Below are 72089 nucleotides of genomic sequence, written 5' to 3'. Positions count from 1 at the left end.
TAGAAATATTGAGGATTTAATAAAAAAATCAAATAAGATTTATTTCGGAATTTTTCAGTATTTTATTTGAATTTAGGAAAAATGCGCGTTTTTCAAAATTGCATTTAGGGCCCAAATAAATGTTCACTTTTTCGGGCTTGATTCTAGAAGCCCGGGAAAATTTATTTCGGGATTTTTGGAGTCCGTTTAGTATTTCTTTTTATTTTTTCTTCCGAGCGGAATTATTTAAAAAACGCGGAACCGACTATGGGCCGTACTCGGCCAGGACACCGTTAGCCGAGGCCTTTATAAGGCGCGCCCGAGGCCCGAGCCGAGCCAGCCCACCACCGCCGCCCAAACCCTAGCGCGCCCGAGCCGCAGCCGCCGCCGCCAGCCGCCGCCGCCAGAGCCGCGCATCGCCCGAGGTTCGCCGCTGCCTCGACTTCTGTGCCGTTTAAAAAAAATTATGTTCGTCGTTTTTTTTTCGTCGGATTTTCCGTGGTTATTTCTGATCGCGATTTCTGATCCGATTTTCCTTTTAGTATAACTTTTCGCTCGTTTATCGGAATCAGGCGATTCAAGCGCTTGGAGTTTCATCTCGAAACCCTCTTTCAGAATAATCAACTTAAACAAGTTTTTGCTACTATAAAATTTGACTTAGATCCAGATTACTAGAACGAAGTTGTTTTCTTTCGCCGTTTGATTTCTTTTGCTTCGTTCGATTTGATTCTTTTTGCAAACCAGGGTTCTTAAGTTGAACTTTCTGGTTAGATCTTCTATTTTGAGTTTTACCTGTGCATTAGATGAGTACTTATTGTATGCTTGTTTGTTTGTCTGCGATAGAATACCCGGAGTGCGCCGCCTGTTACTTTGAATCTCTAGGTTTCGCGGATCATCAGCAAGGCAAGTAACACTTTGATCATACCTTTCCTACAACCCAGTTTTATTGCATTAGATCAACCCTCACACATTGCATGATTAGGATCTAATTAAATTGTGGGATGGGAAGTAGATGAGGTAGTACCTATTACCTGTTTATTATCAAACCTTTGGGAGTTACTTCTACGTTTGCTTATTATGCCATGCTATGCTAGTAGACGTGGATTGGGTGAGTGATATCCATGACAGATGTGAGATTGTTAATTAATGATTTATCTAAGGTGGCAACCTAACACACATCTGGGTGGATTGAGGCACCTGGGTATTCCAGGACTTGCCTGTTTTTATTTTGGACCGCCACCCAGGCTCAAAGGGATCATGAGATTATTCATACTAGAAACTTTCGTGTGAAGCCACAAGCCATTATGGGCTCTGGCATAGTTGATTAAGTTGTGCGAACTCTTACAATGGTAGACTAGCAGATGTAGGGGATGTAGGTGGTACGGTCTACCCGATCGTAAGGTGCTAGCACTTCTGAAAGACTATGTCTCGGTCATCCGTTTCTCAAACACCATGTAGTGCGAGAAAACAAACGGAGGTGATCGAGTCTTGTGGGGAAAAGTGCGCAAACCTCTGCAGAGTGTAACAAACTAATCATGATTAGCCGTGTCCCCGGTTATGGACATCTTGAGTATCTAGTACCTGGATTTTCATGTGAATCTCAACATGTTACTCTAAAGTTAATTTTGTTGGGTTTTAATGATGATTTTAATTGGGATTGAGAATGCTGTCAACCATTCTCAATGTTTAACAACCACCCTGATAGTAATTAATTTTATTCCTTTGAAGTAGGGAAAAATTGGCTTTACGCAAAAACAGTAACCATAGAGCTTTCCACCAGCCAAATATGCATATAGTATAGCTGTTGCATTCCATTACTCTCTATGTGTTACCTTGCCAGCATATTCCATGTGCTGACCCGTTTTCGGGCTGCAACGTTAATGTTGAAGACTTTTCAGACGATGATTAAGGAGTTTTTAGGTCGTGGTTCTATACTCAGTGATGCCGTTGGAGTTGATGGACTCACCTATCTTCCAAGCCTTCCGCTGTTATCGATATTAGATGGCCTTAAGCCATATGTATTGTAATAAGTTCTCTTTTGAGATATTCGATGTAATAAGTGTGTGATTGCTACTCTGCTATAAATCCTCCGAGTACTGTGTGGTGTCAGCATTACTGATCCAGGGATGACACCGGAGCACAGATATCAGACTGTTTGAGGTCTGGTGGCTACAGAGATGGTATCAGAGCACACGCTGGCTGTAGGACACGACCACTAAGCTAAGAGACCTAGATCACTACCCACTCTCTTCTCTTATGACTTTTCATCTTTTCTAATCTTTAGGATGGCGGATGCAAGGAACCAGTTCACCCAACCGGATGAAGATACACCCTTTGGACGCCACTTGAAGGAAGTCACTAGATACCTGAACATAGGAATACCAAGCTTCATGGGAACCTACAACGCCACTTTACCTGAAGAAGAGCGCTGGATCATACAAGTTCAAGTTCCAGGAAGGACGTTCATGCCCGTCACTGAGCCCATAGAGTTTTCTTTTGATGCACCAACTTGGAGTCTAGGAAAGAGTATGGCAGCTCACATCGCCATGGGACGCATTGGAGAAGTCTACCGCAAGGATCTCAAGGATACTATCTACCAGATTTGTGGGCGCCGAGATGAACACTGGGAGATGATCAGCACCAGGAAAGATAGATCAATTGCAGCGTTTATTCAGGAGTTAAACCAGCACATTCGACGACAGGAGAATCAGATGTGCGCCGACATGATAGATCTGAAGAAGGCTAAGACTAGAATCAAGGAACTGGAGGAAGAACTCAAGGCTACACGTGAAGATTATGAAGAAGAAATTGAAGTATTGGTGGAGAAGAATGACGATCTGATCAAGAAGATTGGAATATTTATGGGAGGCCCGACACCAGTAGATGAAGACGAAGAACCCAAGGAGATTAGCCCGGAAGACTACATCATCATTGATGGCACCGACTCGGAACAAGATAGTAGCAATGATGACTATGTTGATGAAGCAGGAGCAGATATCATGGAGTCTACAACCGTAGAATATTTCTAGTAGACCACCTCATCAGTAGGAGAAGTCCACCATGTAAATATAGTAGTCCGAGCACTTTGCGATAGTTAGATCGATTGTATGTCCTTGTTTGATTGAATGATGTGAATTGTTTGTTTTTGCCTCATGTGCATATGGGTAGTGTTTTCCTCTTTAGACCCCCTCTATTCTTATATCTCGTCTTTTCTAAACCCTCAGATGCCACCGAGACGTGACCCCGGATTTACCTTTCCTCCAGAGCTCACTCAGTTGATCCAGCAGCAGAACACCCTGATGCAGTTGCTAGTTCAGAATCAGAAATCAGGGGACAACAACAACCCACCACCACCACCACCTGTTGACCACTTAGCCCGTTTTCTTAGGCTGAATCCGCCGGTGTTTTCTAGTAGCACCGAGCTGATAGTAGCAGATGATTGGCTCCGCAAGATAGCTAGGGAGTTGACCACAGCAGGATGCACAGATGCGGAGAAGGTGAAGTTTGCCGCACATCAGTTAGAAGGACCCGCAGCATCTTGGTGGGAGAATTTCACAGCCACTTTCCCAGTCGACACTGTCACATGGGACTAGTTTCAGCAGGCTTTTCGTACTGCCCATGTTTCAGCAGGAGCAATGGCCATGAAGAAGCGTGAGTTCCGTAACTTGCGCCAAGGAGGATGGACAGTTGGCCAGTATGTGGAGGAGTTTAGTAAACTAGCACGTTATGCCCCAGATGACGTTGCTACGGATGCAGCTAAGCAGGAGAAATTCCTGGAAGGACTAAATGATGAGTTGAGTATGCAGTTGATGGTAGCCACCTTCAACAACTACCGGGAGTTGGTAGATCGTGCTCTTATGATTGAAGGGAAGCAGCAGCAAATTGAGAACCGCAAGAGGAAGTATGGACAAGGAAAGTATAATTCAGGAGCTCAGCAGAAGCCACGTTTTACCCCTAGACCGGGAGGACATTTTCAGCATACCCATGGAGTAGGTAGCTCACACAATCACAATGGCACTAAGAATGGTAATGGGAATGGAGGAAGCAATGGACAGAACCGCACCAACCCATCAACCCCAGCCAAGAAGGACTTGAGTCAAGTCACTTGTTATAAGTGTTCGAAGCCAGGACATTATGCAAATGAATGTCCTGAAGGCCAAAATGGCAATGGAAGTTCTGGGAGAAGCCGAACCCTTTCAATAGGGGACAGGTGAACCACGTTAGCGTGGAGGAGGTTGAAGCTCAGCCCGATGCAGTAATAGGTAAGTTTTTGGTTAAGTCATTTACTACACTCGTTCTTTTTGATACTGGTGCATCGCATTCATACATATCAAGGGGATTTGTGGATAAGTATAACCTACCAACCCAAGACCTTAGGTCACCCATGTTAGTAACCTCGCCAGGAGCACAGTATATGGCTAGTCTATGGTGTGATCGGTTACCATTAAGGATTGGTAACTATGTTTTTCCCTCAGACCTAGTAGTATTGGAATCTCAAGGATTTGATATGATATTAGGCATGGATTGGTTATCAAAGTATGAAGGGAATATTGAGTGTGCTAGTAAGTCAATTTTGCTTATGACACCAGAAGGGAGAAGAATCAAGTATGTATCCCGGCATGTGCCAAAAAGGACACAAGTAAATTCCTTATCAGGAGTTGTGTAGGAGGAAGTACCAGTGGTAAAGGATTTTCCTGATGTATTTCTCGAAGAGTTTCCAGGCATGCCACCGGATAGAGACATTGAGTTTTTGATTGAGCTTTTGCCAGGCACTGGGCCAATATCAAAGAGACCATATAGGATGCCAGTAAAGGATTTGGTGGAAATTAAGAAGCAGATTAAGGAGTTACTAGATAAAGGTTACATTCGCCCAAGTTCTTCGCCTTGGGGATCGCCGGTACTTCTAGTGGAGAAGAAGGATGGATCGTTAAGGATGGTTGTTGATTATCGAGGATTGAACGAAGTAACAATCAAAAACAAGTACCCACTACCAATGATCAACGATCTGTTTGATCGATTGCAAGGAGCTAAAGTATTTTCCAAGATCGATTTGCGATCAGGGTACCATCAGTTGAAGATTCGAGAACAGGATATTTTGAAGACAGCTTTTACCACCAGGTATGGGCTGTATGAGTATACCGTTATGTCATTTGGTCTGACTAACGCGCCTGCCTATTTTATGAACATTATGAACAAAGTGTTTATGGAGTTTTTGGATAAGTTCGTCGTAGTGTTCATTGATGATATCCTGGTATATTCAAAGAATGAAGAGGAACATAAGGATCATTTGCATTTGGTACTTGAAAAGCTCAGAGAACACCAATTATATGCCAAGTTCAGCAAATGTGAGTTTTGGTTCAAGGAAGTAGGATTCCTCGAACATGTTATATCTGGAGAAGGTATAGCAGTAGATCCCGCTAAAGTTGAAACTGTGACCAAGTGGGAAGCCCCAACAATAGTTGGAGAGATCCGGAGTTTTCTTGGACTCGCAGGATACTACCGGAGGTTTATTGAGAATTTCTAAAAGATTGCGAAGTCTATGACGGAGTTGTTGAAGAAGGATACTAAGTTCAAATGGACTGAGGAGTGTGAGGCAAGTTTCCAGGAGTTGAAGAAATGCTTGGTTACCTCACCGGTGATGATTTTGCCAGATCAGACCAAGGATTATGAGGTGTATTGCGACGCTTCATGTCGAGGACTTAGAGCAGTGCTTATGCAGGATGGAAGAGTTGTTTCGTATGCTTCACGACAACTGAAGCCTCACGAATTGAATTACGCCACGCATGATTTGGAGTTAGCAGCCGTAGTGCATGCCTTGAAGACATGGAGACATTTCCTCATTGGAAATCATTGTGAGGTGTACACGGATCACAAGAGTTTGAAGTACATTTTCACGCAGAAGGAGTTGAACCTCAGACTAAGGAGATGGTTGGAGCTCATCAAGGATTATGATATGAGATTGCATTATCATCCCGGGAAGGCTAATGTAGTAGCTGATGCATTAAGCCGCAAGAGCCATGTCAATACATTAATGACGGGAGAAATACCCAAGGAGTTAGAAGAAAATCTTAGTGAACTATGTTTGGAAATAGTTCCGAGAGGCTATGTAGCAGCACTAGAGATTCAGTCAACTTTGATGGATAGAATCAGAGAAGCTCAGAAAACTGACAAGGAGATTGCTTCTATAAAGGAGAAACTGAGCAAAGGAAAAGCTAAAGGATTTCATGAGGATGAGCACGACACCCTTTGGTTTGAAGACCGTGTTTATATACCCAATGACCCGGAGATCAGAAAGTTGATTCTGCAAGAGGCACATGATTCACCATATTCGATTCACCAAGGAAATACCAAGATGTATTTGGATATGAAAGATGTTTTCTGGTGGACCGGAATGAAGAAGGATATTGCGGAGTATGTAGCAGTTTGTGACATATGTCAGAGAGTAAAGGCAGAGCATCAGAAGCTAGCAGGATTGTTGCAACCATTGCCGATACCCGAATGGAAGTGAGATAAGCTAGGCATGGATTTTATCACGGGATTATCAAGGACTCGTTCAGGCTATGACTCGATTTGGGTTGTAGTTGATCGATTGACGAAGGTAGCTCAATTCATCCCAGTAAAGACCACTTACACCAGTGCTAAGTTGGCAAAGATATACATGACCAGGATCGTATGTTTGCATGGAGTTCCGAGGAGCATCGTATCAGATAGAGGAACCCAGTTTACCTCAAAGTTCTGGAAGCAGTTGCATGAGACTTTGGGTACTAGGCTAGAATTTAGTACAGCTTTTCATCCACAGACAGATGGACAGACCGAGAGAGTCAATCAGATTTTGGAGGACATGCTGAGAGCTTGTGCGCTAGATTATGGATCTAGTTGGGACGATAATTTGCCATATGCAGAGTTCTCTTATAATAATAGTTATCAGACCAGTTTGAAGATGGCCCCTTTCGCAGCTCTGAACGGAAGGAGGTGCAGGACACCGTTGTCATGGGACGAAGTTGGAGATCGTCAGTTGTTTGGACCTGACTTGATTAAGGAGTCGGAATAGAAGGTGAAGTTGATTCGCGATAGGCTCAAGGTAGCCCAGTCCAGGCAGAAAAGGTACGCAGATTCTAAACGCAAGGAGACAGTTTACGAAGTCGGAGACAGAGCTTATCTTCGAGTATCCCCACTTCGAGGGATTAAGCGCTTTGGAGTTAAGGGGAAGTTAGCGCCACGATTAATAGGGCCATATCGAGTTTTGGAGCGTATGGGAGAAGTGGCCTACAAGTTGGAATTGCTCGAAGGATTGTCAGGAGTGCATGATGTGTTCCACGTTTCTCAGTTGAAGAAGTGTCACTCGGAGATGGCCGACATACCTTTGAGAGACACAGTGCCATTAGAAGCAATTCAGTTGGATAACAATTTGACCTATGAGGAGAAACCAGTCAAGATCCTCGAGGTTGCCAGTCGAGTCACTCGCAGCAAGGGTATCAAGTTTTGCAAAGTTCAGTGGAGCCACCACACGGAGGATGAAGCCACCTGGGAGCGAGAGGAAGATTTGCTCAAGGACCACCCTCACCTATTTTCTAGCCAACCCGAATCTCGAGGGCGAGATTCATCTTAAGGGGGGTAGGTTTGTAACATCCCAACTTTTCAATTTGGAATGTTATACATTAGGTCATCATGCATATCATATTTTATTTTGCTTTTGGTTTTGATCCTAGAAAATCCTAAGCAACTCAAGGACCCACGGAGAGAGTTGGGGATTTCGTTATTTACATATTTGAGTTTTCTCAAATTATGTAAACAGGATCATTTGATTTTATTTATTTTATCATCAATTATTTCTATTACAAAAATATGAGAGAGGAATAAAATGACTTTCCCAAAATATAGAAATATTGAGGATTTAATTAAAAAATCAAATAAGATTTATTTCAGAGTTTTTCGGTATTTTATTTGAATTTAGGAAAAATGCGCGTTTTTCAAAATTGCATTTAGGGCCCAAATAAATGTTCACTTTTTCGGGCTTGATTTTAGAAGCCCGGGAAATTTATTTCGGGATTTTTGGAGTCTGTTTAGTACTTCTTTTTATTTTTTCTTCCGAGCGGAATTATTTAAAAAAAACGCGGAACCGACTATGGGCCGTACTCGGCCAGGACACCGCTGGCCGAGGCCTTTATAAGGCGCGCCCGAGGCCCGAGTCGAGCCAGCACACCGCCGCCGCCCTAACCCTAGCGCGCCCCAGCCCTAGCCGCTGCCGCCGCCGCCAGCCGCCGCCGCTGCCGCCGGAGCCGGGCGTCGCCCGAGGTTCGCTGCCACCTCGACTTCCGTGCCGTTTAAAAAAAAATTATGTTCGTCGTTTTTCTTTTTTTTCGTCGGATTTTCCGTGGTTATTTTCTGATCGCGATTTCTAATCCGATTTTCGTTTTAGTATAACTTTTCGCTCGTTTATCGGAATCAGGCGATTCAAGCGCCTGGAGTTTTGTCTCGAAACCCTCTTTCCGAATAATCAACGTAAACAAGTTTTTGCTACCGTAAAATTTGACTTAGATCCAGAATACTAGAACAAAGTTGTTTTCTTTTGCCGTTTGATTTCTTTTGCTTCGTTCGATTTGATTCTTTTTGCAAACCAGGGTTTTTAAGTTGAACTTTCTGGTTAGATCTTCTATTTTGAGTTTTACCTGTGCATTAGATGATTACATATTGTATGCTTGTTTGTTTGTCTGCGATAGAATACCCAGAGTGTGCCGCCTGTTACTTTGAATCTCTAGGTTTCGCGGATCATCAGCAAGGCAAGTAACACTTTGATCATACCTTTTCTACAACCCAGTTTTATTGCATTAGATCAACCCTCACACATTGCATGATTAGGATCTAATTAAATTGTGGGATGGGAAGTAGATGAGGTAGTACCTATTACCTGTTTATTATCAAACCTTTGGGAGTTACTTCTACGTTTGCTTATTATGCCATGCTATGCTAGTAGACGTGGATTGGGTGAGTGATATCCATGACAGATGTGAGATTGTTAATTAATGGTTTATCTAAGGTGGCAACCTAACACACATCTGGGTGGATTGAGGCACCTGGGTATTTCAGGATTTGCCTGTTTTTATTTTGGACCGCCACCTAGGCTCAAAGGGATCATACTAGAAACTTTCGTGTGCAGCCACAAGCCATTATGGGCTCTGGCATGGATGATTAAGTTGTGCGAACTCTTACAGTGGTAGACTAGCAGATGTAGGGGATGTAGGTGGTATGGTCTACCCGATCGTAAGGTGCTAGCGCTTCTGAAAGACTATGTCTCGGTCATTCGTTTCTCAAACACCATGTAGTGCGAGAAAACAAACGGAGCCGATCGAGTCTTGTGGGGAAAAGTGCGCAAACCTCTACAGAGTGTAACAAACTAATCATGATTAGCCGTGTCCCCGGTTATGGACATCTTGAGTATCTAGTACCTGGATTTTCATGTGAATCTCAACATGTTACCCTAAAGTTAATTTTGTTGGGTTTTAATGATGATTTTAATTGGGATTGAGAATGCTGTCAACCATTCTCAATGTTTAACAACCACCCTGATAGTAATTAATTATATTCCTTTGAAGTAGGGAAAAATGGCTTTATGCAAAAACAGTAACCATAGAGCTTTCCACCAGCCAAATATGCATATAGTATAGCTGTTGCATTCCATTACTCTCTATGTGTTACCTTGCCAGCATATTCCATGTGCTGACCCGTTTTCGGGCTGCAACGTTAATGTTGCAGACTTTTCAGACGACGATTAAGGAGTTTTTAGGTCGTGGTTCTATACTCAGTGATGCCGTTGGAGTTGATAGACTCACCTATCTTCCAAGCCTTCCGCTGTTATCGTTATTAGATGGCCTTAAGCCATATTTATTGTAATAAGTTCTCTTTGAGATATTCGATGTAATAAGTGTGTGATTGCTACTCTGCTATAAATCCTCTGAGTACTGTGTGGTGTCAGCATTACTGATCCAGGGATGACACCGGAGCACAGAGATCAGACTGTTTGAGGTCTGGTCGCTACATGATGCTCACTCCTATGGATGGCAGCCAAATAGGTTGTACCCTCATCTTACTTGTGTGCAACATTTATGGCTTTGTTATTCATCTAAGCATGGAAAATAGATCATCACATTTCACTTTATATTCATGTTGATCTCTTATGGGTCTTGTTTAGGAGTTAACGTCGTTCCATAGTTCAGCTAAGATACTTGTTCTTTAGGTAACGTTGTTCCATAGTTATCATCCATCAACCAATGCTATCCCATAGGTTGGTGATTATAGTATTATATGACTTCTAGTTTTACCTATGTTGTTCTTTAATACTTGTGTGTTCCATCTAGTTAATCTTGAGTACAAACGATACATATTCTGTAGCTTTCATCTGTGTTCTCCCTTTAGTTTATGAGACCTATTGCTGCTAGTTAACCCCAGTCCTACTATTTATGTCATCTCCTACAGGCACTCATTACATAAATCTAACTACTAGTTGTCTTCCATGCATGTCAGATATAATTGCACACACTGGTATAACCACAAGAACCTCACGGAGCAATGTAAAGGCCAATAAACTTGATGTCAATGATACCCAATATGATGGAACATGTAAAGGCAGTTCTTCAGAAGACTTGCAGAAAGATGATGAATCCTCTTCACCCCACAAGGTCCTTGCTCTAACTTGGCCTGTGATATGGGTAGAACATGCATATAATGTCCTGGAGTGTATCTACTCTGTTGCAATGTCATGTGCTTAGCATGCTGATCATGCATGTAAATATGTCATGCCTTCCTATTTTTCAGTACCTATTCCATTCATGATAACATGTTTTCAAATTCAAGTACTGTCATTCTAATCTATCGCAATGCCATCTTCTTAATTTGGAAATCATGCTTCTGAATATCTTATGCATTGTTCTTCATCAGTATGTACTTCATCTGTCTACCATACCATGATTTTTTACATTGAAGTGTTGTTCTAGTGCTCTGTTGCAATGCCATCTTATTTTCCCAATCATACACGTGTATGTTGCCATAGTTATTTTTGTATGTATTCCGCTAGCATACAATTTTACATTCAACTAGTGTTTTTTTGCTGTGTTGTCCTGTCGTATCCCTAGATCTTACACCATACTCCCTCCGTCCGGATTACATGTTGCCGAAATGGATAAAAAGGATGTATCTAGAACTGAAATACACATAGACCCATCCATTTTTTTCCGGATGGAGGGAATACATGTCAATATGTCATGCCTTTCTATTCTTCAGTACCTATTCCGTCTCTCTGTTGTCGCATGTTTTATAATTAAAGCACCATTCTTTAATACAAGGCATGCAAGGGGAAGATGACTATGTTAGAATCTAAAGGGTTACAAACAAGGCCTTTGCAAAAGATCCAAACGCCAGGAAATAATACACCAACTCCAGCTTTTTTAGGTACTGCTCCAGCACAGAGAAACCCAACTCCTACTGATAATAAGCAGATTCCAGTGGCCAAAGAACTAGTCCGCTCCAGTCCAGCAAAAATATGTCAACTCAATTCTAAGAAGCGTGTGCGTATCCTTGCATCATGAAATTTTATAGCATGCTGATCATATTTTATACATGTTTCTTACCCATCTCTCTTTTAGAAAATAAGCTTAACAGATAGAAGAATTTCTGTAATGGTATCGTTTATGAGGAAAGATTCCTGCAGGGATTCTCTGTGCTCCAATGTAGATGTAAGTACTTGTTGTATATCACTATATTTTTACATCAGCATGTATTTTGTTAATCGGCGTGAATCCAACCTTTATCTGATCTAAATTTAGTTGTAGCAAAATGTATGAGTAAAGGCCACAATGTTGATTTTTGCAAGGAAAACTGCCTGGTAGTTTTGCATCCTGAGCTACATGAGTGTACTATCTCATATCAGTGGGTTTGAATACTTTGGTTCTGCAGTGGGATTTTCAGTGTTTTTTTACTGGGTTGTCCTGTTGTATCCCTAGCTCTTACATCATACTCCCTCCGTCCAGATTAAATGTCGCAGAAATGGATAAAACAGGATGTATCTAGAACTGAAATACGCCTAGACCCATCCATTTATTTCCGGATGGAGGGAATACATGTCAATATGTCATGCCTTTCTATTCTTCAGTGCCTATTCCATCTCTATTGTAGCATGTTTTATAACTGAATCACCATTCTTCTATATAAGGCATGCAAGGCGAAGACGGCTATGTTAGAATCTGAAGGGTTACAAACCAGGTCTTTGCAAAAGATCCAAATGCCAGGAGATAATAAACCAACTCCATTTTTCATAGATACTGCTCCAGCACAGAGAAACCCAACTCCCACTGATAATAAGTAGATTCCAGTGGCCAAAGAACTAGTCCGCTCCAGTCTAGCAAAAGAATGTCAACTCCATTCTAAGAAGCGTGTGCGTATCCTCGCATCATGAAATTTTATAGCATTCTGATCATATTTTGTACATGTTTCTTACCCATCTCTCTTTTAGAAAATAAGGTTAAACGATACAAGACTTCCTCCATTGGGATCGTATTCGAGGAAAATATCTTGCGGGAATTCTTTGTGCTCCAATGCTGATGTAAGTACTTGTTGTATATCACTATATTTTTACATCAGCATGTATTTTGTTAATTGGCAAGAATCTAACCATTATCTGATCTAAAATTAGTTGTAGCAAAATGTTAAAGGCGCCAATGTTGATTTTTGTAAGGAAAACTGCCTGGTAGTTTTGCATACTGAGCTGCATGAATGTACTATCTCATATCACGCACATTACTGAATTGTAGTGCTTCTCTGGTTGCCCATTCATTCATTGTGTCAATGTTGCTTTCGTATTACCTTACCTGGCTGATGATAGTTGTGCCATATTGTGTTAATTTGGTGTAGGCTAGTTGCCCAAACGTTTGTTGTGTCAATGTTGCTTTCCTATTATCTGACTTGGCCAATGATAGCAATGCTAGTGTGTTAATTTTGTGCAGGCTGCTGAAGATAAGAAGACAAACTCCGAGAACAGCAAGGCAACCCAATTGTTTCTTTCCAGTAAATCTAGGCCAGGTAATATGGCAATAACTCATGATTAATCTATTTGGTTCCCATCCTAATTTATGTTATGATGCAGTGGTCGAGACACTCTCCACTACAATAATACAAGCCTGCCAAAATCACCATCTGAATCTGTTCAGTATCCTTTGTCTCGAATGCAACGAAATAAATGTATGTTTGTGAACCAATTAATGGCTGAAGCAATGATGGAAATGGTGGATGAATCAGAGGTGCAGAGTCGTGCGACACAACAACTAATAAATGTTTTCAGAGACAGTGTAGCAAAGCAGCAAGAACTTGCCCACATGCTTATGGGCATCATATGTGCTGAGGTTGCAGATTGTGACATTGTAGATGGTTAGGTTCTGCTCATTTATTTGCACTGGCATCAATCTTTGATTGCCGAGTGGATGTAATTTCCTGTAATATATGCTGGATGTGCAACGTTATTCCCTATATGCCGTACCTTTGCTTGATCGGTTTTGGTCCTGTGCATAATTGCTCGTCGTAATGGGCTCAAATTATATAATTTGGCCTAAAGACATGAACGAACTTTAGTGGGCCCATTAAGTTAATGGGCTGTTACTAGGCCGAAAGTTAATGGTCGACCCTCTTACCTCCCGGGTCGTTAACAGGTCGTTACTAAGTTTGGGTTACATATGGCCCAACTATACTGTAGGCCTTTAGCAGGCCGAAAGAGGCAGCGGGCTTGTACTGGACCATGAAGAGCATGGGCCGCTAAGAGGCCGAAAGTCAGGTCGTATTGTAAACGGCCCAACTGTGTTGTGGGCCTTTAGCAGGCTGAAAGAGAAAACGGGCTGGTATTGGACCATGAAGGGCATGGGCCGTTAAAAGGCCAAAACTAAGGTCCGACTACAAATGGCCCAACTCATTTATGGTCCGTTAACAGGCCGAAAGGCACACAGGGCCGGGAATTGGCCCAACACTTAAATGGGTCGCTAAAAGGCTAAAACTCAGGTCCGACTACAAATGGCCCAACTGATTTATGGGCCGTCAACAGGCTGAAAGTGACACCGGGCCAGAAATTGGCCCAACACTTAAATGGGCCGCTAAAAGGCCGAAACTCAGGTCCGACTACAAATGGCCCATCAGATTTATGGGCCGTCAACAGGCTGAAAGACACACTAGGCCGGAAATTATCCCAACATTTAAGTGGGTCGCTAAAAGGCCGAAAGATGTACATCCTAAAAATTGGCCCATCCATTAAATGGGCCGTTAACAGGCTGAAATCTCATCGGGCCGATATTGAGCCCAAATATATAGTGGGCTGTTAACGGGATCGAACCAATGATGGGCTGCAATGTGTCAAATCTTTAACGAGCCATTGACGGGCCGAATTGGCACATGTCGTATGGGCCGTGGGCTTAAATGGACCTGACACAAGTAGGCCTTATATGGGCCGGCCTGCTAATTTTTACTGGGCCAGCCTTTTTCATCGGAATGGGCCACTGTTGGGCCGTGCCACGTGTCGACCTATCATAGGCGCCTCCTGTCCAATGAGTGGATGACATTTGTCCCAACGGTGAGGCAACACGTGTTTCCTTCGGCCAATCAGAATTTTACACGTGGAAATTTCCCATTGGTCAGGGCTGTTAACGTGCTATCGGATCCAAAATCCGACCCGATAGCTTAACGGTGTTCCATTACGGTGGATGCCACGTGTCGGTCACCCTTGATGAAAGCACTTCTGTGACGCGTGATTTATCGTCATGGAAGTGGACACTTCCATGATGATAATTTTGGTAATGTCATGGAACACTTCTACGACAGCACAAGTATGACTATCTTGATTCGGTCATAAAATCGTCATGGATGTACATGCATGACAAAAAACGCAACCTACTGTGACTAACACGTATCATCACGGAAGTGTATTTTTTTGTAGTGTTTGTTGCACAAGCTGTCTCAGCATATAAGGCGCCTCCTTCCTCACAGCCCAACACAAATGTCATAATCTCCATTGACAGTTGTCGGTGTCAAAACCGGCGGATCTCGGGTAGGGGGCCCCGAACTGTGCGTCTAGGCCGGATGGAAACAGGAGGCAGGGGACACAATGTTTTACCCAGGTTCGGGCCCTCTTGAAGGAGGTAAAACCCTACATCCTGCTTGATTAATATTGATGATATGGGTAGTACAAGAGTAGATCTACCACGAGATCAGAGAGGCTAAACCCTAGAAGCTAGCCTATGGTATGATTGTATGTTGTCGTTGTTGTGTCCTACGGACTAAAACTCTCCGGTTTATATAGACACCGGAGAAGGTTAGGGTTATACAAGGTCGGTTACAAAGGAGGAGATATCCATATCCGGATTGCCTAGCTTGCCTTCCACGCCAAGTAGAGTCCCATCCGGACACGAGACGAAGTCTTCAGTCTTGCATCTTCATAGTCCAACAGTCCGGCTAAAGGATATAATACGGCTGTCCAGAGACCCCATAATCTAGGACTCCCTCAGTAGCCCCTGAACCAGGCTTCAATGACGATGAGTCCGGCGTGCAGTATTGTCTTCGGCATTGCAAGGCGGGTTCCTTCTCCGCATACATCACAGAAGAATTTGAATACAAGGATAGTGTCCGACCCTGCAAAATAAGTTCCACATACCACCATAGAGAGAATAATATTTCCGCAAATCTAACTTGCTGACTTGTTTTGGCAACACGACATTATGACATGGCCCGGTGATTATTCGAACCGTTTCCTTTAACTAGCCCCGCACATAATGCGAGGCAGTTTTTTGACATGTCTTGTCAAAGCAGAGATCGTGCCCCTTATTAAGGGATTCTCATCAATACGGGCGTGGGTAACCCAACCGTGCCATCGATTACGACGCTTGGGGGATAAGCGAGTTTTAACAGGCTAGTGGGGAGGCTAAGTTTCATCCGCCCATATAAAGGGATAAGGATTCACCTTTTCATCCACGCCTTCTTCCTCCTTTGCTCATCCGTTTTCGCACACTTGAGCTCTAGCGCCCAAGTACGCACTTCCCACCTCAACCTTCTCCAACCATTTCCGGAGCAGGAGGCAGGTGGATGGACTCCTCCGTCACGGATGGAGACATCAAGAAGCTGAGGAGAGCCGGATACCTGCCCGATGACATCGCGCACCGGCTCCCAGATGAGGGGCAGCTCATCCCCACCCCCAGGCCCCATGAGAGGGTAGTGCTCCTCACCCATTTCCTCCGTGGACTGGGATTCCCTCTCCACCCATTCGTCTGGGGGCTCATGTTCTATTATGGCCTGGATTTCCACGATCTGGCCCCGAACTTCATCCTCAACATCTCGGTGTTTATCGTTATGTGCGAGGACTTCCTCCGCATCAAGCCCCACTTCGGTTTATGGCTGAAGACCTTCAATGTCAAGCCGAAGGTTGTGGGTGGCCGCCAGGCGGAGTACGGAGGCGCCATGGTGGGCAAGATGCCCAACGTTACATGGCTCGAGGGCTCCTTTGTGGAAACCATAAAGGGGTGGCAATCGGGGTGGTTCTACATCACCGAGCCGCATGACCCTGCATGGGCAGCGGCCCCCGAGTTCCGATCTGGCATCCCCATGCGGCTCACCTCCTGGAAAGAGAAGGGCCTATCCTGGGGTTGTTCGGGAGAGCTGACCGTACTCCAAACATGTATTCAAAACATGGTGAACAAGAAGCTCAAACTTGTCAACGTAGTCCAGGTCATGCTCCATCGCCGGATCCTCGCGTGCCAACAAAGGGACTTCAACTTGTGGGAGTTCGACCCGGTGCAGCACCGAACTCTGAACAGGCTCTTCGACACAACTCACGAAGATGCCTGGAGGGTGTTGTTCAAAAGCGCCGAGGTCCCTCCTCCCATTACTGAGGATCGCGGATTCAACGCGAAGCGCCAAGCCAGTGCGATAAGCTGCTTTACCTTTCACAGGATACTTATCTTTTATAGATTGACTCCATGCGGGATCTAAAATCTCGTACCTTTGACAGGACTGGCAGGAGACGGCCGGACAGATCGACTATCCGGCTCCTTTGCCCGAAGACCCCACGGACGCTCTTCTGGTGAAGATGCTAACTCCGGCTCCTTATACGGTGCCGAAGAGGACCAAGAAGGCCAAGGGAACCCGAAAGAGTTCCCGATGCCAGGCGTCGTCGGACTCACCGTCCGGTGACTCTGCAGTGCACTCCTCCCCCGAAGACGAGGAAGAAGAAGAAGATGCTCCCCCTCCAGCTGGGGGAGATAAGAAAAGGAAGGCCGCCCGAACTAGGGGGCCGAAGGGTCCAAGAAGGGAAGGACTCTCCTTCCAGACAGTTCCACCGCCGCCGACGAAGGCAAAGACGAGTGGTTGCCCAGGGCCAAGCCCTCGGGGAGATCGTAAGTATTCGGATACCAGAGTAACTCATAGCATTCCTTTGTCACACTGCTTTCCCTAACGCCGAACATAATTATGCAGGCCGCCACGAGCCAGTATTGATGTATCATCGGATGGCTCCCTGGGCTCGTCGGACATGGATAGCGATCCAGTCCCGAACGCCACCTCCCCTCATCCTGCTGATGACACTGAGGTGCTATCTCAAGAGGCACCGGGTCGAGGGGAGACAGTCCCGGAGGCGCCTCAAGGCGACCTTCCGGACTCCAGGAGCCGAGGGGACGGGGCCCCTGAGAGCTTCGAGTTCGGCCCTCAGCCGAACACCGCGCCGGAACCTCCAGTGGTTCCGGGCTCGGGCAGGCGGCCTCCTTCCAAGAGGGGCAAGACGCCTATGCCAGTGACCTCTGTCCATCTAGAGGCGCCGGACAATCTGGTGGAAGCGCTTCGCAGCGCTTCCATCGACGAGGAGCACCGTACTATTATGAGTGCGGTGGTACAGAAGGTTCAGTCCGCCAAGAGCGGATTGACTGAAGCCTGTGCCAACGTTCTAATAGGCTTTGAGGTAAGTGTTTTTAGAATATAGGAAAAATATTGTCGCATAGACAGTAGCCCCTGATGCTTTTTTCGGTGTGCACAAAGAAAAGCCGAATACAGGATCAAATAATATCGCACGAGTCTAATATAAGTATGTCAATATGCGTATGCAGGCCTCGCTGCTGGCGTCTGCCGCACTGACTGCGGAGGTTGTCGTACTGAAGCAGGACCTCGAGGGGTCCAAGAAAGAGCTCGGCCTTGCCAAGAGGCAGCTTGAGGAGAACAAGGGTAAGTAATACCCTGTCTATAGATATGTATATATAAAAAACGCGATTGCAAAATGACAGGATCATCATATATCTGCCAGGGGCCACGACCAAGGTGGCGACCCTAAAGCAAGCGCTAACCAAGGTCAAAGAAAAAGCGGCTAAGGAGCGCACCGAGCGAGAAAGGCAAGAGGCTCGGGTGGGCGAGGTGCAGCAAGAGCTCCAGGCTCTCGTGACGAAGCACGAGGCGTTGGAGCTTGACTCGAAGACGCGAGAGTCTGAGCTTGCCGCGGCCCTCGAGAGCGCGAAAAGTGCCAAGGCCGAAGCCCAAAAGGCCCTCTAGGAGATCGACGCAATGAAGAAGATAGCGGCGGGTAAGGCATTCTATATGCAGAGCAAGCATGTAAAAGTAAATTACTGATTACTTACCCGAATTCGGAGCTCTCCAGGAGCATTCACAGATTTGCCTCGCAGCGTGTCAGATGCCGCACAGTTTTACCAGGCCGAGGAGGGAAGCTCAACGGAGAAGCTGTTCTGGTCTCAGTATACTGGGACCGAACACCCGATGCCTCTGAGCGACCAGCTAAAGCAGCTGATCGAGCTGCACAAGGCGGCCGAACAGGCCATGAAGGGCCTTATAGTCCGGCTATGGCCTGGCGACGCCCTTTCGAGTAGCTACTTCGGCCTGGTGAGGTGGCTTCTGGATGCCTACCCACGGCTGGAGGTCGTCAAGCGGTCCATCTGCATCGAAGGTGCATGCCGGGCTTTCGCCCGTGTGAAGGTGCAGTGGCCCAAGCTAGACGTTGTGAAGCTGATCAAGGAAGGGCCGCCGCAGGGCAAGGAGCATCGCACCCTCGAAATTTATTATGAGGGTGTCATGAAGGGTCCCCGTCTTGTAGCGGACGAATGTTCCAAGGATGCAATATTTGAGTAAACTTGCTTGTGTGAACCTGTATGATGAAAACTTGTTTCATATGCGCTATGCAACGCTTGTGTGAATTTAAAATATTACCTTCTGTTTGGCTGTTTATCCAATATGAGAGATGGCTAGTCCTCGGCTTCTGCCCCCATGCCACGAGTGCTGGGGTGTTCGGGATAAACCTGAGCACTCTTGTTCCCATGTTTGGGTCCTTCGAGGGAGGTGCTCAGCACAACGAACAAGGCAACCGAACTAATAATGCTTTATCACTCTCACTTAGCCATAGAATTCTATAATTTTAAATTTCGGAGAAGCCCCTGGTATTCGGAAGGCCGAATTCGGGGCACGATACACGCCTTTAAGCCGGACAGGGCCGGCCCCTTGCCCTAAGAGGCATAAGTCTTTAGGGACTCGAAAACCTCACCGAACAGCGACCAGTCTCTCGCCTTATCATGACAGTTAGTTTTAGCTTTCTCTACTGAGGTGCTCAGCCCGGCAGAACCGGGGCACAATCGCAGTAGTTCTCATAGCGCTACCTTAGCCGATAGAGCGGAATGTAAGGTACCAAAACATAGGAGCCGGGCAAACCCAGCATTTGACCAAAGACATGATTTGGAGCTGATGCATATAATGCTATAAGTTCGGGGTGCCGCACTTGTGAAAGTGTTCAGACTTTTCACACCATGTTGTGGGGTACGTAAGCCCCTGGTGTATTGGCCGTACCAAAGTGTACGGTTGCAAGGCGTCATTAATGAATACACACACACACACACACACACACACACACACACACACACACACACACACATATATATATATATATATATATATATATATAACAAGAATGCACTAATTGTCGTGATGTTATGCATTGTTTATTCAAAAAGGTGCGTTAAAGCAGAATGATACAGATAGTGCGATAAGCAAAGAGTGGGACTATGTCCCTTCCAAGGGCAAGCTGAGGAATAGTATTAAATCAAATATTTCGCTCGTTATTGTAATCCACCTGGGAATTTCATGGTGTGACGTAGCTTTCTGCCTCCTTGGTTGCTGCATCATGTGTTCGGCAATAGTGCTGCCGAACAGGGTTTCCAGAGATTAAGGTCCTGAAAAAAGAGAAAAATAACCAAACGGGAAGCCCCTAGTGTGGTTTAAACCGCGTCTTGGGGCGTGCCGCAGTGTGCCCCCTCCCCACCTGTGCCCATGGTATTTTTAATGCGTAATTATGTACGTGTGGCACGAGCTTCACCGTTTGGCTGGGACTGGGGTGGGGGCCGCAGTGCTACGCAAGCTCAGATCGCACTAGGCGGTCTATTTGCCGATTGCTCCGAGCGCGCTTGAAGGTGTCCGGGTCTTGAAACGCCGAACTGGTGGATTTCCTTGAGAGGCTGTTTTGCACTTCTCCTGCGAGGGCCGTAGTGTGATCCTCTGTTCGGAGAGAGTGCTTTGTGTTTCCATTGACTGTAATAACCCCGCGAGGTCCTGGCATCTTGAGCTTGAGGTATGCATAATGCGGTACCGCATTGAATCTCGCAAATGTGGTTCGTCCGAGCAGTGCATGATAACCACTACGGAACGGGACTATATCGAAGATTAACTGTTCGCTTCGGAAGTTATCCGAGGATCCGAAGACCACTTCCAGTGTAATTGAGCCTATACAATGGGCCTCTACGCCTGGAATGACGCCCTTAAAGGTCGTTTTTGTGGGTTTGATCCTTGAGGGGTCTATACCCATTTTGCGCACTGTGTCCTGATAAAGCAGGTTCAGGCTGCTGGCGCCATCCATAATGACTCGAGTGAGGTGAAATCCGTCAATGATTAGGTCCAGACCGAGTGCGGCGAATCCGCCATGCCGGATACTAGTGGGATGGTCCATGCGATCGAAAGTGATCGGATAGGAGGACCACGGGTTGAATTTTGGGGTGACTGGCTCCAACGCATATACGTCCCTGAGCGCACGCTTCCGCTCCCTCTTGGGGATGTGGGTTGCGTATATCATGTTCATCGTTCGCACTTGTGGGGGAAACATCTTCTGCCCTCCGGTGTGTGGCTGCCGGGGCTCCTCATCGTCATTGCTATGTGGCCCCTTGTCCTTGTTTTCGGCAATTAACTTGCCGGCCTGCTTGAACACCCAACAATCCCTTTTGGTGTGATTGGCTGGCTTTTCTGGGGTGCCCTTTATTTGACACGAACGATCGAGTATACGGTCCAAGCTGGACGGTCCCGGCGTACTTTGTTTGAATGGCTTTTTCCGCTGACCGGGTTTAGAGCCTTTGAATTCGGCATTGACTGCCGTATCGTCGTTATTATCGCTGTTAATGCGGCACTTATGTTTGTTGCGAAGTGACCTGCTATTGTCGTCCTTGGTATCCGAAGTACCATGGTTCTTTGATATATTATTACTACGAGCCAGCCAGCTGTCTTCTCCCACACAAAAGTGGGCATGAGTGTCATGAGGGCTGCCATAGATTTCAGCTTTTCCTGACCAAGGTGCCGAACTAGCCATTCGTCACGGATGTTGTGTTTGAAAGCCGCTAGGGCCTCTACATCCGGACAGTCGACAATTTGATTTTTCGTTGTTAGGAACCGAGTCCAGAATTGCCTGACCGATTCTTCTGGCTCCTGAATTATGTGGCTCAAGTCATCGGCATCTGGTGGCCATACATAAGTGCCCTGAAAGTTGTCGAGGAATGCGGCTTCCAGATCATCCCAACAGCTGATGGACTCGGCTGGCAAGCTGTTAAGCCAATGCCGCGCTGGTCCCTTGAGCTTTAGTGGGAGGTATTTGATGGCGTGTAAGTCGTCACCGCGGGCCATGTGGATGCGGAGGAGGAAATCCTCGATCCATACTGCGGGATCTGTTGTGTCATCGTATGATTCAATATTTACAGGTTTGAAACCTTCTGGGATTTGATGATCCATTACTTCGTCTGTGAAGCATAAGGGGTGTGCGGCGCCTCTGTATTGGGCTATATCGCGACGCAGCTCGAATGGGTCTTGCCCGCTGTGTTCAGCCCGGCCGGATTTGCTTTTGCTGTATCCGGCGTGACGTTTATTGTCTCACAGAGTGGCGCGCCCTCGTGATCCGTAGATCGATCTTGCATGCTTTGCTTTATCCTCCAATATGTCTCGCAGGTCTGGCGTATCTCCCCATGCCTTTTTATTTGAATGGCGTCGGGGTGGAGGCTGAGTTTTTGGCTGGAATGCCACTCTATCGCGGCCACGAGGTGGCCGATCAGCCGTATCATACGCTTCTTCCTCCAGTCGAGGTAGCAACCTGCACTTTGGGTAACTCTTGGAGGGGCACTCGAGTTTATATTCCTCGGCCGCGAGGACTTCATTCCATCTGTCAGCTAGCAGATCCTGATTAGCTTGAAGCTGTTGCTGCTTTTTCTTAAGGCTATTTGCCGTGGCTATAAGTCGGCGTTTGAAGCGCTCTTGTTCGATGGGATCCTCTGGCACAATGAATTCGTCGTCGCCGAGGCTTGCCTCATCTTCGAAGGGGGGCATGTAATTATCATCCTCCTCTTCTCCTTCTGCTGCTCTCTCAGGAGGGCTGGGTCCTCCATTCTCCTGCTCTAAATCTTGCTGGAGGGGATTGTTGTTGTCGTCGGCACTATCCGGAGTATTATTATCTCCTGTGCCGGTATCACCACTTTTGCTTTGGCGGGACTTAGAGCGGCGCCGCTGACGTTGGCGCTTGGGTTGCTTCTTGGAGGGGTCATCCTCCGCTATCTTGTCGCCATTGCCTTCTTTGGGTGTATCCACCATGTATATATCGTATGATGAGGTGGCTGTCCAGTGCCCTGTGGGCGGTGGTTCCTCTTCGCCTCCCGCATCATCGTCCATACCGTCGATGTCTTCGGAGTCGAAGTCGAGCATGTCGGTTAAGTCATCGACAGTGGCTACTAAGTGGGTGGTGGGTGGGCCTCGAATTTCTTCGTCGTCCGCATCCCAGTCCTGCCGGACATAGTTCGGCCAGGATCCTCCTGACAAGGAGAGAGACCTTAATGAGTTCAGTATGTCACCAAAAGGGCGAGTGCTGAAAAATATCCGCGGAGGTAAACTCCATGATCGGCGCCCAATCGGATTCGATAGGAACGGGCGCAGGCGGTTCGGAGTCCGTGGCCGGAGAAGGATCCGACAGTTTAACAGCACGGCTCTCGTGCAAGGTAAGGTTGATGTTTGGCTCGATCGCCGCTGAGGGTAAGGCCTCCGTGGCGGGGTCCATCCACCCGTCTGCGGAAGGTGCACCTGGCTCCGAATTGAGGGTCAGGGCGGCTGCCTATGCGATCTCTTGAACACTATCCGATGGTAGCGCTAAGCCGTACTCATCATGACCGCATGGCGCACAAGGCAGAGGCTCGAATCCGTCAAAGATCAAGTCTCCACGGATATCGGCCGTGTAGTTTAAGCTTCCAAACCTGACCTGGTGGCCAGGGGCGTAACTTTCCATCTGCTCCAGATGGCCAAGCAAATTGGCCCGCAGTGCAAAGCCGCCGAATACGAAGATCTATCCGGGGAGAAAAGTCTCACCCTAGACTGTATCGCCATCGATGATAGTAGGAGCCATCAAGCCTAACGGCGACGACACAGAGGAACTCTAAATGAAAGCACCAATGTCGATGTCAAAACCGGCGGATCTCAGGTAGAGGGTCCCGAACTGTGCGTCTAGGCCAGATGGTAACAGCAGGAAAGGGACAAAATGTTTTACCCAGGTTCGGGCCCTCTTGATGGAGGTAAAACCCTACGTCCTGCTTGATTAATATTGATGATATGAGTAGTACAAGAGTAGATCTACCACGAGATCAGAGAGGCTAAACCCTAGAAGCTAGCCTATGGTATGATTGTATGTTGTCGTTGTTGTGTTCTACGGACTAAAACTCTCCGTTTTATATAGACACCGGAGAGGGTTAGGGTTACACAAGGTCGGTTACAAAGGAGAAGATATCCATATCTGTATTGCCTAGCTTGCCTTCCACGCCAAGTAGAGTCCCATCCAGACACGAGACGAAGTCTTCAATCTTGCATCTTCATAGTCCAACAGTCCGGCTAAAGGATATAATTCGGCTATCCGGGGACCCCCTAAACCAAGACTCCCTCAACAGTGATAGTCCCGTTGGGACCCGACATCTTTAGCTTAAGGTACACATAGCAAGGATGCGCCATAAACTTAGCATAAGCCGGCCTCCCAAAGAGGGCGTGGTATGGACTCTTGAATTTGATGACCTCAAAAGCAAGAAACTTTGACCTGAAGATGAACTTAGTGCCAAAAGCAACCTCCGAATAGATCCTACTGATAGGATGGGCTAATTTACCAAGAACGATACCATGAAAAATCATTAATGATGGCTTCAGTTTCTTCTCTGAAAGGTTCATCCGCTTGAAGGTATTGTAATACATTATATTAATACCGTTGCCCCCATCCATTAGAGCTTTGATTAATTTATATCCATCATCCTTGGGAGTGACAACTAAAGCCAAGTGTCCAGGATTGTCAACCCGCGGAGGGTGGTCTAGTCGACTTGAAGTGATGGGTTATTCTGACTAGTTTAACCAATCTGTAACTACTGGTGCAACAACACGTGCACAGTGCGCTTCTGCAGCTTTCGGTCTCTCTTGCATGTATTGGCGGTGAAGATGTGATATTGCCCACTGTTCAACTGCTTCAGATTTCTCTAGAAATCGGACATACCTCCCTAGTTCTAGTTACCTTGGCCGGCTCACTGATTGTTGCCTCCACCATTTCTAGCCCCTTGATAGTCAGATCCTGAATTGCCAGCTCCATAGTTCCTAGGGTGTCCACCATTACCACAATTAATGTTGTTATTGTTACCTCCAAAGCTTCTCTTTTTACATCCCTGCATAATATAGCAATCCTCCCAAGAGTGGTTTGTTGGTCGATCGTCCCGGCTATGCTTTGGACACGAGGCTTTGAGAGCTTTCGCATAGATTCATGGATGAAACCCTGGGGACCGCTTATTGAAATTGTCATTTCGGTGTTGACTCTTGAAACCTGTATTGGTGTTGGCAACCAAATATAAGCCTCTTTCAACGTTCTTGTGTTTGTTATTGTTATGATTGTTGTTTCCATTGTTGTCATTCTGATGGCTCTTGCCACCATTCTTCATTCCCTTCCTAGACTTCTCATCATTCGAAGCTGGGTCCTTTGTGTTATTAGACTCGGTATATCTAGTCAATATGTCCATGAGCTCTCTCCAGTCCTTCACCTACATTTTCATGTGCCGGAGATTATGAACCAAAGGTTGAAACTTGCAGTTTTCTCCAGGACGAGAACAACTGTCTGTGATGTGATGCTATCAGAAGAGTGAATGATCTCTGCAATCTGGCATGCCTAGTGACTAGCCGGCTCGTTGTCCTTCTGGGTGCTTGTCCAATTCAGCGGTCCTACAATGGTTTGCCCATAAAAAATCACAAATTCAGGCCTTTGGCCACGGGGGATGGTATCCTGCCGCTGGGGGGGGGGGGCTCCCACTGCCACGCTTGACACGTCTCCAATGTATCTATAATTTATGAAGTATTCATGCCATATTTACAACAATTCTATATGGTTTTGGTATATTTGAATGGAACTAACCCGTACTGATGTTGTTTTCAGTGGAACTACCCTGGTGTTGTTTTTTGTGCAGATATAGAAGTTCTTGGAATGGGCTGAAACTTTTTGATGATTTTTTTGGAACAAAAGAGACCCCCGAAGCTTGATGGGAGGACCAGAAGTGCCACGAGGGCCCCACTCACCACCTGGGTGTGCCTAGGGGGTGACCATGCCCAAGTGCCTCATGGGCCCATCTTAGCCCTCTTAGCGTGATTTCAACTATGAAAATTCTTATATATAGGCAAACCCCCAGAAATAACCCTAGAACTTCGACTCTGCCGCCGCAATCCTCTGTACCAAATAGATCCCATCTAGAGCCCCGTTCCGGCACCCTGCCAGAGGGGAAGTCATCACCAGAGGCCATCTTCATCATCCCGGCAGTCTCCATGATGAGGAGGGAGTAGTTCACCCTTGGGAGTGAGGGTATGTACTAGTAGCTATGTGTTTGATCTCTCTCTCTCTCTCTCGATTTGGCATGATCTTGATGTACCGCGAGCTTTGTTAATATAGTTGGATCATATGGTGTTTCCCCCTCTCTATCTTGTTGTGCTGAATAGAGTTTTTACCTTTGAGGTTTCACTATTATCGAATTGAATACTTTTTGGATTTGAGAACACTTGATGTATGTCTTGCATGTGGATACCCGTGGTGACACTAGGGTGTTCTACTAATTCACTTGATATATGTTTTGGCAATCAAATTGCGGATTCCTGTGGTGACACCGGGGTAATCTAGGCGTAGATGTTGATGCACGTACTCGTCCTTATTTCTCTAGTAGAAATGTTGGGGCACTCTTTGAAGTTCTTTATGTTGGATTGAATATTATGAATCTGAAGTTGTTTGATGCATGTCGAATAATCAAATCACGGATACGTGTGGTGACATTGGAGTATCTAGGTGACATTAGAGTTGGTTGATGCATATCATATGGTGTTATTTTAGCATGAACTCTTGGTTAGGTTGATCGAAAAGAATAGATTGATCGGAAAAGAAAATTTGAGGTGGTTTTGTACCCTACAATAATTTCATCTTATGTTCTGTGCTAGATAAGAACTTTGGAGTGACTCTTTGTCACACGTTGAGGGATTGTTATATGATTCAATGATGTTAGCATTGTTGAGAGATTGCACTAGTGAGAGTATGAACCCTAGGCCATGTTTTCAAGCATTGCAATACTGTTTGTGCTCACTTTTGTTACTTCTACCTTGCTACCTATATCTACTATCCATACTACACTTGTATCACCATCTCTTCACCGAATTAGTGCACCTATACAATTTTCCATTGTATTGGGTGTGTTGGGGACATAGGAGACTTCTTGTATTTGATTGTGGGGTTGTTTGAGAGAGAACATCTTCATCCAACGCCTCCCACGGATTGATAAACCTTAGGTCATTTACTTTGAGGGAAAATTGCTATTATCCTACAGAACTCTGCGCTTGGAGGCCCAACACAAGTTTGCAAGAATAAGTTGTGTAGTAGACATCAACGCTCTCTATGCCTAGGTCATCTTCTTTCTCCGCGGGCAATCTCTGTTGCTTTGCATGCCACTGTACTGGCCACTTTCAGTCCTAATGCAAGTTCGCACCCTTCTGTCTCATTTTTCGCCAAGATGGATACCTAATAGTGGATTTCCCCAACCGCTCCCCTCCTTTGATTCTCAAACACTTTGGTTTGGGCATGCCTGGATGTGACTTCTTCGCCCTGGTGGGGGTCTAGATTATGTGGTGGTTGTTCCATCGATTCGAAATGCGGTGGTAATCGCTATTCAGACCAAAGGGGTGATGTTGTAGATGCTTTTCGATGAACTCAAAGAATGGGGATTGGAAGGATGGGACTGGCAGATCTAGTAGTTGTCAGCTTCGGAATTTGGCGTCATTTCCCCTCCAAAGGAAGTCTAAGAATGGTGGCCTCCTGAAGTAGTTTCATTCTTCCTATCAATCAACTAGTGGTCTCTGTGAAAGCGGCAGAGGATGGGGGGAAACCTCTTCAGTGTTGACTAATGCCTGAGTCCTTTTGGATGATGTGTCTCCTCTTATGCGCAATTCCCCTACGTTTATGGCGTTTGTGGAGTTGGTGGGCAAGCCGGTCTTTGTGGAAATTTCATCTCTCTCTCTTGTCTTGGTTCGATGCGGATGCTCATCAGCTGCCTTGATCCGTCGCGGGTCTGGAGTTATGTTTATATCTTCCCGGGGATGACTACCTACCACATAGCGGTTCGGATTGAGGGCCAGCCTCCTCTCTCTAATGATGTCCCTCCTCATCCGCCTCCCACTCCTACTAACAATAATCACAAGGATGATGACAACATGACTGAATCTCGTGACTCTCCTACCCCATTTTCTTAGGAGGAATGATATGCTTTGAGCATGCACAAGTAGGAGGTCATCAAGGGTTGGTCCCCCAGAGATAGAGCTGGTGAAAAAGACAAAAGTGCTTGAGAAGGTTGGGCCGACTGAGGATGTTGGCAAGGCCTCCTCCAGTGTTGGCGGGTGTTCTTCCGAGCCCGTTCTCGGTCGTGTGCTTGAACTGTCCGATCCGCCCTCCCTCTCCCTCGTTGTCGGGTGTTGATGTTGATCAGATCCCACCTATTATGGCTCCTACTCCTGCTGGACCGACACCATGCTACAAATCGGGTGTGAGGAAATTTTCTGCTCATAGCCATAACTCGAGGGCCTCGAAGCATTCGACTACTTGGTTGTGCCGTAGACTTGATCATGATCTTGGCAAGGTGGCTTCTCCTAAGGCTCCCATGGCACCCCCCCCCTCATGTCATTCCTTCCTGCATGCACTCCTACCTCGACTGTGCGCAAGAGCGGACGTGCTAAGGATTTGGGCGAGTCGGTAATGGTTCACGCGGCTAGAAGGGTGGAGGATAATGAACATGTGATTGCAGGTACTCTTCCCACCTCCCCAAAGCATACTATTCATCCTAATTTTCCTGACTCGCATTTCCTGAAAGTTGCATGTGAGTTTGGTATTTCCCTTGATGCTTCGTTTTGGTCTCCCTTAGTTCTTTTATCTATGATTCGTACCAACAAACTTGCGTAGCTAGCCCTAGACAAGGCTAGGAACTTGGGTGGTGTGGCTAATCCCGACCCCTCCTTGCTAGTGGCGTCGGAAGTCCAATGATGTCGCTAGTGCTTGATTAAGAATTAAGAATCAAGTGCTGTGGACAAGGCATACAAAGTAGACAGCTTCTATGCTACTCTCTAGGGCTAGTCTTCGCATTAAGAATCTTTCCTTCAAATGAGGGCCCTTTTTTGGAATATTGATAACCCACAAGTATAGGGGATCAGTTGTAGCCTCTTTCGATAACTAAGAGTGTTGAAACCAACGAGGAGCTAAAGGTAGAACAAATATTCCCTCAAGTTCTATCGACCACCGATACAACTCTACGCACACTTAGCGTTTGCTTTACCTAGAACAAGTATGAAACTAGAAGCACTTTGTAGGTATTGTAGGATAGGTTTGCAAGGTAATAAAGAACAAGTAAATAAAAGATAGGGGCTATTTAGATAAAGACACAACTAAGTTAGTTTTAGTAGAGAGTTTTTTATCACAAGAAAGTTATTTGTCCTTAGGCAATCGATAACTAGACCAGTAATCATTATTGCAATTTTATATGAGGGAGAGGCATAAGCTAACATACTTTCTCTTCTTGGATCATCTGAACTTATGATTGGAACTCTAGCAAACATCTATAACTACTAAAGATCATTAAGGTAAAATCCAACCATAGCATTAAAGTATCAAGTCTTCTTTATTCCCACACGCAATAACCCACTTATCCGTGTTTGTGTCTCTATCACTCATGAAATGCAGACAATAAGAAAACCATGAACATATTGCAAACCCTACAACGGGGATCCCTCACGCTTATGCGACACGTAGAGCACCATAGAACAGCACCAATAATAAAACATGCAACTAAAACAATCACGATCATCAATCAACCCATAGGACAAAACGGATCTACTCAAACATCATAGAATAGCCATGCATCATTGGGAAATAATATATAGCGTTGGGCACCATGTTTAAGTAGAGATTATAGCAGGGAGAAGAGGTGTTACACCGCTGCATAGAGGGGGATAGAGTTGGTGATGACGGCGGCGAAGTTGTTGGTGTAGATCGTCGTCACGATGATGGCCCCGACGGCGTTCCGGTGCCACCGGGAGAGAGAGAGGGGGAGAGAGCCACCCTCATTCTTGTTCTTCCTTAACATTCCCCCAAGATGGATGAAGGGTTTCCCCTCTGGTCCTTGGCCTCCATGGCGGTGGAGGGGCGGGAGCCCCTCCGAGATTGGATCGCTCTCTCTCTCTCTACGTTTCCTTCTGTTTTTGCGCTCTGTGTTTCTGGCCTTTCACCGTTTCTTAAATTCCCGGAGATTCATAACTCTGATTGGGCTGAAATTTTAACACGATTTTTATCCGGATATTAGCTTTCTTGCACCAGAAGAAGGGCACCAACCACCTTAAGGAGTGGCCACAAGGACCAGGGGCGCGCCCTCCATCCTTGTGGGCCCCTCAGGCATCGTCTTGCGTTGATTCTTTTTCCCAGAAATCACATATATTCCAAAATAATATTTGTATGTTTTTATCCTGTTTGGACTCTCTTTGATATGGATTTTCTACCAAAAAACATGCAACAAACAGGAACTGTCACTGGGCACTGGATCAATATGTTAGTCCCCAAAAATAGTATAAAAAGTTGCCAAAAGTATGTAAAAGTTGTAGAATATTGGCATGGAGCAATCAAAAATTATAGATACGACAGAGATGTATCATCATCCCCAAACTTAATTCCTGCTCGTCCTCGAGTAGGTAAATGATAAAAAAGATATTTTTTATGTGGAATGCTACCTAACATAATCTTGATCATATAATCTAATCTTGGCATGAATATTAAGACACGAGTGATTCAAAGCAATAGTCTATCATTTGACATTAAGACAATAATACTTCAAGCATACTGAGGGAGTCCTAGATTAGGGGGTCTCCGGACAGCCGGACTATATCCTTTGGCCAGACTGCTCGACTTTGAAGATACAAGATTGAAGATTTCGTCTCGTGTCCGGATGGGACTCTACTTGGCATGGAAGACAAGCTAGGCAATACGGATATGGATATCTCCTCCTTTGTAACCGACCTTGTGTAACCCTAACCCTCTCCGGTGTCTATATAAAACGAAGGGTTTTAGTCTGTAGGACAACAATCACAACATATAATCATACCATAGGCTAGCTTCTAGGGTTTAGACTCTCTGATCTCGTGGTAGATCTACTCTTGTACTACCCATATCATAAATATCAATCAAGCAGGATGTAGGGTTTTACCTCCATCAAGAGGGCCCGAACCTGGGTAAAACATTGTGTCCCCTGCCTCCTGTTACCATCCGGCCTAGATGCACAGTTCGGGACCCCCTACCCGAGATCCGCCGGTTTTGACACTGACATTGGTGCTTTCATTGAGAGTTCCGCTGTGCCGTCGCCAGCAGGAAGGATGTCTCATCCCGTCTTTAAAGACGACACTGTTGCTGAGGGAGCTTTGGCTATCGGCCAAACTCTTCGGCTAGGTGGTTTTCTTATGACCGCCTGTTCGGCCGCCGCGCCGACGATGACTTCTCGGGTCATCGAAAGTAATCTTCATGTCAACTCGGAACTCGCCGAGCAGTTAGATCCAATGGAGATCTCTTCCCTGAACGAGCTCTTGGATCGCATCGCCGCCCTGGGAGTCGCTATAGACTATGATCAGATTGGGCCTAAACCCCATTAGAGAGATATCAACTCTCCCCAGGTCACCCATCACGTTGCAGTGATCGAGGAACAATGCGGCAACCCTTCATCTATCTTAAGGACAAGTTATGTCCGAATTCCCGATCCCTCCAAGCCGGATACCCGCGGAGGGGAGGACGTCACTCAAGACCTGAACCTAGAGTCAGGTAGCGGGCTAGATTTATTGGAAAACATCCAAGAATCAAAACTTCCAAGTTCAGAAACTCCTTGGCCCCTGAGTCTCAGATTGGGTGAGGATTCGGCTTCAATTCCACCCACCCACCCAAACATAAGCGATCTATCCCAAATTAGGCAAGAGCCCGAAGAAACAGTACACCTTTACTGGGCCAGATTCCTCCTGGTCATGAACAATATAAAGGACTGCCGCGCGGAAGATGCAATTTCATTCTTCTGCAATAATTGCACGGACAAGGGAATCCTCAACGCCATAACTCGCCGCGAAATAACACGCTTCGCCGACTTGGTGTCCATAGTACGAAAGTACTGTGCGATGGAAAGCACCTGGAAAATCGAAATAAAATTTTGGGATAATCCGGCCATGAATACAAACCCAGTCCGAAATAAAAGGGTGCATTATCACAATACACCTGGGTTAACTACCAAAAAGCAAAAGCCCTTTATAGGGCAAGGAACCATACTGGAGGGATGGCTCAACGGACCCTGCAAAATTCATAATACAGCGGATGCAATACCAATGCACAGCCTTAGAGCATGTTGGATACTCCAGCAGGTGGCCAAAAGTGGTGAGGATCTACTCCTCCCAAATACCACAGAGCACCATCCCGTGGACAACAATACGGTGTTAACGGTCTTTGAGACCTTCGCGTCAAATAATAGACGCAAGCGAACACTCTGCAGCATGGCCGAAATCTGCCACATAGCAGAAAAAATACTTGGAGTGACACAGCTATTACCTTCAATGCCAGTGATGAACCTAAATTCCGAAAAGCCCGAGCACCAGCTGCACTGGTCCTCTGTCCAATCGTGGACGGCTTTCGACTCACCAAGGTACTCATGGACGGCGGCAGCGGATTAAACCTCATATATGAGGAAACTCTTCAAAAGATGGAAATAGACTGGAGCCGCATTGAGAAAAGTAGGACAACCTTTAGAGGAATAATCCCCAGTAGGGAAGCACGGTGTGGTGGGAAAATCACACTAGATGTGGTATTCGGCATGCCGGATAATTACAGGTCCGAAGAAATTACATTCCAAGTGGGCCCGTTTAGCAGCGGATACCACACTCTATTAGGGCGGGAGGCATTTACAATCTTCCAAGCCATACCCCATTACGGGTACATTAAGCTCAAAATGCCTGGGCCCAATGGAATCATCACTCTTGCTAGTGATCCGGACATAGCACTCCCCCTTGGGGCACTATCCGAAGCCCTAGCGGCCGAGGAACTAACTGCGCTGCGCTCCGCGGTGAACAGGGACGACGTGATACTTGATAAAAGATCCAAGTCCACCTCCTTTAAACCGGCGGACGAAATAGTCAAATTCCAAGTCCATCTAATGGACCCTACAAAAACAGCTTTCATCGGGGCATAACTAAACCCTGATGTCGACGCCGCACTGTGAGAGTTCCTACGCGAGAACTGGGACATTTTTTCCTGGCACCCTTCAGACATGCCAGGAATCCCATGCAGGCTGGCCGAGCATAGCCTAAATATCCTAAAAGGATTCAAGCCAGTCAAGCAGGCTCTTCGGCGTTTCTCCGAACCTAAGAGACAAGCCATGGGAGAGGAACTAGCCAAGCTATTGGAGGCCGGATTCATCAAAGACATAAAACATCCGGACTGGCTAGCAAACCTGGTGATGGTACCAAAGAAGGACAAATCATGGCGCTTGTCCGTCGATTTTAAGGACCTTAACAAGGCCTGCCCAAAGAATCCCTTCCCCCTCCCCCGCATCGATCAAATCATCGATGCTACCGCAGGACACGATTCATTGTGTTTCCTCGACGCATACTCGGGCTACCATCAAATTAAAATGGCAGAGCCAGACCAAGCCGCAACGGCATTCATCACACCATACGGCCCATTCTGCTTTAACACAATGCCCTTCGGGCTCAAAAACACCGGCACAACATATCAGCGCATGATTGAGACATGTCTGGCAAACCAGATCGGTAAAACAGTGGAGACATACGTAGATGACGTGGTCGTCAAAACCAAGCATGTCGAATCTCTAGTAGACAACTTGAGGCTCACGTTCGATAACCTCTGAACATATGACATCAAGCTCAACCCAGAAAAATGCGTTTTTGGCGTACCAGCCGGGAAGCTCCTGGGATTCATTGTCTCCAGTAGAGGTATTGAAGCTAATTCGGCCAAAATCCGAGCGTTGTCACAGTTGGCTACCCCAACAGACCTCAAACATATACAAAAATTGACTGGATGTGTAGCGGCTCTAAGCCGCTTTATCTCCCGCTTGGGAGAAAAGGCATTACCCCTTTATCGCCTCCTCCGGCGCACCGAACACTTCGAGTGGACGGATGCCGCCACGGCTGGACTCAACGAAATAAAAGCCATATTGGCAACAAACCCAGTCCTGGCCGCGCCAAACATTGGCGAACCAATGCTATTATACATTGCGGCAACTCATCAAGTAGTAAGCGCAGTGCTCGTCGTCGAGCGAGAAGTGGACGGACAAAATTCCCCCTTCAGAAGCCGGTTTACTATGTGTCCACTGTCCTTACTCCATGCAAATCACGGTACCCGCATTATCAAAAGATAGCGCACGCGGTATTTATGGCATCCCGGAAGCTGCGACACTACTTTCAAGAGTGTTCGATAACGGTAGCCTCGGAAGTACCACTTAACGATATTATAAACAACTGCGACGCGACGGGCCGGATTGCCAAATGGGCCATTGAGCTCCTCCCGTTCGACATAACTTACAAGCCACGGCGAGCTATTAAGTCGTAAGTTTTGGCTAACTTCGTCGCCGAGTGGACGGAAGCCGAACTCCCTAAGGAGTACGACACATATTCAAACTGGATCATGCACTTCGACGGCTCCAAAATGTTGGCTAATATGGGGGCTAGCGTCGTTTTGACGTCCCCAACGGGAGATACCGTTCAATACTTACTACAGATAATGTATACGGACTCCAACAACACAGCCGAATATGAGGCCCTTCTACATGGTCTCTGGATGGCAGTATCCATGGGCATTCAATGCCTAGAGGTGCGCGGAGATTCGAACCTCGCGATATCCCAAATAAATGGAGACTTTGATGCCAAGGATCCGAAAATGGCAGCTTATCGCAATGCCGTCCTAAAAATGTCAGCTCGGTTCGAGGGGCTCGAATTTCACCATGTGGCTCGGGAAAACAATCACGCGGCGGATATCCTCGCCCGCATCGGCGCAAAACGCGACGTGGTCCCTCCCAACATATTTCTAGAAAGGCTCTTCAAGCCATCCGTAGCATGGGAAGGGGACACCGGTAACAACAGTCCGGACCCGACCAAAATACCCGATACTGAATTCTGTGACACAATCGGAGGCTCCGCCACCGAAATAACACATTCAGCCCACGAAATAATTGCCATTATTGCCCCGTGGACAGAACCATTCCTGGCCTACCTAACTAGATAGGAACTTCCGGAGGACCAAAATGAGGCACACTGCATAGTGCGGCGATCCAAGGCCTACAGGGTCCATGAGGGAGAATTGTACAAAAAAAGCGCTACCGGAGTCCTTCAAAGGTGCATCTCTGAAGAGGAAGGGCAGAACCTTTTGGCAGAAATTCACGCCGGACTCGGCGGTCATCACGCTACAGCCCGGGCTCTTGTAAGCAAGGCTTTCCGTACATGATTCTATTGGCCAACGACCCGGACAGATGCACAGGACTTGGTCCAACGTTGCGCCGGTTGCCAGCTCTTTGCAAATCAAAGCCACATGCCACCCACCGCCCTCCAAACAAATCCCCATTACATGGCCCTTCACAGTCTGGGGGCTTGACATGGTCGGACCCCTTAAAGGGGGAACCCACAAGAAAAAAAATACTTATTGGTCATGGTGGATAAATTCACCAAATGGATAGAGGCTAAACCTGTTAAAACAACCAAATCCCGACCGGTGATAGATTTCATATCCGGGGTTGTACACCGTTACGGCGTCCCCCACAGCATCATCACTGATAACGACACGAACTTCACGGCCGACGAGGTAAAACTCTGGTGCAGCAAAATCGGCATCAAGCTCGATTATGCTTCAGTCTATCACCCACAAACCAACAGTCAAGTCGAACGAGCAAATGGTCTTATAATGAGCGGTATTAAACCCAGATTAGTGCGCTCCTTAACGGAGTCTGACACGCACTGGGTAGAGGAGCTCGACTCCGTACTCTGGGGGCTGCGGACCACGCCGAATCGTAGTACCGGATATACACCGTTTTTATGGTGTACGGCGCAGAGGCAGTCCTGCCCTGTGACATAATTCATGACTCACCTCAAGTGCACATGTACGAAGAAAGAGAAGCCGAGCTCGATCGGCAGGACAGTCTGGACACCTTGGAGGAAGAGCGCGACGTAGCCAAAGACGGTTCCGCATTTTACCAGCAACAGGCTCGCAGATACCAAAGCAGAGAAGTACGGGCCAAAACTTATAACGTTGGCGAACTAGTTCTACGACTGCCGGATAAGAAAAAGAACAAGCTCGAGCCCAAATGGGAAGGTCCCTTCATTATCGACCAACTTCTGACCGGTGGAGCGTACCGACTGCGGGATGCATCGACTAGTCGACACGAGCCGAACCCATGGAACGCAGCAAGGCTTCGAAGATTCTACGCCTAGCACCGGACTCTATGTTAGTCCCCTCCCTTTGTCCATCTTCTGCATATGCATCATCTGTCTTGTTTCCCTTTCTTTCTTTTATTTCTCTAGGCCTTCAAGGGTCACCTTGTGCCTCACTCATACATTACAGATGCGCTAGCCGCACTCTTCATACATGGGGGCTTCTTTCACAGAAGCATAAATTATTTACCTGGGCCTCACGCCCAACACATGTGTTATACTTCCGCATGTACCTTTTTTCACCATTATATGCATCTATATGACTTAAGTTTTGGCCAAGCTGGGTTGCATGGCTCTTGTATTTATGCCCTACGTTCCCGTTAATTTGGTGAGGGCATAAGGGGAGCACCTCTGTGATTGTTACCGCCGGGTCAGCCGGACGTGTACCTCAGACTGGGTGAAGCCGAAAGCTAGCGTTCTTAAGGGAATATTTGGTCGGTGAACAAAAGATGACTTTTATTTATTATCCATATCTGCCCCCAGATGCTTTTTCTGTGTTTCTTATCGCAGTCCGGACATGCACTTTAGGGCATGCTTGCCCAGGGAAAGGAACCCTTAACGGAACTATTCTCCCTGGAAGATGTTTCTTACTACCCATGTAATATAACATAACTAGTTGGGCACTTGTCTGATAAAGCACTAATGACCCCTACGCCTGGTCTCCACGCATGCCCCGGTTCTTACATAACCGAGAGGGTATTCAGATACACTCCGGACCATCGGGTCCCGAGGTTGAAGCGAAAAGGTCCGCCACGACAAACGATCTACAATCTGGCTAGAAGGCATTATACATGTCACTTTAAAATTACATAGTCAATTTGACTGGTTGAATTCCTCTTCAATACCATCCAATAGGTTGTCTAGTCTATAGTCCTGTTGGGAATACTTTGCGGCCAATTCTACTTGGCCGTACACTAAGCTCACAGGGATCTCCATCCCATCGGGCCCCACAGGTCCGACTTCAGCCATGTGGTTCGGGTCAGCCTTCGTGTATCATGTCTTCACCATTGCCCAAGCTTCCCTAGCGCCCTGACGGCACGCCGAGATCTTCGATAATCGGAAGCGCCGCCGTGCTCCCTTCAGCTTTTCTGCAAGCTCTCCAAGGCCTTTGGGTATGGAGACGGACGGCCACAAGGCCTGGGCGACACCTTGCATCACCCGCCGAACTCGTTCGTGCAACTGTGAGAGCTCGGGAAGAAGGTCACCCATTGAACCGGGCATTTCCTTGGCAGGACGACCTGTTAGCATACCTACAGACATAACTCTGTCAGCCAGCTTCCTCGCCAAACTCTTTTTCAAAGTTCGTTCAAGCACTTATTAAATATGCCGCGTTGAAGCCGCCGATTCTCCTTAACAGAGTCTGACAGTTGGGCACGAACATCTTTTAGTTCCACGCCCAGCTTGGTGTTGGCATCTAGGAGATCATTCTTCTCCTGCCTCACCCTCGTAAGCACGCTCTCACCAGCCTTCAGCTGGCGTAGGAGCTGTTGCTTATCCAGATTTACTCCAGCGTCATCTGCAATTTTATCGTCAGATCTGCATATACGCCGCATTCTATATGATACTTATCATTCGAAGGATATGTTACCAAAGGGGGTCTCTTTGGGCTCCCCTGCCGCGGCCAGTGTGGCCTGAAGTTGGGCTTTGCACTCTTCCAGCTCCTGGGACAGTTGAGTATTCTTTTCTGTAAGAACCTGCATAACAAATGATCCTTAAATCAATTATCCTAACCGTTTCAAGTATCAGGGGCTACTGATATATATAATCACCAAATTTTCTCACCTGCATGTCTTTTACATACTGCTCCGTGGCTCTGGCTAGACCATTTTGAGCGGCACGGAGGTACGCGTCTCCCGAGTTGAAGGCATCCAATGCCTCTTGGGAGAAACAAGCGTCACGAAGAACAGTCCGGCGACGCCTGTGGTTCACGGCACTTTCCACCTCGCAATGGGTGGCGGACAGTTTATCCGCATCCTTTGTCGGAGGAGCGCCCGACGCACGCCTCGTATTTGTTCCCGCCTCCGAATCCGGCCTTGGAGCCTGGCTGGTGGAGGCGCGATTGGTAGCCTCTCCGGGTATAGTTCGGCGAGCGCTCTTTATCCTGAAAAGAAGGCATGGGCGTTAATATGCCTCTAAGAAAAATGTCTTGCAATAAAGACGGCGCGCCGTACCGCTGCGCCGGTGTCTCAATCCGGACTACGGGTCTTTTCAGCCTGCCTGGCCTCACAGCCCCTTGTTGGCTAGTCGCCGCAGGCTCGGCCTTCGCCTCGAGGACCTCCCCTGCAAAACACGGTTGTTATATGACAATCAAAAAATAGCAAGGACGGATCCCCTTTCGAAGTGTTGGGACTTCGGTCTCAGTCACCTGTGAGGCTGGAAGTAGCCCAGGGTAATCGGCCGTAATGGCCAGCAAAGCGTTGTCATTACTCGATTGGTAAAATACCCCATCGATCAGCTCCACAGATATGTCTGGATCCTCCTGGGAGGCCGGGTCAAGGGACCGTCCAGGGTCCTCGGGTTGTGGAGGAGGGCTGTTTATCTCCTTTACAGCCTGGCGCAACTCCTACGATGAAATCGCTAGACTAAATACTTAACTACGGGAATACGAAACGGATGGGCGAGAAAAAGTCTCCGCTTACCTAGCTCGGAGGATTGTACATAGAAAATCCGCCCTGCGGGTTGACATGAAGGAATTCCTCCTCTTCTCCCTTGTACAAAGTGGATAAGATCTTTATTAGATCAGCAGCCGATCCCGGCCCTTTGCGGCCGTGGCGGGCGGCGTCATCCTCCCCGTTGAAATCCCACATGGGGTGGCCTCTATATTGAAGCGGCTGCACCCCCCGCATAATACATATGGCCATGACCTCGATCATGGTTAATCCAGATCGAGCTAAAAAACTTATCTGGCTCATCAGGTAAAGAACGTCCCTGTCATCTTCCTCCAGGGAGCTCCATGGACGCCAGCTCCGGCGCTTCTTCAAAGGGGCGTTATCGAACTCAGGAAGGCCAATTCTAATAGGATCCGGGAGGGGGACGTCATCTATATAAAACCATTCTGAAGGCCAGTCTTTGGACGTCTTCTTTGGGGTTCCGGACAGGTATCTGGTCCCGGCAATACGCCACACTTCGTCTCCGCCCACTTGATATATTGACCCCTTCTGAGAACGGGGCACAAGGCAGAACAGCTTCTTCCACAAAGCGAAATGAGCCTCACAGCCCAAAAACAACTCGCAAAGGGCTACGAATCCTGCGATATGCAACATGGAGGCAGGCGTAAGGTTATGCAACTGGAGTCCGTAGAACTCCAGGAGTCCCCGGAGAAACGGATGAATTGGAAATCCTAGCCCTCTTACCAAATAAGGGACAAGGCATACCCGCTCTCCCTTGGAGGGATTGGGAAGGCTCTCCACTTGCTCTCCGCCATTATAGGTGGCAAGCCCGGCTCGAACCGGGACCATGTACGCTGGGGGAAGAAATCCCTTGGTCTGAAGCATCACTAATTTGCTGTGCGGGATGGAACATCTCTCCCAATCTCCACGCTTGGGGCTAGGGGAGCGAGAGGAGGAGCTGCGTCGACCGGCCATGATGGAATGAATCTCTGTCGAATGCGCTCCGATGAAGGCTTGCCAAGGGAGAATGGTGTGATTTGGATCTGAATCCTCGTCTTTTTAATAGGCAGCTCATTCACACAGCTAGGGGGGTAAATGTAAAAACACCCTGGCTCTTCACATTCGCTCGACACGAGGAAAGTGGCCATTATTGGGCGTGGAAGCCAAGGAGTGCAACATTCACAAGAGGCCGGACACTATTTCGATAGGTACACGGAATTTGGAGAGGAACCCGCCTTGCAATGCCAAAGACAATACTGCGCGCCGGACTCATCGTCATTGAAGCCTGGTTCAGGGGCTACTGAGGTAATCCTGGATTAGGGGGTCTCTGGATAGCCGGACTATATCCTTTGGCCGGACTGCTGGACTATGAAGATACAAGATTGAAGACTTCGTCTCGTGTCCGGATGGGACTCTACTTGGCGTGGAAGACAGGCTAGGAAATATGGATATGGATATCTCCTCCTTTGTAACCGACCTTGTGTAACCCCAACCCTCTCCGGTGTCTATATAAACCGAAGGGTTTTAGTCCGTAGGACAACAATCACAACATACAATCATACCATAGGCTAGCTTCTAGGGTTTAGCCTCTCTGATCTCATGGTAGATCTACTCTTGTACTACCCATATCATCAATATTAATCAAGCAGGACGTAGGGTTTTACCTCCATCAACAGGGCCCGAACCTGGGTAAAACATCGTGTCCCCTGCCTCCTGTTACCATCCGGCCTAGACGCACAGTTCGGGACCCCCTACCCGAGATCCGCCGGTTTTGACACCAACACATACTAATAAAGCAATCATGTCTTCTCAAAATAACATGGCCAAAGAAAGTTATCCCTACAAAATCATATAGTTTGGCTATGCTCCATCTTCATCACACAAAGTATTTCATCATGCACAACCCTGACGACAGGCCAAGCAATTGTTTCATACTTTTAATGTTCTCAAGCCTTTTCAACTTTCACGCAATACATGAGTGTGAGCCATGGATATAGTACTATAGGTGGAATAGAATACGATGGTGGAGGTTGTGTGGAGAAGACAAAAAAGGAAGAAAGTCTCACATCGACGCGGCTAATCAACGGGCTATCGAGATGCCCATCAATTGATGTTAATGCGAGGAGTAGGGATTGCCATGCAACGGACGCACCAGAGTTATAAGTGTATGAAATCTCAAACTGAAAACTAAGTGGGTGTGCATCCAACTTGCTTGCTCATGAAGACCTCGGACATTTGAGGAAGCCCATCATCGGAATATACAAGCCAAGTTCTATAATGAAAATTCCCACTAGTATATGAAAGTGATAACTCAAGAGACTCTCTATATGAATAACATGGTGCTACTCTGAAGCACAAGTGTGGTAAAAGGATAGTAGCATTGCCCCTTCTCTCTTTTTCTCTCATTTTTTGGGCCCTCTTTTTTGGCCTCTTTTTTATATTTTTATATTTTTTGTCCGGAGTCTCATTCCGACTTGTGGTGGAATCATAGTCTCCATCATCCATTCCTCTCTGGGACAATGCTCTAATAATGATGATCATCACACTTTTATTTACTTACAACTCAATACTACAAATCGATATCTAGAACAAAGTATGGCTCTATATGAATGCCTCTGGCAGTGTACCAGGATGTGCAATGATCTACCATAGCAAAGATATCAAAAAACAGACAAGCCATGGAAATATCATGCTAGCTATCTTACGATCATGCAAAGCAATATGACAATGAACGCTCAAGTCATGTATATGATGATGATGGAAGTTGCATGGCAATATATCTCGGAATGGCTATGGAAATGCCATGATAGGTAGGTATGGTGGCTGTTTTGAGGAAGATATAAGGAGGCTTATGTGCGATAGAGCGTATCGTATCACGGGGTTTGGATGCACCGACGAAGTTTTCACCAACTCTCGAGGTGAGAAAGGGCAATCCATCATACCGAAGAGGCTAGCAATGATGGAAGTGTGAGAGTGTGTATAATCCATGGACTCAACATTAGTCATAAAGAACTCACATAGTTTTTGCAAAAAAAAAATTAGCTATCAAATCAAAGTACTACGCGCATGCTCCTAGGGAGATAGATTGGCAGGAAAATACCATTGCTCGTCCCCGACAGCCAGTCATAAGGAAGATAATCAAAAAATAAATCACGCCCCGACTTCATAACATAACGGTTCACCATACGTGCATGCTTTGGGAATCACAAACCTCAACACAAGTATTTCTACCAATCCACAATTACTAACTAGCATGACTATAATATCACAATCTTTATATCACAGAACTATTGCAAGGAATCAAACATATCATATTCAGTGATCTACAAGTTTTATGTAGGATTTTATGACTAACCATGTGAATGACCAATTCCTTTCAACTCTCTAAATAGATATAAGTGAAGCATGAGAGTTTAATTCTCTCTACAAAAGATATGCCCATGCTCTAACAAATATAAGTGAAGCAAAAGAGTATTCTACAAATGGCAGTTTTCTAGTTGTAGAGAAACAGGCAATCCAAACTTCAAATGATATAGGTGAAGCACGTGAAGCATTCTATAAATCCATACTCAAAAGATATAAGTGAAGTGCAAAGAGCCTTCTATAAATCAACCAAGGACTATCTCATACCAGCATGGTGCATTACTAAAAAAATAAATGGGCACACGACGCTCTAAGATTTACGCATATCATGTGATGAATAAAAATATAGCTCCAAGTAAAATTACCGATGATCGTTAGAAGAAAGAGGGGATGCCTTCCGGGGCATCCCCAAGCTTAGTTGCTTAGGAGTCCTTGAATATTACCTTGGGGTGCCTCGGGCATCCCCAAGCCTGGGCTCTTGCCACTCCTTATTCCTTCATCCATCATGATCTTACCCAAAACTTGAAAACTTCGATCACACAAAACTTAAGAAAAACCCTTGTGGCACCCGTTAGTATAATAAAACAAATTACCACTTCAAGTATTTTCATTGTAGCTACTGTATTATAACTTATCTACGGCTTATACCACCAATACAATCGATAGTTTGATCAAAACTAGCAAAACAATGCATCAAAAACAGAATATGTCTGAAACAGGACCATCTGTAGTAATGTGAACATCTACCATACTTATGTAACACCTAAAATTCTGAAAAATTAGGACAAAATAAACAATTTGTATATAATTATTGTGCAAAAAGTTTCCGAAACATTTGACGTTCTAGTAAAAATGAAAATTCATGCACTACAACCAATGTTTCTGTTTTTGCACTACACAAACCAAACAAGCGATCTAATCATCGTAAAGGCAAATCTTGGCACATTATTTTTATAATACAATGGATTTGTAAAAGGGGAAAATTATTTTTGTTGAAAAGTTTCTTTAATCAAGGTTTGCAAAGTTTCCCATGGGCATGAACAAAGTTGAAGGAGCTTCCCCAGTTCAACAGTGCTCATCTTTCTTACTTTCACTTTTCTTTTTGAAAAGGTTTTAGGTTCCCGTCTTTATTTTTTTGTTTTTAAACTTTACAGAAGCACACAACAGAAATAAATGACTCTCTAAAACTTTCGGGTTGTCTCCCTGGCAGCGCTTTCCTTAAATCCATTAAGCTAGGCATATAGTGCTCAAGTAATTGATCCACCCGGATCCCAAGGTATATCAAAGCCAATTTTAATTAACAATGATTTGTAATTTAGTAGTGAGCACAAAGCAACATATATCATGCAATGACGAAGTTTAACTCTCTTCCTATGCATCGACATGTCATAAAAGAACAATTCATGCACACAAAGTAAAGGCCAATACATAGCATAAACAATTTCTTGCAATTTTATTGTATTGGAAACATAGAGAGGCAGAGATGTAGTTCCTCTCTCATAATAATTGCAAGTAGGAGCAGCAAGCACATGCATATTATATTCATCAAAATTATCATGTGCAATATTAGAATGCAACCCATCAATATAGTCCTTAATAAGCGCAAACGTCTTCGATATAGTGTGGTTGGGAGAATTCAAAAAGATAATAGTACTATCATGCGTGGGTGCAATAGCAACAATTTCATTCTTAACATAAGGAACTATATCAAGTTCATCTCCATAAGCATAATTCATATTGGCATCATGGCCGTAAGCATAGCAAGCATCAAGTTCATCAAAAAGGGATATTTCAAACGAATCAAAGGGATCATAGCAATTATCATAGCATTCATCCTTCGGTAAGCATGAAGGAAAATTAAACAATGTATGAGTTGAAGAGTTACTCTCATTAGAAGGTGCGCATGGGTAGCTAATCCGTTATTCCTCCTTTTGGTCTTCGCTCTCCTCGTCATCTTTTTCATCTAATGAGCTCATAGTGTCATCAATTTCTTCTTCCATACTTTCCTGCAAAATATTAGTCTCTTCTTGGATAGCGGAGAGTTTCTCAATAAAAGCATAAATATCGGCATTATACTCATAATTCTCATAGCAATATTTAAGTATATTAAAAATTTCAGGCCTATAAACATCATCATCAAAAGCTTCATACTTTCCAAACAAAGATTCAATTTCATAAGCACCCTTAAAAGCAATGAATTCTTCTATTCGTTCCACATCATAGTAATCATATATACCATTAGCATGAGAAGATATGGTTTCATTATCGTTAAATTTGCATGAAAAGGGAATGTATGGAGCCTTCATCCTAGAGCAACAAGTATAATCATGTCTCAAGCATAGTTGCCGATCATATCAATGCAACATATGAATTTGATCCCATAAGAGTTTCCCTTTCTGAGTCAAGCGATAATCCCTGAAGTATTCATGTTGATCCAATGTGTCTCCCATTATATAATTGAATGGGTTTTTCTCAGGATTATTAAAGTAGTGCATAATATCTTTCACATAATGAGCATCAAGGGTTTTAGGAGGTTCCCATCTCCATGAGTAGCAAGTAAACCTAATTTTTTGGTATTTCGTGTTCCATATCCATAACTAAAGATAGAGAACAACTTAGAACAGCAAATAAAATCTACTTAGTGATAAAGCAAACAAGCACACACAAGAATATTCACCCCACGCTATTGCTCCCCGGCAACAGTGACAGAAAAAGGTCTTGATAACCCACAAGTATAGGGGATCAGTTGTAGCCTCTTTCGATAAGTAAGAGTGTCCAACCCAATGAGGGGCTATAGGTAGAACAAATATTATCTCAAGTTCTATCGACCACCAATACAACTCTATGCACGCTTATCATTTGCTTTACCTAGAACAAGTATGAAACTAGAAGTACTTCGTAGGTGTTGTAGGATAGGTTTGCAAGGTAATAAAGAACACATAAATAAAATATATGGGATGTTTAGATAAAGACACAACTAAGTTAGTTTTAGTAGAGAGCTTTTTTTCACAAGAAAGTTATTTGTCCTTAGGCAATTGATAACTAGACCGGTAATCATTATTGCAATTTTATTTAAGGGAGGGGCATAAGCTAACATACTTTCTCTTCTTGGATCATATGCACTTATGATTGGAACTCTAGCAAACATCCGTAACTACTAAAGATCATTAAGGTAAAACCCAACCATAGCATTAAAGTATCAAGTCCTCTTTGTTCCCATACGCCATAACCCACCTACCCGTGTTTGTGTTTCTATCACCCATGCAACATAGCCAATAAGCAAACCATGAACATATTGCAAACCCTACAGCGGGGATCCCTCATGCTTGCTTGACATAGAGAGCGTCATAGGACAACACCAATAATAAAACATGCAACTCAAACCAATCACGATCATTAATCAACCCATAATCTACTCAAACATCATAGGATAGCCATACATCATTGGGAAATAATATATAGCGTTGAGCACCATGTTTAAGTAGAGATTAAAGTGGGTTGAAGAGGTGTTACACCATTGCATAGAGGGGGAGAGTTGGTGATGACGGCGGCGATGTTGTTGATGTAGATCGCCGTCACGATGATAGCCCCAGCGGCGTTCCGGTGCCACCGGAAGAGAGGGTGAGAGAGCTACCCTCCTTCTTGTTCTTCCTTAACGTTCCCCCAAGATGGGAGAATGGTTTCCCCTCTGGTCCTTGGCCTCCATGCCGGTGGAGGGTCAGGAGCCCGTCCGAGATTGGATCTCTCTCTCTCTCTCTCTCTCTCTCTCTCTCCCTCCCTCTCTCTCTCTCTCCCTCCCTCTCTCTGTTTTCTTCTGTTTCTGCGCTCTTTGTTTCTGGCCTTTCACCATTTCTTAAATTCCCGGAGATCCCTAACTCCAATTGGGCTGAAATTTTATCACGATTTTTATCCGGATATTAGCTTTATTGCGCCAGAAGAAGGGCACCAACCGAATAAGGAGTGGCCACAAGGACCAGGGGCGCACCCTACCCCCTGGGGCGTGCCCTCCGTTCTTGTGGGGCCCTCGGGCATCATCTCGTGTTTATTCTTTTTCCCAAAAATCACATATATTCCAAAAATTATCTCCGTAAGTTTTTATCCCGTTTGGACTCCGTTTGATATGGATTTTCTAGGAAACAAAAAACATGCAATAAACAGGAACTCGCACTGGGCACTGGATAAATATGTTAGTCCCAAAAAATAGTATAAATAGTTGCCAAAAGTATGTAAACGTTGTAGAATATTGGCATGGAACAATCAAAAATTATAGTTACGACGGAGACATATCAAATATCCACGGGTTCGGAGCTAGGGGCGCTGTAACCAGCTTGGGGATTACATTCAGGATCACCATATTGGTTTAGTTTGCTTACAAGAAATGATCAATGACTCATTTTCTCTCTCTAAGCTTTCCTCTCTTGCGGGTGCTGATTTGTTTTGTTGGAAGTGGTTGCCAGTTGGTGGTCACTCTAGCGGTATTATTTTGGGTGCGCATCTTGATGTTTTTGAGTTTGTCTCTTTTTATTCAGGCATGTACTTTTCTAGTACGGTTTGCACCATCGTGCTATTGATAAAACCTGGGAAGTTGTTGGGGTTTATGGCCTGACTAATAAATGTCTTTCTCATGAGTTTCTGCTAGAACTATCTGCTAAAGTTGACACTTCTACTTTTCCTCTTCTCATTGGTGGAGATTTTAATCTTCTCAGGTTCCCTTGGGACAAGAACAACTCAAATTTCTAGTGGTCTAGAGCTGAAGGTTTTAATGATTTCATCATTACTTTTGCTCTATGGGTGTTGCAAGGGTTGGCGTGCTCGCTTCATGTGGTCTAACCATTAGCCCGATCCAGTTTGATCAGTGTTGGATAGGGTTCTCATCTCTCCTGAATGGGATATCATCTTTCCTACGCCCTCTCTCATTGTTGAATCTCACATTGGCAGTGCCCATACGCCTCTGCTCTTGGAATTAGGAGTGCACTCTGGGGCCCCTTCTCATCTCTTTAGATTCAGTACAAAATCTCCTCTTTCAGTGAAAAAAATCCTAATGACAAAGAACAAATCGTTGCCTAAAATCATTATGTGATGCTCATCGTCACTAACACGTTTACTCTCAGGCCATTGATGTTGCCAACTTCGTTCGCATTCTGGACTCATTTTAGGTGACGTTTTTATCCGTTGCTAAGCTGGTATAATTTCTGGGATGGTTATTATTTTTACATAAATTATTGGAGCAGCGCCATCATGAGTTATTTGAGGATATTAAGAAGACAAGGCCACGTGTCAGCATTTGTGTAGGCTTTGTGTGTGCATCTTGGTTGCATGTCTGCTGGCATCCTGGAGGCATGTATGCGGCTGGCGTTGAGGTGGGCGAGCAAGTCGCGTCAAAGATTCTCATTGGAAGACGTGCCTTTAATAGGCGGATGTCGTCCTATATATCATTGTATTCTATGCTTACTGGAAGAATGAGATCAGGCTGCAGTAGCCTTTGACCACACCTCTGGCCACCTATCCAACCACCTCTCCTTAATAGCGACCTTGCCTACGACGGGCTATAAGATAGCATCCGTCGCTTCTCTCGCACCATTCCCATATCCAATCCAGCACAAACACCTCGTCCATGGCAAGCCCATATGAGCACCCCCTAGTCCTATTTTGGCATCATTCAGGAGGAGCAGGACTAGGATCTTCTGCCCCCTGGTGGGCGGAGATGGACAAGGCACTGTAGGAGCTTGTGTATATGGACGCAGAGGCCAAGCAGATGGAAGCGCGTGCGCTTGTGCTCGTGCCAGCGCCGGTGTGCCCACGCTCGATTTCCTACCCGAGCTTTATAATACGAACGACTGGCCACAGCGGGCCATCGCAGTCGATGCTTATTACCCCAACAACCAATCCGCTTTCCATGCATTCTTGTGCATGGTGGTCGCGGCGGTGTAGCTGGACGTGGCGATGGTCGTGGCAGTGGTGCCGGTCGTGGCGGTGCCACAGCACGTGGACATGGCGGCCTCCATGGCATCGACAGGCGCCTTGGTGGTGGTCGTGGCCATGTCCACAGCTAGTGGTGATTGTGGCCATGATGAGTGATATTTTTTCACTCCTCTATTGGTTTAAACCGATATATTTCATCAAAACCAAGGTATTCGCTCTGATATTGCCACTAATGACTAATGAATGCAGATGATTCCATAAACCCTCTCTTTATTATGTTTCTACAGGAAATGGACTAAATATGGATGAAATCAAGTGAGAACGTGGAAAGGAGTAAATGGGGAGATAGAAGAAATCGAGTGGAGGCGCGCTGGCAAATCTAGAGCAAAAGACGACATTTCACGGGACCGCGACCGCTCGTTTGTGCGATCGTATGGCATGGAAACCGATACTGCCCGTCCACCTGAAAAACTTTTAGAAATGGGCCGAGGCCAAAATGTTAATAAAACGAGCGTGAGTGGATCAGAACGTAGCCATCTTCATCCCATCTTCATCAACCCCAGCCACCGCATTTTCCCATCTCCATAGCCACCATCTCCATCTCCACCGTAGTTCTTCCTCCACTAGATCATACTTGTAATCGTGTATCACACACGGTATCCATTGTAAGACATATTATCATTCAATCTGCCTTCAGGATGTGTTCTATGATGTGTTCTTCATGTGATCTGATCTCCATGTGTGAGTAGGTCGGCAAGGTATGGGTTGAGGCAAGAGTGAGGATGTCCTGTACTAAGGGGTCCTTGGGCTGCCGGCCTATTTCTCGTAGGCTGGACTAGTGGGCTACTTGTTGTTCGTCAGGGCAAGACCGGACTTCGGACGATCTCGTGCTCCAGAAGGAAACCTCCGAAGACTTGGCGTATCCTCCAAGTCTTGCTTAATGTGACTTACGTGTTTATCCTTTGTTGGCGAGCGACCATGTGTAACCCTAGGTACCCCTAGTTTCTATATAAGCCAGAGGTCTTAGTCCATAGAGGCTAGAACCACCATCCTACTCATCTAGGGTTTAGTTCATCTGATCTCGTGGTAGATCAAATTTGTAACCATCATACAAACACATCAATACAATCAAGCAAGACGTAGGGTTTTACCTCTTTGAGAGGGCCCAAACCTAGTTAAGTACTGTCTCTGCATTCCCAGTTCCCTGATACGTCTCCAACGTATCTATAATTTTTGATTGTTCCATGCTATTATATTATCTGTTTTGGATGTTTTATATGCATTAATATGCTATTTTATATTACTTTTGGGACTAACTTATTAACCCAGAGCCTAGTGCCAGTTTCTATTTTTCCTTGTTTTTGAGTTTCGCAGAAAAGGAATGTCAAATGGAGTCCAAACGGAATAAAACTTTGCAATGATTTTTCTTGGACCAGAAGACACCCGCAAGACTTGGACTCCATGTTAGAAGACCCGCGAGGCAGCGGCAAGGGTGGAGGGCATGCCCCCTACCTTGTGGCCCCCTCGGGAGTCCCCTGACCTACATCTTCCTGCTATAAATTCACATATATTCTAGAACCCTCAGGGAGAGACACAAAAACAGTTTTCCACCGTCGCAACCTTTTGTACCCATGAGATCCCATCTTGGGGCATTTTTCGATGATTTGTCAAAGGGGGATTCGATCATAGGGGGCTTCTACATCAACTCTATTGCCCTTACGATGAAGCGTGAGTAGTTTACCTCAGACCTATGGGTCCCATCGTGGTTTTGTCATGGCAGATGTCCTCGTGAAAGGACTTAGTCGTGGAGCCATTGCTACGGGTTAGCTTAAAGGGGTTAAACCGGACAAGGGACACGAGAGTTTTATACTAGTTCGACCCCTTTCGATGAAGGTAAAAGCCTACATCTAGTTGTGATGGAATTGCAGGGGTTTCGATGACCAGGGAGCTAATCCGCTTTGCCTGGCTCTTGAGTTGTTCTGTGTTGTGTCCCTCCTAAACCGCCGCCAGGTCGTCCCTTTATATACATAGGTGGACGCCCGCCGGTTTACAGAGTCCCAAGGCCGGATCATAAACATGTCCGGCTCGGTCTCTATTCCTTCTAACTTACAATACAAGTTACATATTCATGCCGGTTTATGTCTACAGGCCTTAACCCGCCTTTGGGCCTTGGGTCTTCCTGAAGCGCCACCATCCTTGTCTTCATGGGCCTTTGAATAAAGCAACCATCATGAGGTAATCCGGCCTCTCCTAGCCGGTTTATGCCCGGTGGTAATATCGCCAACATTAGGCCCCAGATTGATTTGAACTTGTTCATGTCAATCTTCAACACTTAAAAAAATTCCTCCTATGCATCTTCACCTTGATCTTGTAAACCGCCATGACATCATCCTCCAGGATCATGATAAATCGCCATGACATCACTTGTTATATAAAAATTATACATCTCACCTTCAGTTAATGAGCCTCCGACAATCGAGGCGACCGCTCCGTTATATATCCAATTTTTGGGCTCCTTGATTCTCGCGCTTGTCACCTCTCCATTTACCTTATAAATAGGACCAAGGGTAATTTCCTTTTTTCCCCTTCGTCTCCTTGCTTCTTCTTCCTCGTCGCGACGCCCCTGCACCCGAGCGCTGCCGCTGTCGTCGAGCTTCGCCTCTGCATCTCCGTTCGCCGCTACATCGACCTGGTTGCATCAGAAAGACGCGGCGCACCTCCGCTACCTCAATAGTTGTTGTAAGCCTTTCCTCTTTCCTCTGTAGATCCATTAGGGTTCATGCGGGTTCACGTCACTCTCCTCGTGTTCTTCGTCAACCCATAGATTGCAGAGCTCGATCTTGATGTGTTCCGCGCAGTAGCTATGGAACTCCTTATCTCAGCCATTTGACCCAAACCTTAAATACATCGTAACTTGATCTGGACCTTTTGTGAGCTGCTTTGGGACCAAACTTTTTAAATCTCAATATTATCCAAAATTTCAATGCAATCCTGTGAAACCTGTTCCCCTCACTTAGGTATTTTTAGATCTGTACCCTTCACACCAATATAGGCGGTTTAACTTTTTGAAGTATGACAATCCGGAAGGTACCATTAGTCCCCTTTTAAACCGCCAATTTATTTATACTCCGGTTTAACAGTATGCATATATGTCTGCCTCTGTTCATTCCTTATTATTCATAAATACCCTGTCCTCGGTTTACCAATTGTCACATACTTGGATTCCTTTTCCTTGTTGTACCTTATGCATCACCATTAATGAATCGTAAACCACCATTATTTTCTTCCAGCTTTTCACTTGCAATGGCCAAGCAGTTTTATTCCTGCAACTAGGTCCCCTCCCGGGTTACAGAGGAGCAACTGAATGGAATGGTCAAGATTAGGACCTTACCGAAGAAGAATGAAATCTGGTGGCGAGTTCCTGGGCCGAAAAATCCTCCCACCCCTAAGAAGGGTGAAGTAGTGGTGTTTGTTGATCACATAGGCCGTGGCTTTAAACCGCCCGGATCGAAGTTTTTTCGAGATGTACTTGCTAGCTTTCAGCTCCATCCTCAAGATATTGGACCCAACTCGGTATCCAATATTTGAAACTTTCAAGTCTTTTGTGAAGCGTACCTTCAAGAAGAACCAACTGTTGAGCTATTCCGGGATTTCTTCCATTTAAACCGCCGCACTGAATTCGTAGACGGGCCCAATAAGGAACTTGGCGGCGTCTCAATTCAAAAAATAAAAGAGATTGAATTTCCTCCTGCCAAACTTCACAGTCACCCAAAAGAGTGGAATCAAACTTGGTTCTACTTCAGAGATACCTCTCCAGAAGATGAAAACCCTCTACCGGGTTACCGTGCTAACCGACTTCCTAATACTCATCCGCTTCCGCAACGACTAAGCGCCCAGGAACGGGCCTCGTACGCACCTCAACTCACCAAGCTGAGAGCCTCCTTAGCCAACGGTTTAACAGATGTGGACTTCGTCCGTTGCTGGATATCCTGGAGCATTTTGCCGTTAAGTTGCCGCTCCGGTTTAATGTGTGAGTATACTGGTGACGTAGAAGACTCCCAACGCCATATCAATATTCAACTAACATATGAAGAAGTCAATGAATCTATTAAGAAAATGTTGAATGAATCGGAAGCTGTCTGCAGCAAGACCGGGTTAAGCCCCTTTTATATGCAAAACAAACCGCCCGCTGTAAGTATTGTTTGCGCTTCTGCTTTACACCTGATATTTTTGAATTGTGCAATGTTCGAATACCCCCTACCCATGTTTAAACAGGGTGACGATCCATTCTGTAAAAAGAAACCTCAAGAGAAAGCAGTGAAGTCTTCTTGTCCTAAAACGAAAGCCGTCAAGAAAACCACAAGGAGGAAGGCACCTGAACCCATCAGTTTCGAGCTTGATGACGACCCGGATGAACCAGAAGTAGAGGTAGAACTTGATTCACTTGGTTCACTTTTCATGCATCTCATTGACAATGATACTTATCAGGAGGACGTTGAGGGCAGCCAAGCTGACGATGCAGAGGTAATTATCCTTTCCTCCGGTTCAGACTCTCTGCCAACACAAAAAATCCGTCAAGTAGTCTGAAAAGTAAGATTTTCTCATCCTCTTGCTCACTTGGATCCAACATTTATTTTGAAGAAGCAGCAGCACGAGGCTCGCCGCACAACCCGGCACAGCGGCCAAAAGGTTACTTCAACCGGTTTACCGGACACCCCGGTTCGAAAATGCCGATCTGAGGTCTCACCCACTTCTGACACTTCTTATCCCAAGGAAGGCTATTTCCAACAACCTCTTAATCCGTCCGATTCGAATTATCAGGTGACACCTCCTCCATCCTCTGGCGAGTCAACCACGACACAACTCCCTCCTCTCAAAACCATGGATGGGTAAGTATTTCAACCCAATCTTTTGATGTTTCACACTTTATATGCTATGCTAACCTTTGCATCTTGTTATGCTTAGAGCCAAAGCCAGACCCAGTAAGAAGGCTCGGGTGAATAACCCGCTGGAAGACCATGTGGTTATTGAATCGGAGCAAACTGCAGAACCGGAGGGTCCAAATACTGAGGCCACATTTGATGAACCACCCTCTCAAGATCATAATGTTGATGAACAAGAAGAAGTTGATACTGCTGTGCCAGATGATGAACCGGCAAATCCAATCCAGACTGATGACAGACCTTCTAGTCCAGTGAGAACTACTGACATTCCATCAACTCCAGAAAAGGCTGCCGGAGACAAGGAAGGCGAGGTTATCATTACTGGTATTAGTCACACCTCTCCTGGCCATCCTGTTATATTGGCGAAGCATAGTGCCAAGGAAGAGCGTGCTGCCATGGAGAAAGGCAAATGGAGCACCGATTTATCTAGTTATGCCCATCTTGTGCTCAAGAACTCCACTCTGGTTTTCTAAACCGACTGCACTCAAACCGTGACTATGAAGCCGGTTTGGTGAATCTGATGAAGGAGCGCTATGAGGTATTTTCATCACTTTTTCCTTTCTTAAATCCAATTTGTAAGTACCAACTCAAGTAGCCCTCAAGGGCCGGTTTATGATGGTAATCATAAATCGGGACTTTTTAATATCTCTATCCTTGCATACTTCTCCTCCATATGTCAGGTGATCCTTTGAAATAAACCGGTACTTTATCGTTCTATTCCTGTAGTTTTCCTCTATGTAGTCCCCAAGGGCCGGTTTATCTTTCCAAGGTGAACCAGGATTTTAACCAATGCTCCGATTTGAACAAATGTACATTAGCCCCCAAGTGTCAAGGATAATGCTCGCATTGTACTTGAGACTTGAATTTTTTTTGATGATATAGCAAATAGGCTTTAACCCCCAAGTACAAAGTGCATAACTTGTTATACGCTTGGTACTTCAAATATACATAGCCCATTGATGATATATCTTGCCTTTGTAGGCCGAGCTGAGTAAGACGGATTTTCAAACCGCTGACCTTCAGGAGGACATTAAATCTCAGCAAGCAGAGGCTTAGAAGGCCAAGGAAGAATTGACTAATGCCTTAGCAGCCATGGAGAAGCTGAAAGAAACCTTTAACAAAGAGCATGTAGACTGGGAGACAGAGAAGGCCGGTTTAACAAACAAGGCCGAATACGTAGAAGCAGCCCGGAAGCCGGTGGTTGAAGAACCGACCGGCTTAAAATGGCAGATTAATGCCATGACCTCTGCTGTATTTGGTGAGTATCCGCATATGAAGTTTTTCCAATCCATAATATCTTATCAAAGTCTGGTTTACTGATGCCTTACTATGCCAGGGACCCGCATTACTCATCTGGGCTCCAACATGCAGATGAAGCTTAAGCGGCCTATACTTTGATAGAACGGCTGTATTCTGGATCCCAATGAGCCATTTGCACTGCAACATATAACAAGCCTCCTCCAATGCTGATAAAAGAAACCATCGAAAAGCTGGCCATGCTGCCTGCCCGGTTGGATGAACTGAAGAGATCAGCCGCAAGGTCAGGTGCGCTGACCGCACTAATCCGGGCTAAGGCGTGGATTACAGATCTTGTACCGGCAGATATCGGCCAAGGCTACGCCAGCGTGAAGGAAGATGGCACAAATTTCAACAATGATGATCTCCGAAGGCTGACAAAGGAAATGCGGCCTATAGCGAGTAAATTGGCGGATGACACAGATCTATCTCATTATCAACCGGTTTATGATGTTGAGGGGAAAAGACAGCCCGCTCCGATTCATGATGTAGAAGATCTTGTTTCGCCGATTCGTAAGCATACTTATGCCCCTGTCATTGACCCTTCCAACCTTATTCATGAAGAAGCCGTTTTTCAAGCCTTAACTGGAATCGATTGGTCAACGATTGATTTCCAGCGACTGGGTAGGGATGAGGAGAATGCGACCGCTCAAGATGACCCTCAATCTTCAAGCCGTACAGATGAGGAATCATAAATCGGAGGCCGGTTTATCAGTTGCAGTCTGCCACTCCTATTAAAACAATTATTCAATTTGGGTTGTTTAAAGCGCCTTGTAATAGGGTAGCATGAACACTTTATCTGTCATGCCATTGAGCATGTTTGTTTCGCCTGATACAGAGAATTTACCATGCCTTTGGGATCTATTATATGCATAGTCCATTATTGCTTTTATTTAACTTGTTCCTGCATATAAGAACTTGAAAGTGTCCTAGTGGTTTACCACTGGACGGGTCATGATGCCCAAAAAATATATACATAACTTGGATAGATAACCAAGATTGTAATAACCAGATATAAAATAGATGATACTGGTGATATATCTCGTTGGCTGACGAACTGTTGGTATAGTAAGGGTGAAAACACCAATCTGGAGTATTGATGACTCCTTTCCCTCTTGTCGGTTCATATAAAAACCATACCGGGTTATGATAACCACCGATTTGTTCGTATAATGCTGGTGACCTCTAGTCAAAACCAGACCGGAGCAACTTACTGCCGGTTTAGAACTAATCATGTACTAACAACTGAGCATTGAAAGCCATGCCGGGTTGTAATAAACACCAGTTTATCAGAAAATATTCATAAATCCCTTATCAAAAGATGTTTAAAAACAACAAATCCAAAAGAAATATGCAAGGCTTTTCATGGGCTGCCAGGCCCTAAATCGAGGCTTTTCATGGGCTGCCAGGCTGCTGAGTTAAACCATTTTTCAAAGCCTTTTAAGATGGACCTCAATGTTTAACCAATCACCGTTTTAACTTTGACAAGTTCAGGGTCTATGAGATTGACTTGTCAAACGTTCGATGGGTCATACCGGGTTTACCTGGATGGAGTGGCTTACTTAAAAAGGCAGGATAACCCGGGGTTCTAGGTGAATACACTTGGCTTCCAAGCCTGGCTTGATAGGCTATTACAAGGGTGCAAGCTCGTTGTTCTTTGAGAAGCAAGGATCCCCCAAGTAATATTTGAGCTATGCTCAGTGGTTACCCATGTTTGAGTTGTGCTTTATGCAACAGACTCTCTTTGGTTCCACACAATTTCCTTTTGGCTTTAAGCCTATCAAGAGGTGTAGCTATGGTGTAAATACAACCAAGCCCCCTAGTGATTTCCCTTTTTGGTCTTAAGCCGATCAAGAGGTGTAGCTATGGTTCGAATACGACCAAGCCCCCTAGTGATTTCCTTTATATCTATGTGTTCTTATAGGCCGAGTTAATAAAACTCTGCTTTGTAAGTAGAAGCCCCCATGGAACCACACATGATGTAAAAAAGAACAGAGACCCCGCTTTAGCCGAGGCTCCGGTTTATTATATAATATATACATTGTCATAAGTATGTACATAAGAAGAGCCCGTGGCTCAAGTATAGTAAGGCCGAAGAAGGGCTATATTCCATGGTCGTCTCCGCCTCCAATTTGCGTGAGTCTTTGTGCTCTCGAACATCGATAAGGTAGTATGACCCGTTGTGCAGGTTTTTGCTGACCACAAAAGGTCCTTCCAAAGGTGGGGATAATTTGTGCATGTCAGTCTGATCCTGGATGAGCCGGAGCACCAGATCACCCTCTTGAAAAGTTCTGGTCTTAACCCGGCGGCTGTGATAACGTCAGAGATCTTGTTGATAAATCGCCGAATGCGACGCTGCGAGATCACGCTCCTCATCTAACAGGTCAAGTGAGTCCTGACGTGCCTTCTCATTTTCAGCTTCAACGTAAGCCGCCACACGGGGTGAGTCATGACGGATGTCACTAGGGAGAACCGCCTCTGCTTCGTAAACCATGAAGAAAGGTGTGTAACTCGTAGATCTGTTTGGTGTAGTGTTGATACTCCATAATACAGAAGGTAACTCCTCCACCCAACAACCCGGCATCCGCTTTAAAGGAACCATAAGCCGGGGTTTGATTCCTCCCAAATTTCTTGATTCGCCCTCTCTGCTTGCCAATTAGACTGGGGGTGAGCCACTGACGCCACATCAAGCCGGATGTGCTCACATTGACAAAATTCCTCCATAGCACCCTTGGTCAGATTAGTACCATTGTCAGTTATAATGTCGTGTGGAAAACCAAACCAGAATATCATCTTTTTGATGAATTGGACCGTCGTAGTTGCATCACACTTACTGACTGGCTCTGCCTCTACCCACTTGGTAAACTTATCAACCGCCACCAACATGTGGGTCCTTTTGTCTTTGGACCTCTTAAAGGGTCTGACCATATCTAGCCCCCAAGTTGCAAAGGGCCAAGTAATTGGAATCATTCTCAACTCCTGAGCCGGAACATGAGCACGTCGTGAAAATTTCTGACAACCGTCACACCTTTTTACTAAATCCTCAGCATCAGCATGCGCCTTCAACCAATAGAAACCGTGACGAAAAGCCTTAGCCACCAAGGATTTTAAATCGGCATGGTGACCACAATCTCCTTCGTGGATCTCTTGCAAAATCTCACAACCTTCTTGAGGGGACACACAACGCTGAATCGCCCCTGTCACGCTATAACGATGTAGCTCCCCATTGATAATGGTCATTGACTTGGATCACTGGATTACCAGCCGAGCCAAGGTTTCATGGCCTGGTAACTCGCCTTGGTTCATATAGGCTAGGTACGGGACTGTCCAATCTGGTATAACATGAACCACCGCTACCAACTGGGCCCCCGGGTCAGGAATAGCCAACTCCTCCTCTGTGGGAATCTTGACCGATGGATGATGAAGTACGTCGAGGAAAACATTAGGTGGCACTGGTTTACGCTGAGAGCCTAGACGACTTAAAGCGTCCGCCGCTTCATTTTTTCGCCGGTCTATATGGTCCACATGATAACCCTTGAAAATGACCAGCCGCTATGTGCACCTCTCAGCGATATGAAGCCATGAGAGGATCCTTAGAATCCCAAGTGCCAGATACCTCCTGAACCACCAGGTCCGAGTCACCAAAGCACTTAACTTAGCTTAAATTCATCTCCTTAGCCATCCGAAGGCCATGAAGCAAGGCCTCATATTCAGCTGCATTGTTAGTACAAGGGAACATTAGCAGAGAACATAACAAAACTTGTCACCTCGTGGGGAAGTTAATATGACTCCAGCCCCCGAGCCCTCCAATTGTCTGGACCCATCAAAATGAATAGTCCAGTACGTGTTATCTGGCTTCTCCGATGCCTGCAACTCTGTCCAATCATTGATGAAGTCCACAAGTGCTTGTGACTTGATTACTGTGCGAGGCGTATATTTTATTCCGTGATGTCCAAGCTCAATAGCCCACCTAGAAATCCGGCCAGTCGCCTCTCTGTTTTGGATGATATCTCCCAGAGGGGTTGAACTAACCACTGTGATGGGATGACCCTAGAAATAATGCTTGATCTTCCGACTTTCCATGAAAACTCCATACACCAACTTCTGCCAATGCGGGTACCTCTGCTTTGATTCAATAAGCACCTCACTGATATAATAAACCGGCCGTTGAAATGGATACTCCTTTCCAGCCTCCTTGCACTCCACAACAATAGCCACACTAACAGCCCGGGCATTAGCAGCCACATATAGCAATAAAGGCTCTTTATCGACCAGAGCTGCAAGGACAGGCGGATCAGCTAACTGTCTCTTCAACTGCTCAAACGCTTTATCCGCCACGTCACTCCAGACAAAGTCATCCGTTTTCTTTAGCATCTGGTATAAAGGGATAGCCTTCTCCCCAAGACGACTGATAAACTGGTTCAAAGCCGCAATCCGGCCCGCCAGACGCTGAACATCATTGACACATGCCAGTTTAGCCAGAGAGGTGATAGTTGTGATCTTCTTTGGATTAGCATCAATGCACCTGTTAGACACCAGAAAACCCAAGAGCTTGCCTGCCGGAACACCAAAGACACATTTGTCTGGATTAAGCATCATCTTATAAACCCAGAGATTATTAAAGGTCTCCTTCAGGTCCTCTATCAATGTTTCCTCCTTCCTAGATTTCACCACAATATCATCCACATAAGCATGAACATTGCGCCCAATCTGTTTATGAAGACAATTCTGAACACAGCATTGATAAGTCGCCTGGGCACTCTTGAGGCCGAAAGGCATAGACACATAGCAGAAGGCTCCAAAGGGAGTTATGAAGGCTGTCTTCTCCTGGTCCTTAACTGCCATTTTAATCTGATGATAACCAGAATAAGCATCCAAAAAACACAAACGATCACAACTCGCCGTAGCATCAATAATCTGATCAATACGCGGGAGAGCACAGGGATCAGCTGGACAGGCTTTGTTCAAATATGTGTAATCCACACACATACGCCAAGTGCCGTTTTTCTTAAGCACCAGCACCGGATTAGCTAACCACTCAGGGTGAAAGACCTCCACAATAAACCCCGCTGCCAAGTGCCGAGCTACCTTCTCACCAATAGCCTTACGCCTCTCTTCATTGAAGCGGCGAAGAAAATGCCTGACTGGTTTAAACTTGGGATCTATATTAAGGGTGTGCTCAGCGAGTTCCCTCGGTACACCTGGCATGTCAGAATGCTTCCATGCAAAGATGTCCCGGTTCTCATGGATGAACTCGATGAGCACGCCTTCCTATTTCGGATCTAAGTTAGCGCTGATGCTGAACTGCTTGGATGAATCACCAGGAACAAAATCAAACAATTTAGTCTCCTCTGCCGAGTTAAACTTCAGCGCCGGATCATGCTCCGTAGTTGGTGTTTTCAAAGAAGTCATGTCTGCCGGATCAACATTGTCCTTATAAAACTTCAGCTCCTCTGTGGCATAAACTGACCCAGCATAAGCCGCATCACCCTCTTCACATTCCAAAGCAATCTTCCTGCTCCCATGTACTATGATGGTCCCCTTGTGACCCGGCATCTTAAGCTGTAGATAAACATAACATGGCCTCGCCATAAATTTGGCATAAGCCGGTCGTCCGAAGAGGGCATGGTACGGACTCTTGGTTTTCACCACCTCAAAAGTCAACGTTTCTGATCTTGAATCATGATCATCTCCAAAAGCCACCTCTAGGGCTATCTTGCCCACTGGATATGCCGATTTACTAGGCACCACACCATGAAAGACGGTGTTCTATGGTTTAAGATTCTTATCTGTCAATCCCATACGGCGGAAGGTATCATAGTAAAGGATATTGATACTGCTTCCCCCATCCATAAGCACCTTGGTGAACTTATACCCCCCAACTTGAGGTGCCACCACTAAGGCCAGATTACCCGGATTATCAACCCTGGGTGGGTGATCCTATCGACTCCATAAAATTGGTTGTTCAGACCAGCGCAAATACTGAGGCACTGCCAGTTCAAGAGAGTTCACGACCCTTTTGTGAAGCTTCTGATCACGCTTACACAAGCTAGTAGTGAAGACATGATACTGCCCACTATTCAACTACTTCGGATTGCTCTGATAACCCGACTGCTGCTGCTGCTGATTTCCCTGATGGTTATAACCTCCCTGATTACCCTGATTACCTTGATTGCCATGTCCGGTCTAATGGCCTTGGAATCTTGAATCGGAGCTGCCACCTCCATAACCCGGCCCATGAAAACCGCCTCCTGAACTGTCGGGCGGGCCATTGTCATATTGAAACATATTGGAATTTTTGAACTCTCACATGATGAAACAATCCTTCCAAAGTAGCTAGATGGCTTCTTATCTCTCTTTGAAACCCTATACCATGTTCTCCTCGATGTTCTTGGAGATCTATCCGATGTAATCTTCTTTTCCGGTGTGTTTGTCGAGATCCGATGAATTGTGGATTTATGACCAGATTATCTATGAATATTATTTGAATCTTCTCTAAATTCTTATATGCATGATTTGATATATTTTTATTTGTCTTTGAATTATCAGTTTGGTTTGGCCAACTATATTTGTATTTCTTGCAATGGGAGAGGTGCTCAGTTTTGGGTTCAATCTTGCGTGATTTCACCTAGTCACAAAGTTGGGGTAGCGAGACATGTATTATATTGTTGCCATCAAGGATAAAAATATGGGGTTTTCATCGGATTGCTTGAGTTTATCCCTCTACATCATGTCATCTTACTAAAGGCGTTATTCCATTCTTTATGAACTTAATACTCTAGATGCATGTTGGATAGCAGTCGATGTGTGGAGTAATACTAGTAGATGCAGGCAGGGGTCGGTCTACTTGACACAGACATGATGCCTTTATCCATAATCATTGCCTTGGATATCATCATAACTTTGCGCTTTTCTATCAATTGCTCGACAGTAATTTGTTCACCCACCGTATTATTTGCCTTCATGAGAGAAGCCTATAGTGAAACCTATGGCCCTCGGGTCTATTTTCTATCATATTTGTTTCCGATCTACTATTTTTCAATATTTTATTTTTTCAGATCTATAAACCAAAAAAATTAAAAATATTTAGTTATCTTTTATTTAGTTTTACCTATCAATATCAGATCTCACCTTTGCAATTGACCGTGAAGGTATTGCCAACCCCTTTATCGTGTTGGGTGCAAGTGTTTGATTGTTTGTGCAGGTGCATAGATTGGGGACTTGCTTGTACCTCCTACTGGATTGATACCTTGGTTCTCTAACTAAGGGAAATACATATCTTTACTTTTCTACATCACCCTTTCCTCTTCAAGGGAAAAACCAATGTAAGCTCAAGAAGTAGTAGGAAGAATTTCTGGCACCGTTGCCGAGGAGGTCCACATCAAGCCTACTAAGTACCCATCATAAACTCTCATATCTTGCATTACGTTATTTGCCATTTGCCTCTCATTTTCCTCTCCCTCACTTCCAAAATGATTTTCAGAAAAACATAAAAAGATTTGCTTTTTATTCGGCCTTCTTCTATTTGTCTTTTTCGTTTGCCTTTTGGTTGCTCGTGTGTTAGACTGCTCGCTTTGTCACGATGACTCAAGAGAATACCAAGTTATGTGACTTTTCCAATACTAGTGATGACCCACAATTATAGGGGATCAATCATAGTCCTTTCAATAAGTAAGAGTGTCGAACCCAACGAGGAGCAGAAGGAAATGACAAGTCGTTCTCAGCAAGGTAATGTCTACAAGCACTGAAATTGTAAGTAACGAGTAGTTTGGTAGCAAGATAATTTGTAACGAGCAAGTAATGTTAATAGTAATGAAAGTGCAGCAAGGTAGCCCAATCCTTTTGAGGCAAAGGACCGGACAAAACGGTCTCTTATGATAAGCAAAGTGTTCTTGAGGGTACACGGGAATTTCATCTAGTCACTTTCATCATGTTGGTGTGATTTGTGTCTACTACTTTGATAATTTGATATGTGGTAGGATTGGTGCTTAGGTGTTTTTATTACTTGAACAAAACTCCTACTTATGATTTACCCCCTCGCAAGCGTCCGCAACTAGAAGAAAAATATTAAGAATAAATTCTAACCATAGCATTAAACTTTTGGATCCAATCGGTCCCTTACGGAATAGCGCATAAACTAGGGTTTAGGCTTCTGTCACTCTCGCAACCCATCATCTAATAACTACTCCACAATGCATTCCCTTAGGCCCAAATATGGTGAAGTTTCATTTAGTCCACGTTCGCATGTCACCACTAAGGGAATCACAACATACATACCATCAAAATATCGAACACATATAAAATTCACATGATTACTTACAACAAGATTTCTCCCGTGACCTCAAGAACAAAAATAACTACTCACAAATGATAATCATGCTCAAGATTAGAGGGGTATTAAATAGCATATTGGATCTGAACATATAATCTTCCACCAAATAAACCATATATTAATCAACTACAAGATGTAATCAACACTACTAGTCACCCACAAGTACCAATCTATAGTTCCGGTACAAAGATTGAACACAACAGATGAACTAAGGTTTGAGAGGAGAGGGTGTTGTTGAAGATGTTGATGGAGATTTCCCTCCCCAAGATGGGAGAATTGTTGGTGATGATGATGATGATGATTTCCCCCTCTAGGAGGGAAGTTCCCCCGGCGGAATCGCTCCGTCAGAGGGCAAAGGTGCTCCTACCCAAGTTCCTCCTTGAGATGGTGGTGCTTCGTCCCAAAAGTCATCCCCTTATTTTTTCTAGGTAAAAATGACTTATATACCATAAGATGGGCATCAGAGGTGGGCTGCGCTGAGCACAACCCACCAGGGTGCGCCTGGGGACCCAGGCGCGCCCTGGTGCCTTGTGCTCACCATGTGGCCCCCCTCCGGTAGTTATTTGCTCCAGTATTTCTAATTTATTCTATAAAAATTCCTCCTGAAGTTTCAGATCATTTGGAGTTGTGCAGAATCGGTAGCCTGACGTAGCTTTTTCAGGTCCAGATTTCCATCTGCTCGAATTCTCCCTCTTTGTGCGAACCTTGCATATTATGAGAGAAAGGGCATTAGAATTACTCCACAAAGCATTATTATGCATAAAAACATTATAAATAACAGTAGGTAAACATGATGCAAAATAGAAATATCGACTCCCCCAAGCTTAGACCTCGCTTGTCCTCAAGCAAAAACCAAAATCAAAAAACATCTCCACATGCTTGGAGAGAGAGGTGTCGATAAAAACAAAATATGGACATAGAAGCATCATGTGAATTATTATAACAACAACAAACTGATGTCTACTATGCAACTTCATTCTTGTATTCACGTGTTAGGCCTCCAACCGCAGAGTTTTGTAGGACAGTAGCAATTTTCCCTCAAGTGACCTAAGGTTTATCAGTCTGTGGGAGGAGTAGGACGAAGATAGTCTGTCTCAAACAACCCTGCAACCAAATAATAAAAAGTATCTTGTGTCCCCAACACAACAAATACAATGGTAATTTTTGTTGGGCCTCCAAGCGTAGAGTTTTGTAGGACAATAGCAATTCCCCTCAAGAGGATGAGCTAAGGTTTATCAGTCCGTGGGAGGCGTAGGATGAAGATAGTCTCTCTCAAACAGCCCTGCAACCAAATAATAAAAAGTCTCTTGTGTCCCCAACACACCAAATACAATGGTAATTTGTATAGGTGCACTAGTTCGGCGAAGAGATGGTGATACAAGTGTAATATGGATAATAGATATTGATTTTTGCAATAAGAGCAATAAAAACAGCAAGGAAGCAATTGATAAAACAGAGCACAAACGGTATTGCAATGCCTGAAAATGAGGCCTAGGGTGTGTACTTTCGCATGTGCAATCTCTCAACAATGCTAATATAATTGGATCATACAATCATCCCTCAACGTGCGATAAAGAATCACTCCAAAGTTCTTATCTAGCAGAGAACATAAGAATAAATTGTTTGTAGCTATTCTTTCCGATCGATCTATCCAAGAGTTCGTACTAAAATAACACCAAGTTATTCTTTCTGATCGATCTATCAAGAGTTCGTACTAAAATAACACTAAGTTATTCTTTCTGATCGATCTATCAAGAGTTCGTACTAAAATAACACCAAAGCAAATTTAGATTCTTAATACTCAATGCAACACAAAGAACCTCAAAGAGTGCCCCAAGATTTCTACCGGAGAAAACAAAAGACGAGAACGTGCATGAACCCCTATGCATAGATTAACCCAATGTCACCTCGGGAATCTGCGAGTTAAGTGCCAAAACACATATCAAGTGAATCAGTATGATACCCCATTGTCACCATGGGTATTCATAGCAAGACATACATCAAGTGCTCTCAAATCCATAAAAGTATTCAATTCGATAAATGAAATCTGAAAGGGAAAACTCAATTCGTCACTACAAGATAGAGAGGGAGAAACACCATATGATCCAACTATATTAACAAAGCCCGCAATACATCAAGATCGTGACATCTCAAGAACATGAGAGAGAGAGAGAGAGATTAAACACATAGCCACTGGTACAAACCCTCAGCCCTGAGGGTGGACTACTCCCTCCTCAACATGGTGGCCGCCAGGATGATGAAGAAGGCCATCGGTGATGATTTCCCCCTCCGACAGGGTGTTAGAACGGGGTCTTGATTGGTTTTTCATGGCTATAGAGGCTTGCGGCGGAGGAACTTCTAATCTAGGGTCTACCTGAGGGTTTTCAAAATATTTGGGCATTTATAGGGTAAAGAAGGGGTGCGGGAGGCTACCGAGGTGGGCACAACCCCAGGTGCTGCTCTGGCCCATTGGTGGTCTTCTGGTCCATAAAAAATCCACAAAAAGTTTCGCGGTGTTTGGACTCCATTTGATATTGAATTTCCGTGATGTAAAAAACAAGAAAAAAACAGCAACTGGCACTGGGCACTGGGTCAATCGGTTAGTCCCAAAAAATGATATAAAGTTGCTATAAAATGATTGTAAAACATCTAAGAATGATAATGTAGTAGCATGAATACTTCATAAATTATAGATACGTTGGAGATTTATCAGCATCCCCAAGCTTAATTCCTACTCGTCCTCGTGTAGGTAAATGATAAAAGAAATAATTTATGAAGTGTGAATGCTAGAAAAGTGCACAAGTTTGATCTATGACAATTTCAATCACTTTTCCTAGCATCATAACAACAATTCTTTCTTATAAAACTTCTCATGTTAAAGTAGCAACCAATTCACATGTCAAGGTTCAAACAATGAATTCTCTTGAAACTTAACAACCTATGTTCTCAGTCACCAAGTAATTGCAATTCAACTTATTCAACAGAGTCTAAGTAAGGGCTCCACATACTCAACCATCATATACTTTTCTATGATTGCTAACACTCACTGCATTCACATGAGAAAAACGTTTCAACCGGACACATAGAAAGATAGGGGTTTATAATTTCTCCTCCCAACGTATTCACCTCAAGGGTGATGTCAACAATAATAACTCATGCTACCCATATCCAACTAGATATATGTGCCTAGATCTTTCCTCACCACATGATGTTTGCCAAGAGAGAAAATAAAAAGGAATAGAGAGAAAAACTTTGACTCTTGCATGAAATTAAATACATAAAAGTAAAAGATAGGCCCTTCATAGAGGGAAGCAGAGGTTGCCATGCGCTCATTTGTTTGTATGTTCAACCCCTTAGTGCAAAAAAATGCCACGTTATATTACCCCTTACGATAGTAACATTTATTATGTAGTCTGTTGCTTTTATTCTTTGCCATCACAAGTTTGTACAACGCTCAATTTTCTCTTACACTAAATGATCTAACACTTTTAGAAGCAATTTTTATTGCCTTATTGCACTGATGACAACTTACTTGAAGGATCTTGCTCAATCCTTAGGTAGGTTTGGTGGACTCTTGAAAATAAGATTTGGATTTAATGGTTTTTGGATGCACAAGTAGTATCTCTACTTGGTGCGGAAATTTTGGCTAGCAAGGATTGGGGGCAAGCACCACATGTTGAAGGATCTATGACAATATAACTTCTATTTGAATATGAACAAACATAAACCATTACGTTGTCTTCCTTGTCCAACATCAACAATTTTGGCATATAATATTGTGATGGGGGCTCACAATCACAAAAGATTTCCAAGATAGTGTATTTGCATGTGAAAGTTCTTTTCCTTATACTAATTATTCATGAATTGCTTGTATTACCAATATTGTGATTGTCTAGCTTCAAAAGATTTCACTTTCTAAACCCAATTTGAAGCTACCACTAGGCATGATATAATATCAACTTCATCATATTCAATTCATTCAACAATTTACTCATAGGATATAAGTGAAGCACAAGAGCAAATGTCAAGCTACTCCAAAAAGATATAAGTGAAGATCAAGCGAGTAGTTATGTAAATGGGTAGCTATTTGAGGATCTCTCTTATTTAAAAACTTTCAGATCTAAGTATTTTATTAAAACAACAAGCAAAACAAAATAAAATGATGTTCCAACAATAGCACACATCATGTGAAGAAGCAAAAACTTAGGCTCAACTGATACTAACCGATAATTGTTGAAGAAGAATGGTGGGATGCCTACCGGGGCATCCCCAAACTTAGATGCTTGAGACTTCTTGAAATATTATCGTGGGGTGCCTTGGGCATCCCCAAGCTTGAGCTTTTGTGTCTCCTTAGTTCCTTTTATATCACGCTTTCTCTAAATCTTAAAAACTTCATCCACACAAAACTCAACAAGAACTCGTTATCTACTGTAGCAAATCAATAAAATTATTATTCAACATTGCATACTAAATTCCTTTGCATATTTAATACTCCTATCCTCAAATAGAATCATTAAACAAGCAAACATATGCAAACATAATAGCAATCTGCCAAAACAGTACAATCTGTAAAGAATGCAAGAGTATCAATACTTCTTTAACTCCAAAAATTATGAAAATTTACCACACTGTAGAAAATTTATCAGAGCTTATTGTGCAAAAGATTTTAGGAATTTATCACATTCTAAATTTTCTAGGGAATTTTTGCAACAATGATAAACTTTCTGTTTTGAAACAACAACATATAGACTTGCAAAATAAGCATGGCAAAGGCTATACTTGACATTTTTTTGAAGTAAAAGATGCCAAAAATTATTATAGATAACAGCAAGAGAATCCTAACAAAATAAAATGATGCACCAAGCAGAACTTATAGCATGTGATGAATGAACATATAGCTCCAAGTGAGGTTACCGATAATGTTGGAGACGAAAGAGGGGATGCCCCCGGTGCATCCCCAAGCTTAGTTGCTTGGATATTCCTTGGATATTAACTTGGGGTGCTGTCGGTGTACTAGAATAGGGGTACCCTAGTACCCCGAACTTGTGCACGGGCAGTTGCAGCACCCCGCGGCAAGGCTTGCCGGGCAAACGCCAAGATCCTCCGTGGTTCCCTTGGAGTCATTCAAGAACAAAGTATTTAAGCTCAGGAGACAAGGCCCCGGCAAGAGGAGCTTGCCGGGAAGGCCAACCAAGGCACTCCAAGGAACTTTCCGCGACGCGTCATGCGCTCCGGCAAGGCAACAAAGCCCCGGCAAGAGGAGCTTGCCGGGAAGACCAACTAAGGCACCTCGAGGCCCGGTGAGCGACAAGCTTCCGGACCCGACAAGATAACAGCAGCGGCAAGGCGCTTGCCGCGGCAGGCGGCCACTCTATGCCCACGCTCCAGCGCATCCACCAACGTGTCGCTCTGGGGGCCTCTCCAGGCGCGCGTGGCGGGAGGCTGTGCAGCCAGCGGTGCGCGGTGGCATGCGAAGCTGACAAGATCGCCATCGTGGCAAACAGTGGCGCCCCTGACGGTCCTTTTCTGCACTGTTTGGGCGACTCAGACGGGCATTTAATGTCCTTGTCCCCTGCCGCCAGGGTTAGGTATGGTGCACTATACAAGTAACTATACCAACCACCTCACTTTTTACATTTGCACCCTTCTCTGCGTTGCCACCTGTCGGTGACCCCTTTAGCGTATAAAAGGAGGCCCATGCGCAACGTAGAGGGGGTTCGACGAGTTGGCCAGGTTCGACTGGTTCGGAACCCAAAAAAACACTATGCTCTCTCTCTAGAGCAAGAACACAAGATAATCAAACAAGCAGCAGTAGGAGTGTTATCTCTCCGGAGAGCTCCGAAGCTGGGTAAACTGCTCGTATGCTTCGCCTCGATCTGCTCTTTGTGTGATCTCCGCCCCCCGCCGAACTGAAAGGGGCTCGGTTCGCCGGCCCCATAGGTGTTCGTGGATCAGTTTCCCCGACATCTTTGGCGCGCCAGGTAGGGGACGTCGAGATTGTGTGAACCTGATCCGGCGTTCACACGAGCTAGATCTTCATTCCCTTCATCAACATGCCACCGAAGAAGAAGACTTCGGCGGCAGCCGCTCCGTCCACGTCACTTCCGCCACCGTTGGAGCAAACGGGTGGTGGAATGGACGCCGGCGGAAGAATGGACGTCGACGAGGAAGCTTATGATGCTGCCAGGTCCAAGGACAAGGCTGCACAAACCTCGGCGACTGTACATGTTCCGCGCCACTCTCAGGAGGCGCAAGACCAACAGCGTCATGGCACTCGCGGTGCCATACGCATGATGGGCCAACACCAAGCTGGTGGATCTCGGGGCGCTCAAGACCAGCATGCACGCCAGCGTGCTGGCACGAGCGGGGCACGGTCGCCTGGACGGGATACTGCTCCTTCTAACATAGTTAGAAGTCCGAGCACGTCCCGCTCCTCGCGCCGTCCGCCACTGCCACCCACCACTCCAGCAGAAGCTTTGGCGCGAGCTCAACTGCTCCTAGATTACCCTCCGACGTCGGACAAGATCGACGAATGGAGGGCCACCATTCAGAGTCTCATCGGCTACGCCAACGGCGACACTCCACGGCGGCCGAGCGCGTCGCCGCGGCGGCAGGGTTGCCGGGCGCGAGCCGGTGGCGACGAAACGGGTGGAGGTGCAACTACCATGCAATCGCCACCCCGAAGGCCATGATCGCCGACTCGCCGGATCCACCTCGACAGCGACTCCACCGCATCGTCAGATCCACGAGCTCGTCGTGATCAGCGCCAAGTTCTTCATGATCGACAACAAGAAGACGCTCGAACTCGCATCAAGCGCCGAAGAGAAGCGCGACGTCAATCCGACAAGCGCGTTGGGCCCTCTGTTGACATGCATGCGCCAGGGGAACCAGGCGATCTGCCGTACGCGGTAGGTTGCCCTGCGTTCACTCGTGAGCTGCGGCAAGTCCAGTGGCCCAGCACGAAGAACTTCAAGCCAGACGTACCGGAGAAGTACGACGGCAAGACGCATCCGTCGGAGTTCCTCAGCATCTACACCATTGCGGTGTAGGCTGCCGGGGGACGGGATGACAAGATCCTTGCCAACTACTTCCCGCTGGTGCTCAAGCCCAACGTCAGATCCTGGCTCATGCACTTGCCGGACAACTCCATATCCTCTTGGGCTGATCTGTGCCATCAGTTTGTCGGCGCCTTCACAGGCGGACACAAGCCTCATGGCCAGGAGAGTGATCTTCATCTGCTCGCCCAGAAGGAAGGAGAGCCCCTGCGCAAGTACATTCAGAGATTCAGCAGTGTGCAGCACAACATCCCAGACGTCCACCCTGCCGCGGTGATCAGCGCGTTCCATCAGAACGTGCGAAACCGCAGGATGCGGGAGGAAATGGCGATGTGCAAGATCAGGGACGTTAGTGAGTTATATGCACTGGCCGACAAGTGTGCACGTGCTGAGGAAGGGAGGAGACTCCCCGGAGAGAATGTAGGAGCGGGAGGATCTGACAGTGAAGATGCTGCCCCGGCAAGGAAAAACCGGCGGCGGAACAACAGGAAGAGGAAAGGTAAAGAGGTGCTAGTTGTTGAGCAGTCCGGAAACGGTGGTGGCGCCAAGAAAGCCAAAGCTGGTGACTCCGGCAAGGAGGTTGCCGCGGAGGTGGCGGTCGCCGACAAGGAGGACAGCACCAACAAGCAGTATTGCAAGATCCACCGCACCAAGGGCCATGATCTCCATAGATGCAGAAAAGTCGAGCAACTTGTTGAGCAACAGAAAGCTGAATACGAGCGGCGCGACAAGGAGAAGGCCCAGGAAGGTGCTGGGGGATCCGGCAAGAAACGTCCCGGCCGAGGAGGACGCCGCGGCAAGGCCAAGCAGCGGCAAGGAGACAGACCTCCTCGCGGCCATGACAAGGATGAAGATGACGACGACAATGAAGACATGGATGATGAGGAGACTGATGAGCTGGAGTTCCAGAAAGCCAAAGAGGTCCTGTGCGTTGACAGTGGTGCTTCTCTGCACACCTCGCACCATTAGCTCAAGCACTGGGTGCGGGAAGTTAATACAGCAGAACCACCCGTCGAGTCACGCAAGCCTCTGAAATGGTCCAGCACGCCTATCATCTTTGATATTGAGGACCACCCTGATCGCATAACTACGGTCGGGTGCTTGCCGATGTTGGTTTCACCAACAATCCGCAACCTCAAGGTCACTAAGATGCTAGTTGACGGCGGGGCCGGCTTGAACCTGATCTCCTCCGCGGTGCTCCAGAAACTCCAGATCCCTGACAGCGAGCTCGAAGAGACCGGTACATTTCAAGAAATCAACCCGGGAAGGAGCAAGCCGAAGGGAAAGATCACGTTGCCGATAACATTTGGCAGCAAGCTGAACTTCAGGACTGAGAGGGTCACGTTTGATGTTGCTGACTTTCCATTACCTTACAATGGAATCCTTGGCCGTCCGGCACTCGCCAAGTTCATGGCAGCCTCTCACTATGCGTACAACATACTGAAAATGCCAGGCCCGATAAGTGTCATCTCTGTCCCTGGCGACAAGAAGGATGCTCTTATCTGTGCCGACAAGATCTACCGGGAAGCAGCAGCCGCAGCAGAACGCAAGACACTTGCCGCTGAAGCTCCCGGGGGGAAGAGGAAAACCAAGTCCGGCAAGAGCTCTGATGCCCACTCCGGCAAGCGCACCTCTTCGGAGTGCTGCGCTACCGTCGAGGACGCACCATCGAGCTCCACCGGCAAGTGTAAGAAGGCAATGGCAGCTCCACCTGAGACCAAGAAGGTGTCCGCCAAGGAGGACGGCACTGGTGGTACCTTCACCATCAGCGCCACTCTTGACCCCAAATAGGAAAGCGCGCTCGTTGCTTTCCTGCGGGCGAATGTCGACGTGTTTGCGTGGCAACCGTCTGATATCCCCGGTGTTCCCAGGAAAGTAATTGAGCACCACCTTGCCGTCTGTCCTCATGCGCGGCCCGTCAAGCAGAAAGTCAGGAAACAGGCAGTGGAGCGCCAAGAATTCATCGCAGAAGAAATCAAGAAGTTGGAAGCAGCAGGCCTTGTCAGAGGAGTGCTCCATCCCACGTGGTTGGCCAATCCTGTTGTCGTGCGCAAGGCTAACGGGAAATGGAGGCTTTGTATTGACTTCACTGATGTTAATAAAGCTTGTCCCAAAGACCCATTTCCCTTGCCGCGCATTGACCAGATTGTTGACTCCACAGCCGGATGTGATTTGCTTTCATTTCTTGATGCATACTCAGGATACCATCAGATCTTCATGGCAGAAGAGGATGAAGAGAAAACCGCAT

Source organism: Triticum aestivum, chromosome 1A (assembly GCF_018294505.1).
Source record: "Triticum aestivum cultivar Chinese Spring chromosome 1A, IWGSC CS RefSeq v2.1, whole genome shotgun sequence".
Taxonomy (NCBI): Eukaryota; Viridiplantae; Streptophyta; class Magnoliopsida; order Poales; family Poaceae; genus Triticum; species Triticum aestivum.
The sequence above is the reverse complement of the archived record's forward strand: the minus strand, read 5'-3'. Positions refer to the sequence as shown.